The sequence below is a fragment of the Canis lupus genome, chromosome 10 (genome assembly GCF_048164855.1).
Source record: "Canis lupus baileyi chromosome 10, mCanLup2.hap1, whole genome shotgun sequence".
NCBI classification, from domain to species: domain Eukaryota; kingdom Metazoa; phylum Chordata; class Mammalia; order Carnivora; family Canidae; genus Canis; species Canis lupus.
In genome coordinates this window covers 25143742-25214465 of record NC_132847.1, presented here as the reverse complement: position 1 = coordinate 25214465, position 70724 = coordinate 25143742, and the positions used below count along the sequence as shown (strand labels likewise).

The window sequence follows — 70724 nt, the reverse complement described above, 5'->3', positions numbered from 1 at the left end:
TTGCCAACATATAGCATATCACCCAGTGCTTATCTCGTCAAGTGCCCCCCTCAGTGCCCGTCCCCCAGTCCCCAACCCCCCACCCACCTCCCCTTCCACCACCCTTTGTTCGTTTCCCAGAGTAGGAGTCTCTCATGTTCTGTCTCCCTCACTGAGGTTTTCACTCATTTTCTCTCCTTTCCCCTTTATTCCCTTTCACTATTTTTTATATTCCCCAAATGAGTGAAACCATATAATGTTTGTCCTTCTCCGACTGACTTCACTCAGCATAATACCCTCCAGTTCCATCCACGTTGAAGCAAATGGTAGGTATTTGTCGTTTCTAATGGCTGAGTAATATTCCATTGTATACATAAACCACAACTTCTTTTTTTTTTTTAAAGATTTATTTATTTATGATAGACAGAGAGAGAGAGGCAGAGACACAGGAAGAGGGAGAAGCAGGCTCCGTGCCGGGAGCCCAATGTGGGACTCGATCCCGGGACTCCAGGATCGCGCCCTGGGCCAAAGGCAGGCGCCAAACCGCTGAGCCACTCAGGGATCCCCAAACCACATCTTCTTTATCCATTCATCTTTCGATGGACACCGAGGCTCCTTCCACAGTTTGGCTACTGTGGACATTGCTGCTATAAACGTTGGGGTGCAGGTATCCCGGCGTTTCACTGCATCTGTATCTTTGGGGTAAATCCCCACCAGGATTCTTTTACTTTTTTTTTTTTTTTTTTTTTAAGATTTTATTTATTTATTCATGAGAGACACACAGAGAGGCAGAGACACAGGCAGGGGAAAAACAGGCTCCCCATGGGGAAGCCCGATATAGGACTCGATCCCAGGACCCTGAGATCACGCCCTGAGCCAAAGGCAGCTGCTTAACCACTGACCCACCCAGGTGTTCCTACTGGGGTCCTTTTAGAAGGCTATAGAAGCTAGCTGCTCCAGAGGGGCAGAGAGATGTGACATGACCCCATTGGGATCCCTGAAACTGAATCTGGTAGGATAGCTGGAGACACCCTCCCATCCTTAATGCAAAAGCTGGGGTGGGGTTGGAGGCACATAGGAGGGTAAAAAATCCATGGCTTTGGTCGAAGGTCAAGTGCAGACAACGTGCTCCTCTGCTCTGCCCTCCATGCTCCCTTTATCTCAGACCTGAAATTGCATCACGGGAACACGGCTTCTCTTCGCTGCGAGCAGCTCTCATCTCTCAGCTCCCGGTAACCTACAAGTAGGGCTGCACTCTGCCATCTGGTTTGACCCATCTTGTCAGTGTCCTTGTTTTTAAAAAACTTCCATGCAAGGTCGGCAGAAGGAGCAGGACTTTGAAAGGGGAACCTCATGTGACCACCCCAGCTCAGGGAGTAGGGAGCTGGAGGGTGGACTTGTTCTCCTGGACAGAAGGGCCCTCAGTGGCCCAGGGCCCTAGTTCTCTCCCACTCCTGCTTTCAGCTCTAACTGATCCCTCCTCTTTTCCGGGCCCAGATCTCCAGCTCAGGGCAACATACCTATTCTGGACTCTGCTTTTAGAAAAAGGGGACCAATTAGAATGCCTGCAAAGACCCCTGTCTGGAAATCAGAAGTTCCTGGGACGCAGGAATGTGTCCTTGTAAAGATTACCTGGTGTCCTGCAGAGAAGGGGATCCTGGCACCTATCTCTGGGGTAGGCATGGAGCTGGTAGGAAGGGTCTCTCCACTCAATAAATGCTACTTCCATTTCTCCCCTACTCCCAAGCAGAGTGCTTGGTACACAACAGGCATTCAATACATATTTACTGAAAGAAGAACCCATGAATGTTAAGAAGGATAATCCCACCCCCTCCTTTCAGAGCCCTGCTAACTTTCCCTATCTCCTCAGGCTAGGGACATCCCATTGTTTTCCAGATAAGGATGTTAGGCTCCAGAAACTGATGCATTGGAAAAAAACCTCAACGCAACACACTATACTGCATCCCCTGGCAGCTGGTGGTGAACCAATAAACATCTGGAGAGAGGGCTGAGCCAGATCTCACTAAAATCATCAAGTCAATAGCTTTCCCTTCAGGAATGTTCAATTTTCCTATTTGCATAATGATACCTACCTGGCAGACCCAGATCTTGTCGGGAACTAGGGAATTCTTGCTGGGTTCCCATTTGGCTGCCGGGAGCTTAGTCTGCTTCCTGCTGTGCCTGACCCGGCCTCCTGGGGAAACAAAGCTTTGCCTTTGGAGTCCAAAGCAGAATCAACAGAGAAAGCTGACACCCCTTCTCTGCCAGCCCAGAGCTGCTAACCCAGATGTGGCCAGTTTCTCAAACAGAGGTGCTCCAACTGTACCCTGCACCAGAATCACCTGGAAGGCTTATTCAAAATGCTAGTTCCAGCCCCATAATTTCTAATCCAGTAAAGTTGAGGTAGGGCTTTCCAATTTCCCCTTCTAAGTTCCCACATGATGCTCCTGGTCCCCACTTGGAGAAACACTGGTCTAGGGCAGTTCTTACTAGTCAGCTGGGACATTTGCCACTTAAAATGTAGCCTCTGGACCAGTACCACTCATGTCAGCTAGAAGCTTGTTTGAAATGCAGAATCTGGGTTTCTTTCTCAGGCTTATTGAATTGTGTGTTAAACATCCTGGGCTGTGAGTTAAATATGCTAAGTCCTGGTCTTTACCCCTCCCCAAGTGAAACAACCTCAGAGGGCAGGGTCCAGAATCTGCATGTGTAACAAGGCTGGGGAGGAAGATCGGGGAGTTCTTTTGCATGACAGCTGTGGAGAACCTCTGCTCTGCACTTTAAAATCACCAGGAGGGGTTTTGAACTGTTGAGGTAGATTCCCTTAAAACCAATTAATGTCCAAATAGCTATTGAGGTCCAGGCCTAGGGATTTTAGAAAGTTGCTCAATAATCTAACCTGCAGCAGGATTAAAGACCATAGCTTTGGGGGCTCCTGGGTGGCTCAATCTGTGCAGCTTTGGACTCCTCCTGGTTTCAGCTCAGGTCAGCATCTCAGGGTCCTGGGATCAAGCCCTGCGTCTGGCTCAGTGCAGAGTCTGCTGAAGCTTCTCTCCCTCTCCCATTGCTCCACCCTCACTTGTACACTCTCTAAATAAATAAAATCTTACAAGAATGAATAAATAAATAAATAAATAAATAAATAAATAAATAAATAAATAAATAAATAAATAAAATTAAAATCTTAAAAAAAAAAAAAAAGAACCACTGTTCTGTGGGTTGTTGCTGTATGCATACCTTTCCCTTGGGTACCCAAGGTAGTGGCCACAAGAGTGTAGTCAGAGTCAGGTCAGAATGCTGATTTCATCATCAATGGTGCTTCCTTGAGTAAATTTTACAACCTCTCTGACCCTCCATTTCTTTCTCTGTAAACTAAAACACTAAGATGATAAAAGGGAACGTGAGTCTAACATACGTGGCATAAAGCTTTGTACAGTTAGGCCTTCAGTAAGAGAGGTCTCTGATTTTTATGACTGGCTCCAGAGGGTAGGATGGGTGGAGCTCCAGGGTCTTTGTGATTCCACTTGTCTCTCACCAGCCGGCCCTACAGCCACCCTTAGCTGCTACTGGACAGAAACTCGTAGGCTTTTAAGTGTGTGAAAATACAGAAGTGGGCATCTGTTCCCAGAAGACCCTGTGCATGCTCCCTGGTTCAGCTGATGCGCATCATCATTTGTCAAATACAGAGGCCCAGTGGATGCTGATGCCCTGGGCTGAGCTAGCTCCCCAGGGGTGTGCCTAGCAACCCTCCCACTCAGAGCACATTTTTTATAAGTCTGGCAGAATTTTAAGGAGGGAAGATCCTCTGCTTTCGGGAGCAGGTGGGCCTCATACAGCGGCCTGGCTTGAATCCCAGCCCCGGGGACTCCTCTTGACACAGACTTTCCTTGGAACCAGGGCAGTTGAGAGGCCATTACAGATGCTAAGTAGAAAAAATAAAACTAAATTCACAGGGTCATTCTCCAAAGTGATTTCCATAGTATTGAAAATATAGTTAGAAAATAAATGTGTTTTTCTTTTTAGTTGTTCACTAAAGGTCTAAATTAATTTCTTTGGCCGTGGAAGAGGTTGTCACAAACTTAGTGACTTACAACACCACCAAGTGCTTCCCAGGCACATGAACATTCTGGGTGGGCTTGACTGGGTTCTTGGCTCAGAGTCTCCTAGGCTGATGCTGGGGCGTTGGTGGGCTCTTACCTGGAAGCTCCGGAGAAGAATCCATTTCCCAGGTCCTTTAGGTGGGTGGTAGGGTTTAGTTCTTTGGGGTTGTAGGTGCAAGGTCCTCGTTTCCTTGCTGGTCTCACGGGGGGATATGTGCTCTCCTAAAGGCCGCCTGCTTTGTATCCCACCTGATGGGCTCAAACTTCAAAGAACAACCCTGCATCCAGCCCTCCTCAAACACTGCGCCTGACTTTCCCTTCTACCACCAGCTGCAGAAAATTCCACTTTTAAAGAGCTGTGTGATTAGCCTGGACCCACCTGGATCATTGCCAACCAGGCAGTCATACTAGAGAGCCAAGGTCATGGAGGCGCCTCCAAAATTCTGTCTACCACAACACCTGTTTTGCTTTTATTTTGAAACTTGTTAATAACTTATTTTAGCACAGCAAAGGAAGGTTGTGATATGTTACCTATGCTCACATTTGCCTCAAAAACAAAATGTGAAAGAATGTGCTCCAGTAATCTAACAAAGGTTGTCCCTGGTTGGTAGAGTTATAGGTGATCTTTTCTTTTCTGCTTCTGTTTTCTAAAACTTTTACAAGGAGAAAGTGTTAATTTTGCAAAAAGAAAAAAAGTTATCTTCAAAAGCAGAGGAATCTGCCTTGAGATGATAAAAGACATTAAATTAACACCATTTTAAGGGATGTGGTACAGACACCAGCACAGATAACGTAGATCAAAGGGACAGAAAATGAGAAAATACAGCCCTGAGACACAAGCTGATAAGAGTAAGAATCAAATGCATCTTGGAGAAGGCAAAATGATATAATGAGGGAGGAAGTGACTGTTGAATTCCTGGTGGTGGGATAAAAATTGAGAGGTGACCTGATACCTGAAGACCCTGAATTCTCGTCTGACAGTAACTCAAATTCAAATCGAATTTAAACATTAACCAGAAAATGAAGGGTGTGTCAGGAAATAAAACTAAGTTCACATGTGAGACTTTTCTACAGCTAAAAATAGGGCTGGAAAGATGACCAAAGGGCTTTTATTTTTAGACACTTACTGGTGTAAATTCCATGATTTCCAAAAAAAAGGTATAGGCCACTGAGAAACCCCTTCAAAGATTTACTTTCTGGACAGGCTGTTCTTTCTGGTGGAACTGCCACAGGTGTTTGAACTATAAACCACAGACAAAAGTGTTTCCCTGTTACTCCAGGGCCCAGGGGTTCCCATCAGCGTGGGTTCTCTCGTGTGGGAAGCATTTTGAGGTCCAAGCGGAGGTCCTCCCACACTCCTGAGCCTGGGGAATCCAGGCCGGTGGGAAGGGTGTTCAGAGCGGCCAAGGGGGAGCGGTCATCGAAACTGCTGTGGGTACCCACGTCCCAGGAGAGGGGCCCAGCATGTAGCCGGAGCTCTGGGCTCCAGGAAGATCGGGAACCCCTGCTTGAGGCTGGAAGTTAGTAGGATCTGAATGTGGAGTTTCCTGTCAGGGTAGGGCTGGGATTTGAGGCTGCGTCTAGGCTGTTCAGAGACTGGTCTTGCTTTGCTCTCAGACACGTTCTGAGGAGCTGTTCCTGTATGGTGGAAGAACCGAGGAAACAGGGGTGTGTGTGGTGTGTGTGCGTGTGTGTGCGCACGTGCACGCGTACCCTAGCTCCAAGGTGCTCCCTGCCCTGACCCTGTCGTGACCAGGCCACCCCCAGGGCTGTCTCCCTCGCCCTCCACTTCTGGGAGCCAGAGCAAGAGCTGTCATCAGGGAAATGTCCCCACATGCAGATGGCTTCCTTGAGCTGGAATTATTTATGGGCTGTTGCCAGGAAGCCATAGGGACTCACTGGCCCCACTGACAGGGGAGAGAGTGGTTTTTCCATCTGTTCACTCAAAAACTCATTTCCGCCCAAATGAGGATATTTAATCAAAAGTCCTTCCCCTCTGTCTCTGTTGCTCCCAAACCTCAGACCTCCTTCCTTCAGTACAACTGAGGGTAGAGGATCCGAGAAACGGGGAAGACTACCTAAGCTTGAAATTTCCTCCCCAGGGGAGTTAGAAGGTCAGATCACCTGCTCCAGATGAAGTCACCTGCTTTGTGGTGTGATTAACCAACCATTTGTCTGTTCCCTGGACCAGACGTTCTCCTTCTCCGGGGCCCTGCTGGCCCACGGGTGCCCCCCTCAGTCAGGGAGGCCTCTTAGCCAGAGTGGACTGAAGCAGAGCCAAGCAGGCCACCTTCTGCTTTCCTGGGAGAGCCCTGAGGAGAGCACCGCATGCAGGCTTCCTCCAATCTGCGTGCATAACTGCCTTCCAGAAAGATGCCCCCAAGTGTCTGGGAAGCCTCCTCTTCCTTTTCACAGAGCAACAGGTTCAGAGCTCACTTATTGAACAAATGGGCCATCGTCTGTCTGGAAACCAGGCTCTGGGGTAACTGCCTTTGGACACTTCCTGCATGCCAGGCCCTGGGACAGAGTGGTGGGACAGGGAGCAGCACACACTTTAGGAGGGGAAGCCAGAAAGGAAGTGGAAAATTACTCCGATTTAGTTATTGAGGCTATGATAATGGATCCACAGGGGATGGTGTAATGGGGTTCTGAGCCAGGTGTGAAGGAGGCGACTGAACGAGGAGACGATTTCCAGTTTTTCTTTTACCTACAGGGTTCTCATTCCCTGAAAATGGCATCTATTCACACACTCAAACCACAAAATGCAGCCATCTCATCTTTGTTCCCTCTCACTCCAGATGCAGTCCTCTGGCCTCCATTGACCATGTTCTTGCCGAGGATACTGATGACATTTGTGTGGCCAGATCCGGGGGCCATACCAATAACTTAACATGGCTGATGCTCCATCCCTCTCGTAAGGCTCTCCTGCTTTGGCATCCAGGGCTCCACATACAAATTCTCGGTCTTTCTGCAGCTCTCTCTTCCTCTGCCAGGCCTCTGGATGCTGGAGAAACCCAAGGCACTCTTCTTTGTCTGTGTGCTCTTGCTAGGTGCTCTCACCTAGGCCCTGTGTGTGAATAATCCTTGTATGCGATAATTCCCAGACACTTCAACACAGTCTCTTCTCTGAGCTCTAGGCTTGGATAGAGAAAAGCCTCTTTGACATCTCACTTTGGATATTTAACTGGCTTCCCTAACTGCAAATATCCAAAGTAGAGCCATTAATTTTCTCCTCCTGAACTTCTCCCTCACTGTGCTGCATTTTAGAAAAACGGGCACCATCTTTGAGCCAGCTGTTTGAGGTGGAAGCGTCAGCATCTTGAATTCCCCTTTTCTTTCCCACTAGTCCTCCAACCCAGTTCCAAGTTCCGTCTGTCCCACTTGCAGGACAGACCTTATCCATCCATGTCCTTCCGTCTTTAGTGAGACCACCCTAGTCCTCCATCATCTCTTGCCTGCACAAGTGTAACAGCCTCCTGACTGGCTTCCCAGCTTCCACTCCTTTCTTCTACCCTGTAGCCAAAACAATCTTCTAAACACAAACTGGGAAATTAAGAAAATAATGCCATTTACAATGGCATAAAAAATTGAACACTCAGGAATTAATTTAACCAAGGTTCTATGAAAGACTTACACATGGAAAAGGACAAAACACTATTGAAAGAAATTAAAGAAGACAAAACAAACCTAAGACATCCTGTGTTTGTGGGTTCGAAGACTTCATATTGCAAAGATGTCAATATTATGCAAAGTGATCTACAGATTCAGTGAAATTGCTACCAAAATCCCAGTGATGTCTTATTGCAGAAATAAAAAATCCATCCTAAATTCATATGGAATCTCAAGAGACTCTGCATAGCCAAAAAAAATCCTGAAAAAGAACAGTCAGAAAACTCATGTTCTTGATTTCAAAACTCATTACAATGCTACAGTCATCAAAACACTGTGATTCTTTTTTTTTTAAGATTTTATTTATTTATTCATGAGACACACACACACACAGAGAGAGAGAGAGAGGCAGAGACAAAGGCAGAGGGAGAAGCAGGCTCCATGCAGGGAGCCCAACGAAAACACTGTGATTTTGACATAAAAACAGACGTATAGACCAAGAGAAACAGAGTGCAGGCATAACACCTTGCATGTATGGCCAAATAATTTGCAACAATAGTGGCAGGATCCATTCAACAGGAAAGGGACAGTCTTTCCAACAAATGTTACTGAGAAAACTGGGTGTCTGCTTGAAATGATTGAAGTTAGAACCTTAAACCATACACAATAACTAACTCAAAATGAATCAAAGATCTAAACATAAAAGTGAAGACTATAAAACTCTTAGAAGAAAACAGATTTACGACATTGGATTTGGCAGTGATCTCTTGCATATGATATCAGAAGTACAGGGAACAAAAGAAAAACAGATAAATTGGACTTAATAAAAACTAAACATTTTAATTCATCAAAGGGCACTATCAACAAAGTAGAAAAGGCAACCCACAGAAAGGGAGAAAATGTTTGCAAATCATATATTTAATGAGAGATGAAAATCCAGAATATACAAAGAACTCTTATAACATTCAAGAAGCCAACAACCTAATTCAAAAATGGGCGAAGACTTGAATAGATATTTTTCCAAAGACATACAAATGGCTGATAAGCACATGAAAAGATCCTCAACGGTGCTCATCACTAGGAAATGAAATGAAATCAGAACCACATATGTTAAAAGTCACAGAAAAACCACAAGGCGAAGACGTGGAGACACCGGACACTTGTGCATTGTTGATGGGAATGTAAAATAGCATAGCCGACTGAAGAAGTGGTATAGCAGTTCCTCAAAAACTTAAACATTTTATTTATTTATTTGAGAGAGAAAGAAAATGGGAGCAGGTGGAGGGGCAGGGGGAGAGGGATAAGCAGACTCCCTGCTGAGCGCTGAGCCCAACTCGGGGCCTCCAAGCCAGGACCCTAAGATCACGACCTGAGTCCAAATCAAGATTCAGACACTCAATTGACTGAGCCACCCAGGTGCCTCATTTCCTAAAAAAATTGAAGATCACCATATGATCCAGCAAATCCCATTTTGGGGTATATACCCAAAATAATTGAAAATGGACTCAAATATTTGTACACCCACCTTCCTAACAGCATTATTCACAGTAGTGTGAATGTGGGAGCAACCCATCCTCCATTGGTGGATAAATCAATAAACAAAATGTGGCACTTGTGCAATGGAATATTCCTCAACCTTGAGAAAGAAGGACATTCTGACACATGCTATCACATGGATGAACCCAGAAGGCATACTAGAGGAAACAAGTCAGTCACAAAAGGAAAAATACTGTATGATTCCATTGATATGAAGAACCTAGAGTGGCCAAACCCATAGGCATAGGAAGTTGAAGAGTGGTGACCAAGGGCCAGGAGAGCCGGGGAGGAGCAGGGATGAGGATGCAGAGCTCTGGTTAGTGGGTACTACAGTTTCAGTTTTGCCCAACGACAAGAAAAGCATCCTGGATATGGTGGCACAACAGTGTGAAGGTACTTAATGCTGCTGAACTATACACTTAAAAATGGTTGAAAGAGCAGTGCCTGGGTGACTCAGTTAGCGGGACGTCGGGCTCTGGGTTCTCCGCTCAAGGCTTAGGTCGGGATCTCACAGGCCATGGGATCAAGCCCGCCTCGGGCTCCCCGCTCAGCATGGAGTCTGCTTGAGATTCTCTCCCTCTACCTTTCCTCCTCACTTACGTGCACTTCCTCTCTCTCTCTCTCTCTCTCCCTCTCCAATAAATAAATCTTTAAAAAATGATGAAAAAGGTAAATTCCACGCTATGTGCATTTTACCACAGTGGAAGTCCGCTCAGGGCACACCCCTTCTCAGCCTTCTCCCCCAAGTAAACCCTCCAGCGGCTCCCCGTTGTCCCAAGGGGAGCTCCTGAACGTCTCACGGGGCCTCCAGGCAGTCGGTCCCGCTCGGCTGCAGGCAACTCTCTGGGGGGAGGGGGCGTTTGCTCTGCCCGCCCACAGGCACCGACCCGGCCCCTGCATTCTTCAGGCCCTCCGCCACCTCTCCTCCCACTGATGGCGATGGCGAGCTTGGGGATGGCGGCCCGGTGTGGGTGGCCCGGATGGCCTGCCTCCAGCAAGCGAGGCCACAGCCAGCGCGGTCCTGTACAGGGCTCACGGCCCTGCCTGCTCCCCCAGGTCCCGGACTTCTCTCCCCACCAGAAGACACCTGTGCCCGAGGCTCTGCCTGGGGCCTTTTAGGCCTGCAGAGGGGCATGGGGCATGTGAGTGAGTATGTGAGAGTGTGTGCGTGTGTGTGCATCTGTGACCCTGTGAGAGTGTGTGCGTGTGAGCATGTGTGACCCTGCGAGTGTGTGCGTGTGTGCATGTGTGACCCCGTGAGAGTGTGTGCATGTGTGTGCATGTGTGACCCTGCGAGTGTGTGCGTGTGAGCATGTGTGACGTGACCCCGTGAGAGTGTGCGTGTGTGTGCACGCGTGCATCTGTGAACCTGTGTGTGTGTGTGCATGTGTGACCCTGTGAGAGTGTGTATGTGAGCGTGTGAGCACTTGTGTATGCGGAACCACCTCAGGCCAGGATCTGGCCACAGGATCCCACAGAGGGGATGTGTTTCTCTCTTCACCAGGCAGGCATGGCCAGAAGTGGCCTCATTTGACTTCTCTGAAGAGGGCTCTGGGCCCATCCCTCATTCCATGGCCTTCTATCCTGGCTTCGGAAAAATTTCTGAGCACAGTATTCCGGGCAGCTCCTCTCAGACCGTGACACTGAATTATGGCTCTGAGCACAGAGGCATTCTCCCCTGCGTAAGAAAGTCCTTCCTTCTCTCTGCTTTCCTGACGTCCATGTGGCCAGGGCATCTGTGGCTGTCGCTGATCCCCCTCCTGGCCACCGGCAGCATGTAAACAAGTGACTGTCTAGGCTGTGCAAATAGAGGTCAGGCTTTCTGGGGCTTCTCAGAAGCAGTGGGGCTTTCATGCCCTTTCTGGGCACCCTGGCACCCCTGTCTGACTTGCTCAGGCACCCCAGTGTGGGTGGGACAAAAGGGACAGAGTGCTTAGGGGTGTGGGGTCTGGAGTCACAATGGGACGGGTTCATGGGCCAGCCTCTGCCTACTGTGTGGCCTGGCAAACTATGTCTTGAAGCTTCCATATCCACAGCAGTAAAATGAAAACCACTCATTCATACCTCTTAAATAGGACCGTAAGGAAAAGAAGATGGTGCATTTCGGTGCAAAGCCCAATGGAACAGCCCCTCCTCTGGCCCTAGAGCTGGGCTGGCCTCGTGGCTGGCCTACGAGGCCAAGTCTAGAAAGCCTCTGCCCCTGTGTGCGAGAGGCACAGCCCAGTCAGAAGGTGCCAGGGCCCCTAGGCTCAGAGCTTTTGCAGTCCTCTCCACCCCGAAGGCCTGGGAGCTGCCCCGTGACAGCAGAGAGAAGGGAACTAGCAGAACTCCTTGCTCTTCCTCCCTGGGGCTCAGCGGGCAGGGGCAGGCCGGGCCTGGGCAGCCTCCTGGCTTGGGCTGTTCTCTGGCCTTCTGTCGGAGGCGAACACAGGCAGGCATGTACCTCCGAAACATCCAGGGGCTGACCCCTCGGCCTGGGCATCCATTCCCAGATAGGGGCATCTAATGCTTAGCCCAAGGCGTCCAAGAAAAACACAGGCGGGAGTGAGGGGGATTCAGGCCTGGAAAAAGGGAGCTCAGTTCTTTTTGGCTGGAAGGAAGGCAGGGCCAGGCTGCGTGTGGTGCTCAGTCACGAAGACACTCCAGCTGAAAGAACAGAGCCCCTCGTTGTGGAGGCGGGCACGCAGGCAGGGCAGGAGGCAGCGCAGGGATCCCAAGCACCGATGGATGGAGGGTGCTTTTGGCATTTTTAAGGAACTCGCTTTGGTTTTTATTTTAAATTGAGGGATCTTTAAAAGTTACACTAACCATCTCTTAGGATTCTGATATTTCCTTGGAAAGTCCGGGGTGTGCATTTTGGGCGCTTACATGAAGTATAGCTGCAGCATCCCCGGCAGCCCAGCAGAGGCCAGGGGAGCAGGGCAGGGCCATGGGAAGAGGCTGTGTGCTGTAGAGGGCTAAATGTCACCTCTGCCGGCACCTTCCCCAAGCTCCGCACCCCTGGCTTAGTTCCTGCACCTGCTCTCATCCTCTCCCCCTCCAAGGAGCTCCCTGCATCCCTTCCTCAGCCCCCACTTCTTCAGGTTCTTCCTCAGTGGTCAGGGAGGCACAGGTGGTAGTGCCACTCGCGATTCCCAATTCCCATCCCCATGAGCAAGGAGGCTTCAAGAGAACAGGGCCTTGTACAGGTATTTGTGGAGCGACCACTGAGTGCGGTGGAGCAGTGGGTGAGGAGCCTAAGGGATGACAGGCGGCGTCTGTCTTCCCCAAACTGGGAGGGAGGCCCCGTCTGCTGCTCCCGGGCCCACTCCCTGCACACACCGCACCTTCCACGGGTCTCTAGGTCTTGCAAGTAGGAGTGAGCTCCACCTGCTGGCCCGGCAGCCCAGGCTGAGCACGGGAGGCTCTCAGCTGCACGGATCCTGCACAATCCCAGACAGCAGGGTAGGCACAAGGATGCCTAGGGCTGTGCTGAGTGTCTTAGAAGGATCTCGTTTCTTCTGCACGACAACCCAAGACTTAGATGCTTTGGTCCTCCCCCCAGGACAGATGAGGAAACGGGCCCTGAGAGTTTAAGGCCACACAGGCAGGGAGTAATGAGGCTGTGGGGGCACTAGCCTGTCAGTGCCAAGGATGTTTCAAAGTGGAAAGGACAAAAGGAGCAGGGGAAAGGATTTGTGTGTGGGTCGGCATAGGGGCTACGAGCCTGGGAAACCTAAACTGGCTCCCAAGCCACATGGTGGTCCCCGGGGGGCTGGAGGCTTGAGTGCGGCCCGAGCCTGGCTATCTGCTCTGTTGCTGGTACCTCTCCCTTTCCGGAGCCTCGATGTCATCTGTGTAATGGGCGACCTCTTCATAGGGTGGTGCCTCTTCAAAAGCCCAACACGAAGTGGGGCTCACGAGGCTGGGAGACAGACACTTCCGATGACCAGTGAGAGGAGTCAAGTGAACAGAGGACTGGAGCCCCCAGGGCCCACGGAGACGGAAAGGAAAACAAGTTCACCAAAGACAGAGCACGTCCCACAGGCCGTCCCCTCAGGGCTCCTTGCCGAGTTGCTCCCGGGTGGAACCTCCCCCTGCGAACACCCAGGCCGCCACGCGGCTCCCGTCCACGCAGGCTTATGTTTCTTTGGTTTTATTATTACGAACACATGATGGCTTTGCCGCACCTGGGAACTCCTGGGCTCTGCATGCTGTCCCTCCCCTCTCTTTTCTACCTGGACAGGGCCACCGAGAGGCGTCCAAGCCATGTGCAGGCACAAGACACGTCTGACAGAGCAGTTCCACTCATAGCTTATAATGATGCCATTTCTCCAGTTGTAAAAGGGCTTTACAAAAACCGTGCTAGGACTCCCCCCCCCCGCCCCCCATGAGGCTGGATCGTATGATTTGTGTTTTATGAGCTCCACAAAACTGCAGCCCCCTTTTCCAGAGCACTTGGTGTGGGTGGGGGATTCCACGCTTGGGACAGGTCCTTTTTAGAAGCGACTACGAGGCAGCGACACCCAGGTCTCTGCATGCAGTGGGTTAACAGCCATGTTTGGGGGGAAGACAAATAAAAGTACATCTTTTTCCCTCCTCCCTCCCTCCCTACCCCCCCCCCAGGGCTCAGATTTCGTTCCGGTGCAGCCCAGGTACACTTGAAGTGTGATAATTTGGTTTTAAAAACATTCAGTCTCTTTGGTAAACTCAGAGAAAGTGGCGGTGAGCTGCCGCAGTGCGTTCTCCCCGCGTCCTCTGCGCTAATGCTTCATCCTCTCTAATAACCGCTGATAGACAGGGGCTGGAAGAGAGAAATTTCGAGGTAAAAAGGATGCAGACCACCCCATGTCCGCCTAGGATGCCGTCAGAATCACCAGCACGGGGCCGGCCGGCCCCTTCCACAGCTCCCGCCTGCGCCCTGCAGGTGCTGTTTGGTTTATGAGACTCGTCTTGCTCCATGACCTAACAAAGATCGTGATGTCTAACTCCGTGATGTAACATGAACTGGGATGTTCTCCATCTACCAGCTTAGATCCAGACCACCACGCGCTCCTGCCAAATCCCTGTGCCGGCAATACTCCCAGGTTCCCAAAGCCAAAAACTCAGGGCAGCCCTAAAGGATGGTACTTTGAGTATCTCCATCTTAGGGAGAAGGGAACTGGGTTTTTTCTGTGTCTGACCCCAAGGGCCATGCTTGTTCTATTGCACCATCATGTTCTGATCTATATACAGCAGATGGCAGGTTTGAGCCTACTCGGGGGAAAGGCTCAAGTATGCATAAAGGACTTTCACCCCAGGCCAGACTCACCTAGTTTCACAGAGGTCTGCGCAGCCTGAAAGAGAATGCAAAATGTTAGGTTTCTAGTGAAAGCAGCACCTGCCCCTGCTCCTGGCAGGGCTTTGCACACTGCCATCCCTACTCAGAAAAAGTGCTGCGGGTGAGGAAGAGGAAGGGGAATGAGTAGCCGCTGGGTCTTAGAGGGTCCTCACTCGGTTTTGGCAGTCCCGAGTGAAGTGTGTGTAAGCCCTGACCAGGTGGAGTCTGGGGTGGAACCTCCTGGGAGACCCCAAAGCCAGGCTTCCACTGAGACCACAGCCTAGAGCTTGGGGAGCCAGGAGAGCATAGGGAGTGACCCTCAGAAGTAGGAGCCCATGGCCAAGAACCCCTCTCAAGGGGCACTAAGGAAAGGACATTTTCCAGCTCCAGGCCTCTGGGGTAAGAACTCCCTCCAGCAGCCTCTTCTCTTGAAATGCAAACTTTCTATAAGGTAGCCCTGTTCCCAAGAGGCTCCACCTCACTCCAAGCAGCAAAGGAGCCTGAGTGGAGCTTCTAGGCCCTGGGCACGCTAGGGGTAGGGGGGGCAGGAAGAGAAGCACAGGAAGAGGGAGTTAGAGCTGAGGCAAGGAAGGGAGATCCTACCGCACCTGCCCTGCATCCAGGACCCACACCACTGCCCTGGAGAGCCCCACAACCCCGCGATGGGCCATGTCATAAGAAACGGGGAGTGACTTAGAGACCCAGGCTCAGGTCAAGCAAGGCCACCATAAGGCGAATTCAGGATGGGTTTCCCTCTTTGGACAGATGGATCCCAGAGCTTTATCTGTTCTTACCACCAGTGGCTTTCCCATGGAATGAGGCTCAGAGGCCTCAGTTTAAAGGCGTGGGCTTTTGCCCACAAGGGAAGTGGGGGTTGCCTGGCTTCTCTTCTCAGAACTCCACTCAGGTGGGCACTAGGATGCCCATGTGGGGGTGGGGAGAAGTTCCACGGGAGCCAGAGGGCAGCAGCCAAGGAAGACGGGGACCCGGAAAGCCTCCTACATGGGCCTGAGCGGAGGACCCAGGGCTGCTCAGGCCATAGACAAACCTAGCAGCATCTCACCCTGGAATATGCCGACGCCTGTCTGAAGATTTCCAGCGCAGAGTCTGCAAGTTCATCCCCTCGTTCCTGAGGTCTGACGGCTGGAGATGAAAGAAAATGCCACGGTGGCGAGGGTGAAACTGTTAGCATGGCATTCCCAGAAACCATGACTGAAGGGCATTGTTGTGCTCTCTGGCTCACATTCTCCAATGAATTTTTCCTTTGTAACTTTTCCTAACTTAAGGTGGAATTTGGCCCATGGGGAAGGAACTCAAGGAAAGGAAAGGTGAACCCACAGTGCAGACAGAGGATGGACTCAAGTTCAACTTTGCTGGAAGTAAAGAGAACTAACTCCTGTGAGGCGTGATGTTGTAAAACGTGTGCTTTAAACGTTCACAGCATCTGTGTGTGACAAGTCAGTGGGCTGTGTCTGAGGGGGGCCTAAGGCAGCCAGGGAATTCAGCAAGAGGAAACGCGTCCTCGAATCTGGTGTAGCGCATTTGAAACCAACAGCTCCTAATTCACTTTGCTGTCGGCCACAGCGATGCTGCCAGGGGAGGCTCCACTGGCACACCATTCTTGTCTTTGCGTGGGATAGTTTTCCCATCGAGCACCAACTGCTATGCATGAAGAAGGGCCAACTGTCAGCTGAGGGGGGACGGGATACTTAGGGCCTTACCTGGAGGCTGCAGGACACTAGAGATGGCATAGACCACGCCATTTGTGGCCATGATGTCAACTTCAGCAACGGGCTCCTTATTGACATTCACTACATTGTTTTTCTGGGAGAGAGAGAGAGAGATGACAATTATTGAACGTGGACCACCGGGATCTTACTCACTCAGCAAGCGTTTACCAAGCTCTTCCGGATGCGAAATCCTGTGCTGGGTGTGAGGGACACGCTGGAGGACTGAGCGGCTCCTGCCAGCCACACACCATTAGTCCAATGGACACACTCTAACCCCAGCACGTGGGGCTCCATGCGGTGTAATAATTCACAAAATGGCCTCCCAGGCCAGCCACATAGTCCTCACAGCAGTGTGTGCTCAAGAGGCAGATAGCATTGTCTCATTGAACAGAAGAGGAAACTGAGACCCAGGACAGGCCAGGTGCCTCCTCTAAGCTAAGTAGGTGCGATGGCAGGGAACAGATGCCAGGCCTCCAGCCCTGAGTGGAAACTCCTTGTGCTTGTCAACGGCCTGCTTTTCTCATACGGAGTGCACCCAGGTGTCTATCTGAGCCCTTCCCTTGGACTTATGGATCAGACCCAAGGGAGAAGGGAGAACGGAAGCCAGTGATGGAACCCCAACACCCAAAACTAGGAGCTGGGAGGTTCTTAGGGGACCCGCAGAAGTCAACAGGTCATCTCATTCCTGCCTCCCCACATGCTTCCACATGCTTCCTTATGCTCCGGAGGGAAAGTGATAAGCAAAGGGATGGCTGATGGTCAGGAGAGAGGAGCTGGGAGTAGAGGCTGAGCCAGCCACACACTGGAAGAGTGGTGGCTCCACAGGGCAGCCCAGTGATTTGGTGGATGCAGCTGGGGAGGCCACAGGCAGCTTCACAGAGCTTGGCCGGCTATCAGTCCTCTGTCTTCCATGAAGGAATCCCCCGAGGAAGCTTCAAAGTGCAGTGGATGTCATCCACGTGCAGAGCAAGGGAAGGCTCGCAGACCAAGCATCTGAAGCAAAAGCCTGTTGGGAGGATCTGATCCTGGTGGAGCTCAGTGAGCTCCAGATTTGAAGGGAAGGGATGGGAAGGGGATGCTGGGTATCAATCCCTCGAGATGCATGAGGAATTGCCTATCATCTCCTTCAGGGAAGGAAGATCCAATGGCTTCTCCCCGATGCCAGTCAGATGCTTGAGTCCCCAGCAAATCTGGAAGTACTCATTCGTGGCTAACCACAATCTCGCCTGATTTCCCAAGAACCTATTCTCTTTTCTGTCTTTGGACAGAATGCATGCAGAGATTCAAGGTGTGTGTCTAACGCTGGCCCAGGGGCGAGAGGCACTTGAGAGCCGCAGGTGCACGGCTGGCCTTTGAGCTCTTGGACACACTCACCGAACTGACTTCCAGCTTGTCCCCCTGGAGAGACTTCAGCCGGACCAGTGCCCCGATGCCTCCGCTGACCAGGATCTCATCGCCAATGTGGTATTTCAGGATGTTGGCGAGCTCTTTGGCATTGCCTGCAGGTTTGTGGGAAAGAAAGGAGAGCAGAGTTAATTCCAAGGGGCTGGAAACTGGCATGGTCCAGAAGGGCAGAGAGGGGATGCAATTGGTGATGCCTGAGGCAGAGAACTCTGCGACCAGGTGGTGAGCACACAGTGGGTGCGCTCAGCCCTCTGCCCCCCACCTGCACAGGCTCAGGGCCATGAGGCACGTGTCTGTGGCCATGAATCTGCCTCTGCACTTGGGGGTCGGGGTGCTGCTGGGCTAACGGAGAGCACTCCGTGATGCTGAGAAGGAGTTAATCCATACTCCTCCGTGAGTATGACTCATTTTTCCATGAGCTAAATATTTGCTTGGAAAGCCAGGAACCTTTCCAGCACCAGCATCTGGGACATTTCATCATCAGCGTGGCTCCCAATGGTTATAACACAGTAGTGAAATATTTACACATTCTGCCCTCAAATGCATATTCTGAGGCAGCCGTTTCCTGCTGGGAGAACTTAAAAGAGTCAACAGCTGCCGTCTGGTGGGGGGGCTACGGAGCCGAGCCGATGAGGTCAGGGCTGCGGGAAGGCATTCCCTTGGCGGCATCCCTCCCTGCACGTTCCGCCCCCGCCGGCATTCCTTCCAGCCCACATCAGCTCCTCCACCAACTGGAGACAGCATCCGATTGCTCATAAAGGTGCATAGGCATTTTCCAAATTAAGTGTGGGAGGCAATTCTTAAAGCTGCCAGCTGTCCTCTCCTCTCCATCACGGCTGCCCCGATCTTCAATTCCCAGCCAAATGGCCAGATTTCCCTCAGGGTTCTGGATGACTCCTTCCAGCATCTCAAACAGGAGTCCTTAGGAAGTTTTAAAGCATTCTAGAGAGTTCACTTGGGTACTAACAAATCCACATTAGTGCCATGGGATGGAGCCACCAGGTACTAAGTGATTTCCAAACATCCACAACTTGGCGGACAGGAATTCCCACTGGACAGAAATGCTGCCTGGAGGAGTGGAGCCAAGCCAGCCCCCATGGTGCGAGAGGCCTCCTTCTTCCAAGACATCTAACACCTGGATGGACCTCTTACACCTGGCTCGCCCTCTAGATCCCAGGAGTGTCAGGGACTGTTCTTGTGCGCAGGCCTGGCGGAGGGCGCATTTGGGAAGCTCTGCCCAAGCGCCCTCCTTACTCCTGCACAACTGAAAATGAGAGGGAAGCCGGGCAGGCTCAAGGCCATCTGGGGGAATTCCGCTCCCGCTGGTCCAGGAGAGGATGGAAAGTTTATGTTCAGAATGAACTTCTCCCCTCACATACGTCAGCATCAAAGACACAGGCATTTGTGTGGCCATAAAGAATATTAAACAGGACACAAATCCAGCCCACAGCTGCCTGCAGCCTGAACTTTCTATTCTCCTGCTCTGGAGCTGGATGGAAGTTATAGATGATGGGGGCCCCAGGGTGTGGCCAAGGGCCTCCCTCCTCCTCTTCCTCCCCCTCTTCCTCCTCGTCCTCCTCAGGTTCACTGTCTTTCGAGAGTGGAAGTGTCTGACGGGCATACACCAGAACTCAAGGCTGTGTCCCTGCACCCACTCTCCATTATCGCAGCCATCGTGAGGGAGGACGTGTGCCCTGCACTGTGGGCGATGCCCCATTCACTCCACACAACACTGGGCATGCTACTCTCATTTTTCTAATGGGAAAACTGAGGCTCAGAAAGGTGAAACAGCTTGTTAGAGGTCACTCAGCTGGCGAACGCCAGAGCCAGGATTTGAAGCTGCTTTTAGGTATGCTAGGAGTCCAAGCCCTTAACCACTAGGGTTACTTCTCAAACACCCTCAACTAAACTTCTCAGGGCCAGGAATAGCTTCTCAGTAAAGCATTTATCTCAAGGAACATTTCTTGCAGATAAGTGGCTTCATTATCACTCTCCTCACAGGTCCTCAAGGGAAGACACATCTTGGTGACAGGGCTGATTGTTACCCAGTCAATGCCTCTCTGCTCTTCTCTGCCTTGTGTGGTGCCCAAGGAGGCTGACCTCTGTCAGGGCCATCATGTAGGCTCCCCTGCCCCCCTCTCATAGCTGATAGGAGGCCCACGTGATGGGCATGTGGGAGTAGAGAAAGGCTAAAGGGGTCCTGGCCACCTTGCCTCAGTTCTGCCAGCAGCTGTGTGTGGCTCTGGCTGCTGTCCTGTGCCCCTACTCCCAGGCTCCCGGTCTCCCTGTCCCCTCCTCCCCCCAGGCCTCCCCACCCCCGGGCCTAGGGAGGTAAACACTCTTCCCTGGGTGTCATCCTCCTTTGCTGGTCCCTTACTCCTGCCCACACTTCTGCAGTCTCCTCATTTAGTTCCTTTCAATCAAACTCTTTGTAACATGCCCGTTTCCTGCTGGTCTCCTGACCAATATAGTCACTTTAGAAAACGTGGAAAATATGCTTCGGTTGGTCTTTACCCAAGAGTTTGTTCAGCTCTCCTGGTGGCATAGCTTGGAAGGCTTCATTCGTAGGAGCAAAGACTGTGTAGACGCCTTCCCTGTTGAGCATCTCCGTCAGCCCAGCGGACTGGATGGCGGCTACCAGCATGCTGTGGAGACACACAGAGGAAATGTCACTGGGCTGCGGCAGGGAGGTGGTGTTGTCTTCCCGAATACCTCCCCACTGTGGGGCAGGTAGAGCCCAGAATCAGAATTCACACCCCCTGCTGAGGCACAAGCAGGATGCACCTTCTCTCCATAAATGCTAAGCTTGCCTGGTCACACAGCCACAAGGCAGACGCCGGAGGGGAAAGGAGGAAGGAAAAAGCCAGTGGCATGGCTGACCCACAGACTGGACAAGCCCCCGGGGCCCAGGGGATGTGATTCAGGAGTGCAGAGGGCAGGCAGTCTCCCCGGCTTTGAGGTCACAGCAAGTCGGGAATGGAGAGAGAGGGGCAAGAGAACGAAGTGACACAGGGAGCCTGAGAAGGAGCGGCCAGGAGTCTCCACGTGCCACGAGTAGATACTGCACAGAGTGGAACATATCCCACGCTCAAAACCTGGTGCTTTCGGCTTACTTGGGACTTTGAAATGAGAGCATGATGTCTGCCTTGCACTTCACTACAAAAATGCGGCCCTCTCCCTGTTCTCAAGGATGTGGGGATTGTACTTCCAGAAATAACCCTTCTTCTCAACATAAGCTTCCAGCGTGACCCTTCCCCTTCCCAGATCTCCAGCTTGGAGGTCACCAGGGCACTGCCAGTGCCAACCGAACCCTTGAGGAAGTGCGGAGCTTGACAGATTGTTGAGACCCAGCGTCCCGACCCGGTCCGACCACTTGGCAGAAGTCTTCCCTGGGATGAGGCCAGTTACCTGAAGCGATTATCCCCCTTCAGGACGTCCATGACGGTCCCCATTGGGGGAGTGAGCATCCGGTCCATGGTGAAGAGTGTCCCGTATCTCCCCCTCTTGTCATGGGCGGCAATGCAGCTGTTCTCGATGCACAGGCTCTGTGCCAAAGAGGGGCAGACACGGGGCAGGTTATCCTCCTGCATGGGCCCTCTTGATGTGCTCGGGCCACGTGCTAATGCCTTCATCCACAAAGAACAGTGAATATACACTGGAGAGGGTCGTAAGACTAGGATAAAATGCTGTGTTTTCTCCGAGGAAGAAATAATTAAAATAGTGTTCCAGGAAAAAGGGCCGGGGAGCCCCACTAGAGTTACAGAGAGACCCCATGATGAGAATCTCCTGTCACATGTGGGGGCCGTTGACAACGATCAAATCAATAGATCGACTTTATTGACTTATTTATTTAACAGGTGACAATTATCTTTAGCCAACATTACTGGCTGGTCCCAAGGAATGGCTGTGTTGTATTGTGCTTTCTGTTTGATATTCCAGAGCAACTGTGGGGTCGGAAGACGGAAAAGAGACAGGAGAAGAGAGAAGAGGACCTTTTGGACCAGGGAAGGCTGTGCTTCAGTTCAGGGGGCTTCTCTTCACATAAGCTACAAATTCAAAATCTCCATCCCTCCTCCACGCTGAACTCGATGTGGATAGCTGCCTACCTAGCCGGCTCAGGTAGCTGTGTGCTTTATTCCCAAAGGTCTCCAGAAAAGGAGATTCTAATTCTTCTTCAGAATCCCATTTTGATCCTTTTAAATAAGGGACTTCTCTGAAATCCTTTATTAAATATACATATATATATATATATATTCTTCTGGTTATATATACATATATTTTTCTGGATATATATACACACACATATATACATGTATATGCATACACACACACACACACACACACACATATCCCCCACCCCCACCCCTCAATGCAGCTTCCATTTCTTAAAGCTGAGACAAAGAAAGAGCATGATTTAGGAGGCAGAACTTACATTGCGATAAACAAAAACTCTCAGTTTTTTGCCACCCAGAGTGTCCAGGGTCTGTCCGTGATACAAATACTTGGAGGCCAGTTGGTCTTTAATCATGTGATTCAGAAGCAAATTCTTTGTGCGTGCATCAATGGTAGGGGTTCCATCTGCAAAAGAAGGTGTGGTTAGGTCCGGAGGCACGCTCCACAAAGGAAAAGAAGGGGAGATAAACCCAGTGAAGAAGTTCAACACTCCCTGCATTTGGAAAAGGGAGATTGAGAAATCCAGTGAGGCTGCCAATATTCCTTAACATCTGGCATCTTCTGCAAAATCAACCAAACAGAAGGTCTAGACAATCGAGGGTGTCTGGGGTTTGCCCGTACAGGGAGGGGAAGGCACGGACACCCCTCGGCCCCCTCCTCTGCTTTCCCTGAGGCCAAGGCTCAGCTGTATCCTCACTCTGACCTTTTGGCGGTCACATGAGCAGTGGATTCTGCAAATAAAAAGGCAAGAGAGTGCTCTGCTCTCCCGCCAGATGCAAACTCTTGGATTCTGACTACCAGATCCCCAAATGCATTCTCTGCTCGGCCGGCCAAGTGAGACAGCAGAGCCTCCTGAGGTTTTGGTTGAGCCCCGTGGAAGCACGAAGGTTCCGCGGGGTGCCATCCACCAGGGAGGGTGCTGTGGAGGTGACGAGCCCCTGGGGCTGCCTTGGCCCACATTACCTTTGAATACAGAATTCAGGGGGGCCAGGAGGGTCAACCGCTCCTTTCCAGAGAGATGGACGCCGAGGCCAGCCTGTCTGAAAAGGTCAACGGCTGTGGAAACATCAGACTCTGCAGCCAACTCAAACAGCGTCTTGGCTGCAAGGAAAGAGAATGCAGGTTCAAAAGTTATAAGTGCTGTTTTCATTTATCCTCTGTCCACCCCAGAGCATGACGCACGCCAACAGGAATGTCATCTCGTGAGGCCAAAGCCCTCTCCACACGACTGGGGCATGGCGGGCTGGTGTCATTGGGGCGCCGGTCCCCTGGGTCCCACTGGGCAGGGGCAGGGCTGGCCTCTGTCCCTGTCCTTGGTCAGGGCCCGGCCGATGCCTGCAGCGAGGCAGCGCCCTCTGTCGCAGCTTCTGAGGAGCAGATAATGCCAGCGACCACACCCACAGAAAGTTCTCTTCTGGTTTGGTTTTCTCCTGTGAAATGGCTTCACTCTGGGCAACGACCTCCCTGGAGTTCCAGGATGGGGCGAGCCTGCTGAGATGAAGCCCAAGCCAAAGTCCACTCAGTCACTTCCCTAGGGTCAGCGACCCAGGGTGCTTAGGCACCAGAGAGAAGGCCATGCTCTGAGGTCAGCAAACGGCCCTCTGCGCCCAAGCAGAGTGGAGAGAGCAGAGCTGCTGTCTCCCCGGGTCCCCTCAGCAGCTCTCCGCTGCCTCCAAGGTGACACCCGGACTCCCAGGCCTGCAGCTCAAGATTCCTCACAGTCTGACTGCAACCCACCTGGTCCCCAGGCCTTGTCCCCTGAGAGGCTGTGAGCTGGGTGCAGGCAAGGACATGGCCGCCCAAACCTCCAAAATTCCCAGGTGCCCCTGCCGCAGGTGGCAGAGGGGATGACGGGCCTGAGAGGGTCATGGCCGCAGGGGCCCAACTCACCAGAGTCTGGGATGAGCAGCTCATCGATGAAGTGGATCACACCATTGGTGGCCAGGACGTCTTTGTTGGAGATGATGGCCTTCCCGTTGATGGTGAGCATGTCCCCGCTGCAGCCCACCTCCAGCGTAGTGCCCTCCAGGGTCTCCACAGACATCCCTGCGACGATGGCTTCCGCACACATGGCCGACTTCAGGATGTGGTTGTTTAGCAGGTCTGGGGGCCCAACAGGACACAGGTCAAGGCAGTGCTGGTGCCAGGTTGATCCCAGAGGCCGCTCGCAGCCTCCACGGCGGTGAGGATGCTGCTCTCTGTGACGCTGACCTGCAGATGCTGGGGTACCCGCAGCCCCAGTCTTCCTCTCCTGCTGCTGCCGCTGAAACTAGCCACGCTCAGCAAGCAGACTGCCTGAGTCTGAGCCTCAGCTCGGCCACTTACCAGCCGTGGAGCCCCTGCCCAGGTGGAGCTAAGCCTGGCCCTCACCTTCTGGGGACAGTGTCAGGAGGACAGGAAGCTCTGAGTGTAAAGTGCCCAGTCTGGTGTCCGACCATGGAGTAAACACCCAACAAATGTTGGTGACTAGCTTATTAGTACCTGAACCTAAGGTTGAATTCTCTTAATAGTACTTGAACCTCAGAATAAGTTTACCCTGGGACTTTGTATGTGATTTTTAGAAAAATGTAAAATGTGGTAGGCAAAGATGGAAACCGTGGCAAATGAGAGTTCGCAATTATTTGCACATTTTATCTGTTTTTGTTAGTTTCACCCAAGGGTCTACTGGTTGCCAGGATCTTTCTTCGGGCCTGGGGATGGCAACCAATAAGACACGGTCTTTGCCACCCCACTTGCCCCACCCATAAATCACAAACACAATCATTTATTTACTCGTCCAAGTGGTCTTTGGGGATAGGACGGAGGTTGGGGGTCCTGCGGAAGCTGTAAGGAGCAGCAGGGCGACATGAGCCCAGGCAGGCAAGGGCAGGTTCCCGGACTGCCTCTTACCACCGTCACCGGGGCCCTTTGTTGTACATTCTCACCACAGAGGCGAGTTTCAATCTGTGCTGAGTGTGAGAACCAAAACCGCACTGTCACAGACAAGAGGAAGCTCGGGAGGCCTGCAGAGGCAGGGAGGCTCCTGCAGGGGCCTCGAAGGCCAATCAGCTGGCAGGAAGGGAAAGGACAGCCAGGCCACCATGGGAACGAGGTCTCAGGGATTTAGCTTCTCAGGGAAGAACAGTGAACGCTGGGTGGTGTCAGGGTGACCCGTGTGGGCCCTGGGAGGGAGACCCGGGCCAGGGCTGGAAGCCACTCTTCAAACAAAGCACGCCAGCCCAGGGCTGCTTCTTGCCTGTCTGCCAGCCCAGTAGAAACAGCTGAGCCTGTCCGGCTGGACTCCTGTCCCTCTGCCTTTGAGCCTGCCAGGGACAGCCCCGTACTGAGGGCCCTTGCTTAGAGCCAACGGGTTACTGGGGGTGAGGGGGTGCTGGGGGGCTGTGCCAAGGGGGTAGATTAGAGCTGTTTTTTCTTACAGTAAGAGTTCTGATATCTACAAAGATGAAAATGTGCTCTGCACAAAACAGGTTGCAGGGAGACCACAGCTCTAAACAAAAAGTTCAATACGCTGAGATGCACCCAAGGCTCCCTGCCGGGGGCACTTATGCCATAGCCCTCACCACTTCAGTTCCCATGACCTGTTTTTAATCCCAGCTAGGCTTCAACTTCTTTGAGGACAAGTCTGTACCATGCACCATTTGTAGCCTTGGTCCCTGCCACAGGCCAGGCTCAGAGGTGCCATGACATTTGGACACAACAGATCCCCATCTATGCTTTCAGAAATGTGCCCCTGCCAGCCCCACATGGCTGCAAGGAGAACATTTTACATTTATAGGGCATCCAAAATGCAGCAGGTATTTTAGATTGTACATTCTGAAGGTGAGTTTAATAGACTGAAAAGCAATGAAGTCATCCCTGGGTTATATTTGGGAGGAACAGTGTGGTTGGGGTACACAGGGGAGCTGGGGCCTAGTCCTCTCTGCAGGGGTCAGCAGGGCAGCAGCTCAGTGGCCAAGCTGGGCCTTCCCTTCCCTCCCCTCTTCCACATGCTTGGTCCTTCCCTTTCCTCCAGCCATAACCCATGCACCTCTAACTCAGAGGCTCTCTGACAAGGCATGGAAGGACCCAGCTATGGAGAGTCAAGATTGGACTATAATTGATTTCTAATCATAATTTTGGATCATCCATGAAGTCCCTGGCTGGACAGGAAGAGTTCCAGGGTCAGCACAATGGCTCCATTCCAAGGATGCCAGGACCTGCCATCACCTTCTCTCACCAAGCTGCTGCCCACATGGCAGCCTTGCTCAGGCTTTGATCATTCGAGTCTTTAGCGCTTTCTGAGTCTGGCCAGGGTCTGCTTTGGGCCTCCAGCTCCACCTTGCTTCTCAGCACACCTCACTAGAACAAGGCTGTTGGGTTCCCGACTTGCCCCTCTGACCAGGGCTCTGCTCTGGCCTCCGCAGAACCAGCTCCAGCTGGGAGCAGTGGGACAGGATGGCAGGCAGTATGTTCACCATATGCAAGAGCAGGCCTCGGGCTCAGGCTGGCCACCCCAGTGAGGCAGCAGTAGGAGTGGAGGGGTGCTCACCTCTTAGGGCTTCCGGGTCACCCAGGATCCTGTTCAAGGTTTCAGCAGGGATCTTCTCGAAGGCCTCATTGGTAGGGGCCAGCAGTGTGAACTGGCCATCACCTTCAAGCAGGGTGTTGAGCCCAGATGCAGCCACGGCAGCCTGCGGGGCGGGGAGGGGATGGTGTGCTCCCTGAAGGCTCTGGGATGCTCTGCAGACAAGAGGCACACACGGCCTTGCCAGCCCTCCCTCAAAGCGCTCCAGGCTTTTGTCCAACCCAAGATGAAATGGCGAGCCAAACCAAAGCTCACCTCTTACCGTGGCTTCCGGGAACCTTGCCCGGCCTGCACTCCTACCACTCAGGCCACTTTTCAATTACTTGCTGTGCCTTTGACCTTCCCACCCCCAGGCGGGGTACCCGCCATTCCCTCTACCCTTCCTCTTTTCTTTGCTTCTCTGACTCCTACGCCTTCATTAGGACTTGCCTACCATCTTCTTTCTCTAGGTAGCAACTGCCGCCCTCACCACCCCTCCCTCCCTGCACCGCTCCCAGGCAGAAAGGAGTCTGTTGTGCATGTTTTCACAACTTGCTGTCCTCCACGTTATACTGAACTAGCTCCTGGCCATACTGCTTGTGTGAGTTCCAGGAGTGGAAGGATCCTATCACCCATGTCTACAGAGCAGCCCGAGAACCTTCTAAAAGTAGAAAGGGCTTCCTACTGCTGTTGGATGGAGCTAGGCCCCTCCGGCCAGTCTGCAGCCCTGCACCGTCTGCCCCTGCCTGCCTGCAGCATCCCCTTCCCCCTCTCATGGTGTCGCTGCCTGCCCCCTGGCCTTGCCCACGTCCTCCTTGTGGTTCTTGCTCTCCCCTCTGCCTGCAGTGCTCTTACCGCTCTGCATTTCATTTAACTGGCCATTCTTATCCTTCAGTGCTCAGGTCAGAAGTCACTGGTTCACTGGTTCCAGAGAGACTTTCCCTGGCCACCCAGGGCCACCTGGCCTCTGCCCACCACTCACTGACTTCACCCCGCCCCTCACAGGCCATGACCACCTCATGTGCATCTTGTCTGTCTCCCCAGGAAGAACAAAAGTGCCGCTGAGGACAGAAAGTTGTCTGTCTCATTCACCCATAGGCCCCCGGCACACAGAACAATAGCCAGGACGTAGCAGGTGTTAATGAGGAGGTGCTATGGAAGGCAAGATGGGCATTAGGGAGGTACAGGGGGAACGTCTGTCAAACCTAAACAGTAAAAGGAGGTAACTCAGTGGGGAGCAACCACAATGAATCAAAAGATGTGCCACCAACTTTGCGGGGACACGATTTACCTGCAGACTCCTGACCTAGGAGTGACCCAGAAGGAAAGCAGTGGGGGACGAGCTCAGGGAGCAGGGTCCCCCGCAGAGCCACTTGCTGAGGCCGCCTCAGTGCCAGCCCAGCCCGGGGGTGTTTATGTCTCTGTGTTGGAGATCTCCAGGGGAGGAACCATCCCAGGCCCTCTGGCTGCCTTTGTGGTCAGGGAGTTCTCCCTGAATCAGGGCAAAACCCCTGACGGCGCAGCCTGTGTTCACTTCCTCCAAGCAGCCACTGCCAAGAGCACTGCCCGCCTGCCAGTCCAGCTCTGAGACAAATGCCTGCTGGGCAGGGCAGAGGGAGCAGGATTCCGCAGCCCCAGAAGAGTCAGAAGCCAGGCCAGAAGTTAGACCTAGACTCCCGTGGCCATGCTGGTGGCCTATCTGCTGGTCTGGGCTCCAAGGAAATGTGGGTATGGCTGCAGCAGGGGTCCCCTGGTGGGGACATGTGGTCCAGAAGATGATGAAGCCTGACATCATTCTAGTCCTGTGTATGGGAACTGCCACCTGGGAAGAAGTGTCCCTTCCTGGACACTTCCTGGACACTCTGGAACCTGTGGAATGGGCCCGGGCAGCCCTTGGGCTCTAAGCCCAAGCCGAGGACCACTGAACTTTCCAGGGGAGCCACGGAAGGAGAGCTTTAAAAGGAGAAGGCAGGCAGAGGGAATTTCCCAGCAGAGGATTCTAATGTTCACTGTGGTCTAGCTGAGTGTCTTGACGAGTGGACCCTCCATGCTCACAGGCACTTGGAGAAACTCGCTGTACATCCCCTAAATGCCCATGAACACAGAGCCATCCTCTGCTTCTCCCGCAGGAGGAGGCCCTTTTGAGAGGTGGTGTGTCCCCAGGCCAGGCCCCCTCCCAGGGCAGTTCCTCACCCGAAGGGTTTCGAAGGTGTCTTCGATCTCAATGATCTGCTGGATGTTGTTGGTGATGGTGGAGATGACCTTATCAATGAGGTGTACCACACCGTTGGTTGCGTGGTGGTCGGCTTTCAGCAGCCGGGCACAGTTCACGGTCACAATCTGCCCAGAGAAGAAAGGAGGATGAAATGAGCAGTTCGCATGTCAGAGGCACAGGCTCGAAGCCTCAGTGGGGGAGGGAGGGGGGGAATGACACAGTGCAGAAGCTAAACTAGAGGGTCTGAGGAGAAGCAGGTGCAGGAGGCAGGGAATACTTCCAGCGTACCCCATGTGCAGAACAAAACCCCAGAAACCAGCCCCATGTGCAGACCAGGAGCAGGCGCAGTGTGGACACAGGGCAGTGCTGTGTAACCAGGGGACTACATACCCCATTGGGATAGTGGTGGATCTGGATGCCCGAATTCTGGTACATGGAGGTGAGGGCCATGCCGTGTTTCAGCTCGTCTGTCAGGACTCGTCTGTTCACCATGTGATAGCGAAGGGCATTGAGCAGCTCGATGTTGACGTTGCTCACCAGGGAGTCCAGCACTTCCTAAGAAGGAAGGCCAGGGCAGCAGTTAGGGTGCTGGGGACCACATATTCCAGAGATGGTGGCTTCTTGTTACCCTGGGAAAGGTGCTTCTGAACCCCCGGTGACCCCAGGCCTCCATCTCACCAAGGACCCCTCTTCAGTGAACCCCAATGCCTGTCTGCTCAGTTGGACAGATGGGGCATCGGAAACAACCTGGTGAAGGTATATATTAACTCAACTTCCTGGGCTTTGTCTGAGGGTGCAAGGAAAAAGTTGCCTGCAATGGCAGGAAATCACTACAGAGTGTCATGCTTCCTGCCCACCAGCCACCCCTCTGAGAAGTAAGGCAGTCATCTCACAGCTGGCAAGGAAGCCCAGGCCTCGTTGCTGGGGGCAAAGATGGTGAAGCTGCCGGGCCCTTCCATCTCAGGCCTCAGCTTCTCCGTGCGGTCTGTGTACAGCTGAGTGGTGGTTGATCCGACGACTCCCAGGGTCTCGTAAAGGTTCGAGAGAGGCAGGGCTGCAGGGGCAGAGGACAGAGGAGGGATGGATCTGTGGAGCCCACGCCCACCTGCCCATACCTTCCCTGGTCCACGGAATGCGTGGTGCCTCTGTAGAACGTGTGTGTGGGAAAGCCCAGGGACGACCATCGCTGGTGAGCCTAAAGCTTGTCACATACTTCTTCTTCTCCTTCTTTTTTTTTAAAGTGCTATTTATTTATTTGACACACACAGAGAGACAGAGCACAAACTGAGAGAGCAGCAGAGGGAGAGCAGGGATCCCGATGCAGGGGTCCATCCCAGGACCCTGGGATCATGACCTGAGCTGAAGGCAGACACTTAACTGAGTCACCCAGGTGCCCCCTTATCTCAACCTTCTTACAACAGCTCTCTAGGTCAAATGCCTCCCCGCTCTGATTCTACTAATTGGTCATTTTTCATCAATTTAGCTGCAGCCAAATGAAGCTTCTGTTCATACATTTAAAGATTTATTTATTTATTTATTAGAGAGAAGAGAGAGTGTGTGGGCAGGTAGAGGGACAGAGGGAGAGAGAATCTCAAGCGGACGCCCCACTAAGTGAGGAGCCCGACATGGGGCTCAGTCTCATGGCCTGAGATCATGACCTGAGCCAAAATCAAGAGGCAGTCGCTTAACCCACTGGGCCCCACCCCCTGCGCCCCCGTTCAGAGACATTTACAAAATACTAGCAGGAATGTGCACCCAAAATAGATACCCTAGTTACAAAGGAGGCTTTCAGATTTATCTAGTTGTTGAAACTGGTTTCCTAATGGCCTCTACTGGGATGAAAGAACATTACAAATCTTCCAGGTTCTTTGTATATTTATAAGCAATAAAATGTCATTTCCTAAAAGCCCTAGAATGGCCTGAGGCTTAGGAGACCTTCCCCTCCCATGGGGAGCTCAAGGCCCACGTGACGTGACGGGGGTGGGGGGTGGGGGGCTCTCCCCCAAGGTCATTCTCCACACACCCCACCACTTAATTCCCACTTGTCCTTCCACCTAAGCCCCCACCCTGCCAACCACACCCCTTTGTGACCTTGGCAACAACCAAACTGCCCCTTCCTTTTAAGTTAAGTTCGTCCCACATTCTCAAGGAATAAATAACAAATATTTCAAAGTTAAAACACCCCCTCTGCATAGTCCCAGAGGATGTGCCTGAAGGGAAGCCTCTGAAAGAACTCACAGGTGCCACCTAGACCTTGGCCCTGTGGCCATTCGTGGTTCCCTGGGCCGATGGTGGGTGAGCCTGCCAGGCTTGGGCCACCCCCTCCACCCCCTACCCCCGCCCCCCGTGGGCTCCAAAGGACAGAGTTCCAGTGGAGGGAGGAGGGGAAGCCTGGCACAGGCAGCCGGCTCTCCAACAGAGCTGAGCAGAAATGTGGGTGCCGTGGGAATCATGCCCAGGCCCACGCAGCAAGGCCAGCAGCCCAGCCTGGGAGGCGAGCCTGGGCAAGTTGGACTCGGAGTCTGCTCCACCAGCCTCGTCAGAAGGTCAGTTTGCACAGGAAGGAGCAGTGCAGGAAGCTCCCTGTCCTCAGATTCCACCCTCGGGCCCTCGCCTGAAGCCTGGAGCCAGAGAGCAAGCGGAGGATGTCCACGCAGCCCCGGCGCTTGGACCCCCACATGGATGGACCCCAAGGCCTCTCCCACTGGGCTCCTCCTTCCCCGCCTCCCTCCCCCTACAGTCTGCACCAGTGGGCTGGACCAGCTTACTCACCTGCGGGACAGCCCTTCTCTCCTGGCACCTTCTCATACCCGGGGCAGCACTCATAGCTGATGACTCTGCAGGGAGAGGGGCACACACGTGAGGGCCAGGCAGGGCATCCATCCTCCTCGCTGTCATCAGGAAGAGGGGCCTCCACAGACAGAGGAAGGGAAATGACAGTAGGACATAGGACATCCTGCTCTCGGAGGGGACCATTCTGGAGCAAGGAACTTGTCACTCCTCAGCTTTCTAGAACATTCCCAATGGTTGTCATCCCTATGGCAATCCCACTGGGACTGTGCCAGCAGGTTCCATAGGGGGATTAGAAAATACACCCACCAGGAATGTATCGCCAGCACCACATGTGGCAAACACCACGGTTAGCATTTTTGAGTAGCATTTTTGAGAGGCGGCAGGGAGCAGGAGGGGGTGCCCTGGATCCGGTTGAGTCTGCCACTAACCAACCGGGACCTCTGCTCCCTGGGCCTCCAGGGTCTCCTGCGTCCTCCCTGGGTCTCTGTTGTCCCGTCTGTAAAACGTATGTGTGTATCCTTCAGTGGTCACCAGATTCCATCTCTCACGCTCACCGAGCTCTCTGACTCACTAACCAAGAGGGACAGCACATAGATGACCATTAAGGTTTCTGGTCTTGACAATCAAACTTTACAACTTCTAAAATTAAAATAAAAACAAAGCTCCCCTCTTTCCCCATTTCTTTAAATTGAAAACAAAATCTTAATCAATAACAACATTTATATGGTTTCAAAATGAAAATGTGCAAAGGATTATATCGCACAGTCTTCCCCATCCAACCCCATCCCTCAACCATCCCATCGTCCTTCCAAGAGGCAACTGATACCACCAGTCTGTGAGATTCCTTGGCATCTGGATGAAAAGGAGACTGGCACTTATACAGTTTTAAACTCTGAAATCATTTGGCAGAAAAACTTAAAACTTTCTCTGCTCTCAACTCAGGCCAGCCTATGATGGAATAATTACTGTCCTCTGGAGGTCTGAAATACACAGCCTCGGCTAACCCAATATTCTGGGGAAGCCCAAAAGACAGAATTTCAAATCCTGTTGCAAGGAAGTCTGTGTCTCAAAGCTTATACCTAAGAGGGACTTGCTTCTCATCTATTCCCCAAGTCCTGTGCAAGGCCAGCCTGCGTCCTTTGACAGCCTCGGGACCAGATGCAGTGTCCTGTCCCTTTTCTCCTTGTCCAGGGACTCACCCTTCTGGATAGGAGACAACTCAGACTTGAACTGCAGCAAATTTTACCACAGACCTGCCCACTGTGGGGCTCTCCCAGGATGACCTCACTGGAAGACAGGCAGGCAGACTGGGGAAGGAACAGGGCTCTGGAGTCGGGCAGGGTGCTCTCAATGTGCCCAGGCATTCTGCTCCTTTAATTCAGTTGGAGTCATTTCAGGGAAGCCCTGGTGAGTTATGAGAAGACAAAGCCTAGTTCGTCTCTTGTCCAGGGGGTGTTTCAGAGACAGATTGGCTAGGATTCTCCAGCTACAAGAATCACTTTGCCAGAAGTGGGTCCCCCCAGAAATGGTTAAGGAGTTTGACAAGTCAGACACATCCCTCTTTGCCCTGCTCCCTCTATCCTCCTATCCACTTCGTCCTCCTACTCTCCAGCCTTCCCCCCATCCTACTCCCTTCTAACCTTTCATCCCCATTCCCATAAGGTCTCTACTTTTAAGGGCTAAATGGATTCAGAACTTGCCTTTTGACTGACCCACAATTTTCGTTTTGGAAACTAAAGTCTTCTTTTGCAACAAAAGTAAGATCTGACCAATATACAATTTTTCAAAGGCAACATGGTATCATAGGAAGAGTTCTAGAATTAGGGGACCTGGCTTGTGACCCATCAGTAACGAAAGGGTTTGAAAGGGACCTTGAAGGTCCACTTTTCTCTCAGGGCCTCAGTTGCCTCATCTGTGAAATGAGGTGAGGCTAAACGAGACGATCTCCAAGATTCATTCTAATCTCACACTCATGGTTCTAGTCACTAGGATTATTCCTTGGTGGGCAGAAAAGCTGTCTTTCAAAGGAGAGTGTCTGACGGCTCCTCCCAGCTAAACCTAGGGAGAGCTCCAAGCCTTAGGCCCATAGCCATAGATCCAGGACATGCCCAGGGCCTATCTGATAAACACCAGGGCTCTGTGGCTGAGGTTGGAGAGGCAGGATTAAGGTCAAGTCCACCAAAGCTTAGCTTCTTTCCAAAAGTGCTTGGGTGACACTCCCTGGTACTAGAGAAGCACACTTGGAGGATGGGTCTTCTCAAAGTTCTCCTTGTCCCAGAGGCCCCCGTGCATATGGGTGTTACACACTCCCTGCCTTGGACCCCCTCTCTCCTCAGCTGAGCTGGCCAACAATTCTTCTTCCAGGCTGCTGGCTTTTAGGTTCAATCTCAAAAAAACAAGAGAGAGCTCCACAGCTCAGGAGGCCTCAACAGGATTCCACTGAGGACAGAGAAAGCTAACTCCCCAAGTGTGAATTCCCTAGTCCCTGTATGTTCACTGGGGGATGGGGTGGGAGGGTCGTATGGGGAGAAATGGGGCTGAGGGGCTGGGAGGAGGACAGATATAAGTAGAAAAGTCTCAGTGTGGAGAAGAATACTTCGGAGAGAACCAGAAAGCTGCAAGGGCTCTCAGGGCCAGACCACAGCTGGGGAGGGACAGACCTGGGAACTTCCTGGGATTTGGTCAAGTCTAATCCCTTCTCCACTGTTCTTGGTGATGCACAGATTGGGGGAAAGCAGAGTGATCTGACACTGAGAGGACACAGGTGCTCTCTGTGATGCAGACCCCCCCATCATCAGCACCCACTGTGCCTTTCCAGGTGGGCTCTGCACCTGAGGCCCATGGTGGCTGGACATGGGTGGCCCACTGCCATTGCCAGAGGTCGATCCACCAGCTGAAGGCTTTTTCCTGGTTACATGAACAAGGCTCTGCCAGGAAGCTTTCTTTTCATCCTCCTGCCCTGCTGGCCTTTCCCTCTTCTGCCTTCCTGCTGCAACAGTCTGACATCCTTGGCCGTCTCTAAGCATGCAGGTGTGAGTCATGCCTCTCATCTCCAGCCTGGCAGCTTTCTGGGCTGAGATGCTTCCTCTGCTAGCAGTTTCCCTACTCCCGACTGTCCCTATAATACCAGCTATTCTCACAGCTGCCCTGTGTGGCCCCAGAGAAGCAGAGAGCAGCTGGAAATTACAGATTGAGAAGATAGCCCATTGAGACAGTGTTGACCAAACCTTTCCAGACTAGCAGCGCCTGTTCTCAGCCCAGCATGCCATTCTCCTTGGGCTTTCGCCCTGAAAAGAATAGATGCTGTGGGGGGTTGAGCTGGGTGCCATTACAGGGTCGAGCATCTGGTACCTTCTCTCTAGGATGAACGTAGGAAAGATGGAAACCACAGGAGCCTCCATCTGTATCTCCCCAGTGCCTTGGCCTCCCTGTGTAGAGAGGACCAATCTACTGGTTTCTGAAGCTAATCTCATCAGGGAAAACCTCTCTGATGAGAGGCTCCTGGCTTCTCCTTGACCTAACACAGTCCAATAAGTAAAAACCTCAGTCAGAAAAAGAGTATCTCTAGGACAGTGAGACACTAATATTCTTGATCCAGTCTCCCTGGTCAGAAGAACCATTTGAGGAAGAAGGTGAAGGTGAAGAAGAAGGTGAAGAAAAAAATCTAAATGCCCAATTTAGAAAGGCATTTAGATTATGTATTTATTCACAATTATTTATTCATCCATGAGAGACAGAGAGAGGTAGAGATACAGGCAGAGGGAGAAGCAGGTGCCCTGTGGGGAGCCCGATGTGGGACTCAATTCCAGGACCCCGGGGTCATGACTTGAGCCGAAGGCAGATGCTCAACCCCTGAGCCACCCAGGTGCCCCTTACAAGGACATTTAAAGAAGGCAAAGAGCGTCAATCTAAGGCCTTAAGGCTAGAGGTGGCTGGGAGGCTCTGTGCCAGTCCCCTCCAGAGTGTTACTCATGATCAGATGCAGACAGAAGCACTGGTATATCTTTCCCCAAAACAATTTTCCAAGAAGTTGATATAATGGGTTAAAACCATCGCTGCCTCCAAGCGCGCGCCGCGGTCCTGGCCGGCTGTCATGGCTGTAAATGTCTAAGGACTAACCAGACGCTGGAAGTAGGTGGAGCAAGGGATGCAGTCCGAGCGCCAGGTTCCCGCGACAGAAGGTAAACCACTCAGCGTGTCATGATTTCCAAGCAGAACCACGGAGCAAGCGCAGCCTGCTGTCGTCTAGCCATGAAGCCATCCCCATGGACTGCCGGCCCCCAGGGGCCCCTTTTCTGTTCTCCCGACCTCGGAAGCTCAGCCGAGCTTTCCTCAGTCTCCACTAGAAAATCAAAATCTTGAGCTTTTTGATGAAAAAGGTCTCGTGTTAACCCCATGTCCTCCACCAAAGGGCCCACCGCTGAGCAGGGCCAGGCTTGGCCATGAGGAGGACAGAGCCTTTAAGAACTTGATGACAATCCGTTTGTATGCAGTGTGCCAGGGCATTCTGGGGGCCCCTGGACACTGGCTACGTCTCCTCAGCTCCCATGCCCTTTATCTGAGCAGGGGGTCCCCTTGCAGCCGGGGAACAGAATGATCACCAGATGGGGGTGAGCAGCCGGGAGGAGGCTGGGGACTCTGGGCCAGAAGGGCCTCTGCTGCCCCTCTGGAGACCTTGTCTCTGGGACCCTCAGGCAGGGAATTTAGGGCTGTAGACAGCTACGTGGGGCGATTCACTCAGGCCTTATAGGGCTGGTCACTTATGCATCTCCCCATGCAACTAACAGCTGCTGGGTTGGTTTTTTGTTTGTTTTTTAAGATTTTACTTATTTATTCATGAGAGACACAGAGAGAGGCAGAGACACAGGCAGAGGGAGAAGCAGGCTCCATGCAGAGAGCCCAATGTGGGACTCGATCTCAGGACTCCAGGATCACGCCCTGAGCCAAAGGTGGACACTCAACCGCTGAGCCACCGAGGTTGATATATACTAAGTGCTCAGTTGTTGAGCCTTTTTTGGAAAAACTCCAGGTATAATGAGAATTGAAGTTTGGTTAGTAACTTTACTGAAAGCAACGTCCTGCATGAGCTCACCAATCAAATCACAGTGTGACAACACGATTCCCCCATAAACCACCTACAGAAAGCAACAGATGGGGCCTGCATGGGTTTCCCATTGCTACAGTAACAAATAATCCCACATCCAGTGGTTAGAACAACACAAATTTATCATCTTACAATTCTGGATGTCAGACCCAGAGCGCGGCCTTAAGAGACTAAAATCAAAGACTGCATTCCTTTTAGCGGCTCTGGGGGAGAAGGTATTCCTTGTCTTTTCCAGCTTCTGGAGGCTGTGGTCACATCACTCCAACCTCCTCTCCTCTGGCTCTGGCCTTCCTGCCTCCCTCTCATAAGGACCCTTATTACCACACGGAGCTCACCAGTTAACCCAGGATAATCTTCGCCTCCCAAGATCCTTAACCTAATTGTATCAGCAGAGGCTCTTTTTCCTTCAGTTACAGGTTCAGGGATTAGGATGTGGACACCTGTAGGGGGTCGTTATTCTGCCCACCACGGGGCATTACCCCAGACGGCACAAGGAGTCACGGAAATACTCACCAGAACACGATCCCCTGTCAGCTAAGCCGCCTCCCTGGAATTTACAGAGTGGGACAGAACCTTCAGGAAATCCTGTACAACAAAGGTGTTGGGTGAACCCCTGGTGCAAGATACATGTCAAATCTCGGTTGTTTGGAAGGACTTTATCCGTGGGGTCCCACGTGGCTGCACAGGAATGTAAACAGGGAAGGAAGTGCTGCTATGGGCCTGGGGACAGCCTGGCATCCCCGGCTGGTTTCTCTCTGTCCTCAGGGACCAAGGTTGTGGGACACAGGAAAGGAGGAAAAGGAGGGTTCTTCTTTGGCTTCATAGCGGACGTCCCTGGGGGTCCTGCCAGCACAAAACCTGCTGGAAAGAGCCGTGCCAGCTGATGGAAAGGCCCAGCTCTACCCCAGCTGCCTTCGGTAAAGGCTGGATCTTCAAGCCTAAATGCAGTGCAGAAGCAGAATTAATATCTCAGCCCTTGAACAGAGCAAGGCTTGCTCCTAGGAAAACGGGTGTGCCCTGCCACCTCATCTCGGCTTTCCAGAAGGGCTGCTGAGCTCAGGAATGTACTGTTGCTCACGAAACAACTTCAAGGCTTGGGGAATGCACAGCTACCGGCCCTACCTGCTGGCTCCCCCGCTGGTGGCGCCTGTGCCACACATGCAGGACGTCTGAGCTCGGGCTAGGACTATTGCATCCCCATGATCTCAACCCCGATCTGACTTGGCTGCTAAGTAGGCCTCCACCTCGTGGGGCTCACACAAAGGAGGCCTGTTGGGAGGCAGCAGGGCTTCCTGACCACAATTTCCTGCACCGTCGCTCAAGCTGCTGCACATAAAGTTTTTATGGTGACTGATCAGACTGGGGCCTGGAGTCACAGAGTAGGATGCTGTCTCCCTCTCACCCCCAGCCCTCTTTGTTTGATTAACTATTGTAGCACTCTGGTGCTCTTCAGGATCTGGAATAAAAGCTAATGTGAATTTGCAAGTAATAAAATCCACTCACATCGCTAAATAGGGGCCCACTGGTAACCACGTCCTGTAATAAAATCCAGATGGGAGGCTTGACAAGTGGCACCAAAGACTCAGGTTCTTTTCTCCTTGAAACTGCAGAAAAGCCACTGTCTGAAGACAATGTAGTGTCCTCCGGCCAGAGTACAGAGTGTGGCTGGTCCCCTCCCTCCTTCCATGGAGCAGGAGTCCAGGGCCTCACAGAAGCAGACAAATGGCTCCAGGCTCTGGGTCTCTGTGTGACTGGACACTGCAGAGTCTTCACCCTGTAGCCCTGGGCTTGGTGCCATTTGTGTCCTTTCAAATTTCAATGCTTCTTCTCCTAGGTGACCTGTGCTGCCTCTTGCCCTGTGATACTTTGCCTCCCTGCACCCTAACACACACCTCTGCTCCAGCCTCTTCCCTAGAGTCTTGCTGAGAAAATTCTCACTGCCCAAGCTGGCCCCACGTGGAGACAGTCCTGTTTGCTCCAACCACAGCTATGCTCCCCATTTCCCAGTCTGGTCTAGACCCAAATAAATGTACCTGGGGATCCATTTTCACAAGGCTGATGTCATCTCCAGCCAACACAGCCCTTCCCCTCCTCCCTTCCTGACCATCTATGGCACCGAACCCCTGGGGAACCGATGGCAGCTCTCTCATGGGTTTCTGTCCCTGTCCATAAGTGAGGTGCAAGGCCAATCCATCTCAGTTCCCTGACAATGAGGATGAGTTCCCCTTTCCCTCCCTGCGCCCTCTGGACCTCTTCCAAGTCAGCTCCACCTTCCTGACATTGCACATGGTGTTCCAGGAAGGGACCCTCTTGTCCTGGATTGTGCACTTTTATATCAGCCTGTATTTTCCTATCCTCATTTCCTCTTTTTGATGTGGCCCAAAGCAATGGCCACATGGAGGAGTTGAATGTGCACACCATCCCCTTCTGGCTTTATAAGCCCTTGTCAGCATCTGCAACTAGGCTCTGAGAGCTGTGTGACCCCACGCTACACCCCTTTCCCACTCACAGCCCACTGTGGCTGCTGTACCACAACATCACCACTCTCTCAGAGCTATGCCTGCCCAGAGGGAAGAATGGGTCATTGAGAACACTTGCCAACACACAGCTGCGTGGCTGTGCCCTGTCCTGGCACACAGATGGAGAAGGGTGTAGGTACCAAGAACCAGCGAGCCAAGATGACTCACCATTGACAGCAGTGTCAGCTGGGGCACAGCCAGGCAACGTTACCAAGCTACTGTCAACCGGTCAGGCCAATGCCCCCACATAAGGCCACCCAAATGCCGCCCCACTGCCAGCTTGACATCACAAGCCGGTCTTACTTTTTAGGGAAATTGAGACTAACAAAAATGTGGAACTCCTGAGACCCAAAGGCTCTGGGATGGAGAAGAGCTGTTTGCTTGGTACCGGTCTTCTTCAGTCATCTTCTGAGAAGCAGTTATATGCAGCCTTGTTCTATGCTTAATTAAGGAATTAATTAACTGTTTAACTGAGTAGATAATACACATACATGGGGGAAAAAAATCAAACAGTACTATAGACTTTTTTTGATTTGTTTAACTGGGGACACCAAGGAAGAATGTATGGTATGGAATTCACATAATCTCTTTTTGTCCACAGCAGCAAGAACTACTGCTGGGTGTTGATTCACTGAATGCAGAAGTTGTGTCCTATTAGCTCACTCACTCCTCACCTTTGAGGCTGGGTATGGTCAAGCAGGAGCCAGCAGTCATGGGTCTGCCCTACGCAAGCTCCCAGGGAGCTGCTGGTCTCTCCCCAGTTCTGCCATGACCCCAATTTCTCTCCCTCTCTCTTTTTAAAGATTTTATTTGTTTATTCATGAGAGACACACAGAGAGAGGCAGAGACACAGGCAGAGAGAGAAGCAGGCTCTCAGCAAGGAGCCTGATGCAGGACTTGGTCCCAGGACAGAGCCAAAGGCAGACACTCAACCACTGAGTCACCCAGGCGTCCCCCCAATTTCTCTTGATTCATACCAGGATCCATAATTGCCTAAGACAATCATAATTGCAAGTGGGGATATTTATTTTCTAGGTCCATTTTAAGGAACGAGCACTTTTTCTTCCTCCAACAGGCTATGAAGTGGGAAGACAGATCTACTCAAAAGCAACGTCCCTAGCAATACATTTAAAAATCCCTAGCATGGGAAGGAGTTCAACACAGTAGCTTAGAGGCTCTTAATCTTCCTATTCTGCAGACAAGAGGAAGGTCAGGCCCTCACAAGTGGCTCAGGAGGCTTCTCATTAGCACTTCTTCCCATCTGCAGCACAGAGCCAGCCTTGAGAGCTGCTGTTGACTCGTAGTGCTAAAACAGATTGGGTTGCTGGGGAATTCTGTTAGAACACACATGCCACCCTGTTTCCACAGGCAGCAAGGCAGCTGGGGCAAATGCCACTTCCCCGGGTGCTGCCAGAGGCACCCACAGGCCCTTTCATAAGCACAATGGTCCCTACGCCACTGGCACTCTCACTTCTGCCTGCAGGGCTTAGATCCACAATAACAGCACTTATTAGTGCAAGGCACCCTATTCAGCTTCGCATCTCCATCACTGTACATCCTCGTGATGACCCGTAAGGGAGTCCTTAGTTACTCCCATCCAACAGATGAGGCAATTGAGGGCTACGGCTGTGCAGCAACCTGCCCAGGTAAGTGGCAGAGCCAGCCTTGGAATGGGGGAGTCTTGAGCCTATGCTTTGCTGCCTCATAACACACATATTCCTAGGTACCCAGTCTTTTGGGGGATGTTTACCTCATGGCAGCAGAGCAAGAGTGGTGTGTAAGTTCATCCATGGGCCTTCTTGCCTAGAGATCCAGGCCGGGAGCATCTCCACCGGCTTTGTACCACTTGGTGAGCATGGAGAAGCATCCACACCCCACCCCCACCCCAAGGCGCACTCCATATTTCATGCTTCTTATAATCCCCCATCAGCCATGAAAAATACATCCAGGTCCTTTCAGGAGCCTTAAACATACGAACCCAAATCGGCCAGCTTGCTAAAAAGGCCACTCCCCAGCAACAGTTCCCCGACACGTTTGCACACGCATCTTCATGACTCCTGACGCAGGCTAACCTTTCAGAAGGCCGGCCCAGGCCCAGGGGCCCCGCTGCCGCCAGACATGCAGGGCGGCCACTTTGGTGGCTGGTAGTCTTGAGTGGTTATGGATACTCACGTGGATTTGCCACAGATTTTCCTCTGGTACCACTGCTTGCAGTTGGTGAAGTACTTCTTGTTGGTACCAATGAGCTTCTGCACGGCACACACGTTGGGGCTGAAATGAAAGCGGTGGTGTTGGCAAAATGAGCAGCATGTCTGCCCCACTACCATGTTCTTCCCACCACGTGGGCCCTCCCAGATTATTAGAATGTTCCAGATATGGAGAAGGGACAGTCATCTCAGTGTTGGTTTTGCTGGGTGGCTCAGGGGTAGATACTGTCTCAATCAATTTCCAGTGCCCCTGCAAGTCTCCTACCAAATTTAATTCTGGCCAAGTGTATCTCACACACTGACATAATTTCACCTAATTATCCTTCTTTGACACAGATACTTGGTACGCACAGATAAAAGCATCTTAAAATTTTAAGATCACATATTACAGGTTGTAAAACTAGTCTAAGTCATATGGTTGTGAAGCAAGGCAGCTTTGAGAGAAGCTCCCAGCCTTTCTCAGTACCTCCAAGCCCCACGGAACCAAAATGTCCAAAGGCTCTGACCCAGCACCCTGGAGCACATAGCCAGCCCCACTGTCCAGAGGGGAGGCCAAGGCCTGGACCCAGCACCCCCAGCGGCTCCACATAGACATGCTCTGCGTTCCTAGGCCAGGGGCTTGGCTCTGAACACAACCATGGTGACCATAGTCAGGACCTCATTAGGAAGCACTCTCCCGCTGGACTCTCATTCTTTGACTACTTAGGCTCCAGCCTGATTCTGCTGTCCCCAGGAAGGCCTCCTCCAGTGCCCAGGTGACACACTTCTGTGCACCTCTCACTTGCAATATGGCCCTTATTTGATGCTTGGTACCAAACAGAATCCAACACTGTTCAGAGTACGCATCTCTATTTTTTCCAATTATCCATCAAAGGACGAGGTTCCCTGTCTTGTTCTCTTTTACATTCCAGATGGGTCCTAGCACAGGGTCAGGGTGAAGAAAGAGTTTGGAATGACCTTGCTGAAAATGCTGCTCCCAGGACCACCCACTCAGAGGAGTTCCTCAGGAAGTCTGGAGAAGCTGACTGCAGTGCTCAGGGTTCTGCTGAGAAGCGTCCATCCCGGAGCCATGCAGTTTTGTTTTGTTTTTTTTTAATCAACGTCCCAAGTCATGATCCAGACCATGCTCAGGCCATGTGGTGGGAGGATCTTCATCAGGAGCCCGTGGGGAGAGGAGCTAGCTGTGGCTGTGTTGTGACATTTGGGAGGGGGTCCTCCTGACCTGAGGCGGGAAGTTCATCTGCCCAAGCACAAGCCAGGGGACAGCAAGGCAAAGAGCCTGAGGCTTCCACAGAACCTCCTTGTCCTAAGAAATTCAGATGTCACTTTTACATACCACTCCCTCTGTTACTTTAAAAATGTACTCTGTAATCATCACTTGCTGCCGGGAAGACACAGGTTCTTTGGCAAGAGCTGCACCGACCATCCCCGTCGTGCTGGCTGCAGGAACGTAGGCAGTTCTCAAATACTCAGAGTTGGGTTATTGGGGAGGAGGGTGTGCGGACCCTTTGCTTCCCTGCCCTCTCTCCTCTACCACGTGGATGGCACCTCTTGTCCAGTTTGTGGCTCAGGAGGCAAAGGTGAGTGAATCAGGGAGGCGCACTATAGGTCAGTGAGTCAATGGAAAAAGCAGAAGGCAAGGGAGGTTAAAGGTGCAAACCCCAGGCCAGCAGAGAGGTAAGCCCATGTCCCCTTAGTCCTAGCTGGGTCTGACCAGGTGCCCACAGCCTCCAGAGGATTCTAACCAAAGCCACTTTGTTCCTCTGTCTGCTGCCTGGGATTCACAGGTTACGGCTGTCCCCAAATAACCCTCAGAGAGTCCCCACTGGCCACACTGCAGCCCTAGGTACTGTTTATTGCTGTACAATCTCCTTCCTTCTATGTGGTCGAGCAGGAAACAATTACTGTCGATGAATTCCCTGCAACTTTCCGTAGGCGGTTGGCGAATCTTCAGTAAGTCTCTTGTGGATGTGGCTCCAACATTCCTCCGTGGAGTGAGTTTCCACTGCCCCAGCCCTTTGAGACAGGGGCGCAGGCGGGGGGGGGGGGGGGGGGGGGCTCGCTCTCCCCGCAGGGTGGGAGGGGTGGGCTGCATCCACAGGAAATCCAGGCTGAAGTTTAATCGAAATGACCTAGCCATTTCTGGGCCTCCTGCCTCTGGCACAACAGCTCCACTGTCCAACTTGGATTTGAAAATCAAGTGCTTCAGGAAATCCAGTCCAGTTCTAAATGTCGACAATCTGAAGTGCAAATGCACTTTTATTTCTCTGTCAGTATTTTTTAACCTTTCTCTAGAGCAACATGGATGCAGCGGGGAGTCAGGAGACCACATCACAGTCTCTACCCTCCCAAGAGCTCCCTGTGCTGGAACTCAGTCACTCCACCCCACCAAGCTGTAGTTTCTCCGTCTGTGAAATGGGAGCTCGAACAACAGATCTCCTGTGTCGTGGTGAAGATTTAAGCAAACCGGGGCTGGGGCCAGAGAGTGCTGTGCAGGAGCAAGGCAGGCTTGCTAGTTCTCCTTCAGGTCTTGGAGCCTACTGCGTGGCCTTAAAAAAGCAGAGATTTTTTTTTTCCTTCCTTTTTCACCACTCCTCTCTCTGATGGAAAGACTGGGTCTTGAACAATGTCATGCATTTTCCCCAGGGCGCCACACCCATGTACAAGGCCAGGCACTCTTGTGGCACTTTCAGGGACAGTTAGATCACAGTAAAGGCAACCGTACCTGCAACCATTTTGTCACAGGTCATCTGCCTGCACACCCGCACTTTACCAGGCATGCGGATGGTGCATGGGTGGCCTCTCAGACCATCCTGCCCATCGCAGATCTCTACAGGCCTTTCCAACTGCACCCCAAGAAGTGAAACAACAGGATCAGCCTGCAGAGGCCGGGGGAGGAGGGGTGCAGAGGAAGTTAATCTAATATCTGAAATGCATAATGAAGAACACTTGCTTTGCAAAAAAAAAGGTAGTATTTTCCAGGTGGTCGGTGTCTCTTCTGAGCTCCGAAGGGAAGGAGGTTTTCCGTAGAGACGATTCTTGGTGGAACCCTGTCAACACCTTCGGGGAAACTTCACTCTAGTGTGCACAGAGACACCATTCTGCGTGACAGTGCTGCAGGGCGTGCTATCCGGATCGTCTCCTGACTTAGTGGCTAAGATATGGAGGGAACAGAAACCTCCCAAGCAGATTGCGGCACCCAAGCTGAATATGCTTCTTTGGCAAGAAAGGCAGGAGGACAGAGCTGAGCTGGGCACAGACAGTGAGAATGTCAATGGCACACATTTTGACTTTTAGGCCTCATCTGCCCCTCAACTTTCTGAGCTGGCCCCTCAGCCTTCTGCACACACAGCCTAAATCCAAGATGATTCTCCCCTTTCCTAAAGACCCCTGGGCATGCCCTGGTGCTCTAGTCTTTCCAGGAGGACACCAAGGCTGTGGCTCACCCCACTTGATTCCTCTCTGCAGAAATCCCCCTCCCTGCAGCCCTGGGCAGCAGACAGGCCAAGTGAACCCATATACAAGGCCACAGGCAGAGGGAACAAGGATGACAGCTCCCTGTGAGGGCCAGCCTGCACCTACCCCTGGAGTCCTCCTCAGGGCACAGAGCCAAGACTTTGCAAGGCCTCTGAAGTCAACTCTAGTCACCCCCAAAGTGGGTTTTAACCTGAGTATACCTCTGCCAGTCATGTGGCAGTCTGGGCCCTACTGGGTTCGAATGCCAGATCCAATAGCATCTGAACTCCTGCTAAGGCCCAGTGGCATGTGGGCCACCACGTGACTTTATCCACATAAGAGTTTTACCTAGTTGTGAAAAAGAGTTGGTGCAACCAGGTAGGCTGGAAGCTATGGCCAAGCCTGGTTAAGTGTGGAGCAGGATGGCTCAGTTAGGGATGCAGAGATATCACCCATCCCTGCCCGCCCGGGTCTGGGCCCACGTCTGCCTGGGTTTGCCTCCTGAAGCCAACACACTGTCAGCGTCTGCAACGATAATATCCCACATTTATAACCCCAGCTTTCGTTTTAAGGCAGGTTCCAATCGGGGCTCCGGCGCATCCTGCAGGGCTGTAGGAAAGCGATGTGTCCTCTCCGGACTCAGTTTCCCAGTCTGCACGATGTGTGCGGGGCCCAGGGACTTCTGCTCTTCACCTGGCAGGGGAGGAGCGGCCACACGGCCAACGGTGCCTGGGAGCACCGCCCGGGGCCAGGTAGTGGGCGTGGGGCCCCGCCAGGTGACCGGGCCTGGCCCCTGGAGGCTGCCAGGCTGTGTGGACCCGGCCCCGCCGGAGTCTGTGCCCTGTGGGGTGGGCTTCCTCTCCCCCCGCCACCTCCACCTCCGCACCGTTATTGGGGCAGAGCGCAAGCCCCTTCCCTCCTCCTGGGACTTGACGCCGAGAGCCCCGGTCGCCCAGCGCTCTTGGCCGGGCGGGCAGAGTGGCCGCTGGGCTGTCGCGCGGGTCCTCCGCGAAGCCCCCGCCGGGCTTGCCCTCCGCCCGCGCCCCCGCGCCCCCGCGCCCCCGCGCCCCCGCGCCGCCGCCTTCGCCTCCGCGCTCCGTCCCGGGGCCCGCCCGGCCCGCGCCACCCCCGCGCGGCGGCCGCTTACCCGTGCTGGCGGCCCCGGAGCCGGCTGTGCTGCAGCACCAGCTGGTACGGCGACCTGGCGGGGCCCCCCAGGGTGGCGGCGGGGCCCAGGGCCAGCGCCAGGGCGACGGGCAGCAGCCGCACGAGGAGCGCCATGGAGCGGCCGGCCGGGACCTGGGCGAGTGAGAGCGCCGCCGCCGCGGGCCCGGTTAAGTAGGCGGCGGCCGCGAGGGGCGGGGAAGCCCGGCGGCCCGCGCCCCCCGCCCCGCCCCGCCCCGCCCCGCCCGGCCCCCCTGGGCTGCGCCGCACCCGCGCGCCGCTCCCGGCCGCGCTCTCCCCCTCCTCCGCCCCGGCCCTCCCGCGGGCTGGGGGGGCTGGCGGCGGGGGCTCCGCACGCCTCGCTCCCCCAGGCCTCCGCTCCCGCAGCCCACACACCCTCCTCATCCTCGCTGCAAAGCTCCGGGGGCGCGGGGCGCGGGGCGCGGGCCCTGCGGACGCCCGCCGCCCTCCCTCCGCGCTGGCCTCCGCGTGTCGGAACCTCACCCGGCCGGCTAACTCGGGAGTAAACCTTAGGGTGGATCCATCGATTGATCATCGACAGAAGCCAGAAATAAGTGCGACCGGCTTTGTTGGACGCTAAGCTCCCCTGGGAACCCGGCAGGAGGGGGGGTCCCTCACCTGGTGCACACTCGTTCTCTGCCTGAACCTCTCTGCAGCACTCTGTGCCTGGTGCTGCAAAGAGACGGAAGGGGCAAGAGTCCTGCCCTGGAGGAGCTCGGAGCACCTCAGCAAATAGTCACGTGGGAGGGCCCTTGCTATTCACCCAAGCTCCTATTAATCACCATCTGGTAGCCATGGGGAGCCGGTGAGGGCCTAGTGAATGACATCTAGATGAAGAATGGGGAGGTGGAGTCAAGGATAGAGGGGGCTGGAAGAGGTGTCGCAGAGTCCTGTTGGTGATGGAAAAGCAGACAAGTGACGGCATCAGTGTCAGGAACAGGCTAAGAGATGCTCAGATACAGCCCAGCAAGGCAGGACCCCCGAAGGTCAGGTGACTAGGAGGAGGGCCATATGTGGGGTGGAAGTGGGCATTGAGAAAAGTGAGCTAATTTGAGGAGTGTGTAGGAAGTAGCAGCAGAACTTGGATGCTGTACCCAAGGAGGGGAGAAGGAGGAGGCACAATGACTTAGGGGCTCTTGGCATGGGCATCTTGGTGGGTGGTGACACCATTTTTACAATAAGGGACACGGACGGGGTTGCAGGTTTGCCAGAGAGGGTAAGTAGAGTTTGGTGTGCTTGTGATTCATCCAGGTGGAGTGTCCCACAAGCAGCCAGATATAGGATGTGGCTCTCCAGGAGGGATGGGGTGGAGATTCACATGTGGGAGTCACCTGGGCATACATGAAGCTGACACTATGGGAGTGCACGAACTCTTGGGGAGGACAGACAGAGCAGGAGGTGAGGGATGGGCCCTGACAGACACAGAGCAGCCGCAAAGCAAGTGACACAGCTGATGGGGGAGCAGAAGGAGATGGGGAGCGGAGCTGGCAGTGGGGAGGGTGCCCTCAAGGAGAGGCTGCTAGCAGCAATGCTGCACACATGACAGATCCACCAGGCCTGCTGTGTGGCAGAGAGCCCCTGGGGATTTGGCTGTGGGCAGCAGGATGGCCGAAGGCAGCCTGTGGTGGTTTGACGGAGAGCCTGGGGGCAGGGGTGGTGGTGGTGGTGGTGGTGTGTGTGTGTGTGTGGAGACCCAAGTACAGAGTATAAAGGATTCTTTCAAGAATCTTGTCTGGGAAGCGAAGGGGAGAGTCGGGGTGGGGTCCAGGGGAAGACAAAATCATGAGAGGCTTGGACATGTTAGAAGGCTGATGGAAAGGAAGAAGAAAGAGAGAGTGGGGTAATCAGAGTGGGGGGTGAAGGGAGAGGCGTGGAGCAGAGCAGCTGAGGGGATGGGGCCGAGTACTAAGGGAGTCAAAGCTACTGGGGCCTGACTTGAGGGGAGGGAAGAGTAGAGAGGAGAGGACAGGTGTCAGGGAGATTTCAGGGTAGCATTGACTAGACTTGGACACCCCATGGGCAATAGGGGGTGAGGGAGTGAGGGGGCCAGTGAGAAGCAACGGAGGCTTGTAGCTGGGATGACTGGATGCAGGATGGTGCACGTCGGGGTGCCAGTGGGGAGTATGGCATGACTCTGGGTGTGTTCACATCATGCCTGCTGAGCCCCCTGCCTTTCCAGGTGGAGAGGTCCAGGGCAGGCGTGAGGACTGGAGACGCAGACTTGAGTCACCACAGTAGCAGGTAGTGGGGCAAGAGAAGGAGAAAAAATGGGGGGGAGGGGAGAGGAGGAAGCAGGTTCCAAGCCCGGGGAGGATCTGTCTGACAGGCTGAGGGGCAGGCAGAGAAGGAGCCCTGAAGGGAGGCCCGTGGAGTGGGGATTCCAGAGAGCCACCGTCATGGCCAGCTGGGGCAGAGGTTTCCAGCTGGATCCCATCACTGAGCGGGTTCTATCTAGCCTCTGGTTGGCTCGCCGGTGAGCACTGTCAAGCATGTACCTCAGTCTGGAATAGATGAACTTCCCCAAAAACAACTTTCTGAGAGAGGAGAATGTCTCTCCTGGTCCTTTTAAATTCTGGGTTCGGGTCCCTGGGATTTAGCTCCACTTGATCTGTGAGTTCTTTGCCTCAGCATGGAGTTGATTATCATCTCCTTTTTTTCCTGGAGCCTCTGGGGAGAAAAGCCAGAGAACAGGATAGGAAGAACTGTTTTGATGATTTCCACATCAAAAAATCCTACCAGCTGACTTTCTGCTCAGCCAGGGGTCACGCAGAGAGAGGTGTCATTTGGCAAAGACCCCACTCAGTGAGTCAGTCTGGATGGCTGCTTGGATCACCGGCTGGGAAGGCTGGGTTCACGGGGCTGAGGTCTGAGCAACACAGCAGCCTCCATGGATTGTCGTCTGAGCTGGACTCCTTTAGAAATTTGGGGTGGCTTTGACAAAAAGGGCAGGGTAAGAAACAATAGGAAATTTCTGGGAAGGAAAGGAAGGAAGTAGCCCTTGGCAATTTTGTCTGGTGGCTCACCTTTCAAGCAAAGGTGGGGTCCCCACACCAGAGTCCCCCGGGTAGAGAGCCGGCCTTGCCCGAGTAATGGCATTGGTAGAGCAGAGATGTGGAGGCCAGGCTCTGGGGGCAGGTGGCCCGAGTGCAAATCCCAGTCCTCCTACTTATAAACTGCGTGGCCTTGGGCAAGTTGTTACACTCCTGTGAGCTTCAGTAGCTACTTCTCTCATAGAGATGATAATAAAACCTACCTCACAGGACTTTAGGTTAGATTACATAACAGAGCTCAAGTAGAGTGGCCAATAAATATGAGTTGCTTACTTCTCCCCGGTTAATTGTTCTATATAATAGAAGTCACTGAATAGCAGCTATAGAAGCAATCATGTGAAAATGATCGTTTAATTAATTTCAAGCCGAACATTTCTCTGTTTCAACATGACTGCTTGGCACAGGACACGAGGAAGTCCTCAAGGAGACCAGGCTCAGGCTTGAAATCTCCCCTGGGGCCCGAGCACTGGCTACATCTCCGTTTCAGGGAAGAAGCCTCTGGTATGTGAGCGCCCGGGAGCCCTGCCTTCCCGGCCCAGCTCTCCCTGCAGCAAGATTTATGGTCTTTGGAGCGAGTCAGGTAATCTCTCTGTAAAACTTCCCTCATCTGTAAAACTAACATTCGATGACTTGAGTTTTTCCATGAGCTCAGTAAGAGATTACAGTCATATTTCATGTACTGTTTAGATGTAAGAAAAAAACATTCACCTTCATGCCCACCACTGTCCCTTAAAACCGTAAGACACAGAGCCCCTCAAATGTAAACCTATTTTCCCACCAGAGACGGCTGCTTTGAGGGGTGTTTTTGCCCCCAGGACAAGATGCATCTGTAGGAAAACGCAGGGGTCCTCTGTCCTTGCTGACCCAAGGCCAGCCCAGGGCTAGCCGTGCTCCCTAAAAGACTGCTCACTTGGAAAGGATTTTCTTTTTCTTTCCATGTCAGACAGACTGAAGAGAAAGAGCGGCTTGTTTGGAACAATAATTACTAGATTTTTTCAGGCACTTTATAAAAATGACTACTTTCACATTCTGTGGCTCGTGTAAGATCACCAGAAACCGTTTAGTTTTTGAAAATAACCCTGTTGTGCTTGACAACAGGCCTTAAACATCAGGATGAATTCGTGGTTCCAGCAAGTTCCCCACAAGGGAAACCAATCAAAACTGGTTTGGGGGTCTAGGGTGGGGGGTGGAGGCAGGGTGCAGAGAGCTGGCACTGCAGCCTGGCCAACTTTGTGCCTTGCTCTGGCCTTCCTCCCTGGAGTTCCCAGTGATGTCTGCGCATCAGGGGGGATGGGGGAGACGGTCAACGTGATTTCTAACCCTTTCTAACCCTGCCATCATGTAACGAATTAGCTCTTAAAATTCAGCACCCTAGGGCAGCTGGGGGGGGGGGGGGCAGCGGTTTAGCGCCTCCTTCAGCCCAGGGCCTGATCCTGAAGACCCGGGATGAGTCCCATGTCGGCTCCCTACAGGAAGCCTGCTTCTCCCTCTGCCTGTGACTCGCCTCTCTCTCTCCTGTGTTTCTCATGAATAAATAAAATCTTTAAAAAAAATTCAGTACCCTAAGACTTGCCGGGGGGAAAGAAGGATGGGTTTTGGCACGAGATATCTAATTTAAAAGAGTACATGGCTCACATGTGGAGGGAAGTTTCCGTTCTTTGTACAACACACAGAGTTTAGAACAGTATTTCACACACAGCAATTATCTGTCCCCCTAAAAACAAATGCACAAAACAGCCTTGTTTACGAAAATTAAGGGGTTACTGCAGTGCCATTTAGGGATTTCGGATTGGGGTTGTCAAGGATTTTCCATGATCTTGCTACCGAAAATGTGTGGAGCTTGTTAGTGGACAGCAGGATCTTAGACAGTCCCTGCCACCCATCAGACTGCGTTTTAACAAGATCACCAGATCCCTGTGTGCACGTCAAGATCTGAGAAGCACAAGCCTACAGGGTTTTATGTAAAATAGATGAAGCTCAGATGAATTTAAACTACAATTCATTTTTTGGAAAGCTTTTCAAGAAATACAGACATGACAAAAAGAAAGACACCTGAAGGTTTTTACCGATGACATGACCATCTTGAAAATGTGGTCAGCTGCTGCTGACTTTGTGAAGGAGAGTCAACATGCCTTGGTGACTGGCAGGTGGAATTTTCCCCCCCACTAGGTCCAGTGGTTGGATATTCAGTGTCTTCCACACACCGAACAGGGAAAGGAAATTGTGTTCAAACGGGGTCACTTCCAATTCTTCTCGCCTTTCAAAGCCTGCAAAGGGGGCCTGGGTGGTCCACAGGTTTGCAACAACCAGCACTTAAAGCTAACCTGCCCCTTCAGGTTCTGCATTTATTTGATGGGAACAGAACAGCTATCACAGCCCTAAAATGGCATGAGGCCCCCAGTGTTTACTTTCCTGAATGACTTGCTCTTTTCACAACTTCTCCAAACACTGGCTTTCTTAACCAGGGCTTGCCAAACGCTACTTGTTGGTTAGAACCCAACTTCACGTTCCAGGGCAATGGATTTTTCACAAGAGAGTTGCATTGATTTGGCTCAGATAAAATGTCCTTCCTAGAAGGATCCACGGGCACTCTTGAGGTTGCTTCAATCACCTGACCTCAAATACTTTCGAGGAGTGATGCCCACAGTCGGGAGGTTGAGACCAGGCTTACCCACACCTTTCCTCTGCTTCGCTCTGAGTTTTCCTGCTTGGAGGGCAGAGGCCTCAGGAGCCCCAACCCCACGGCTCCCTAGTCCGGGCTCCCCTTCCCTACCGTATTCCTGCTAGCCACACTGCCCCGGCTGGAGACCCTGCAGCCAGTTCTGCTTTTCCCCACTTCCCGCCCCCCACGTGCAACTGGTCACCGAGACCCTCCAAGTGAGCATTCCTTCCTCACCTCCCCCAGATGTTCCTGCTCCCCGCTGAGCACTCAGATACCCTGCTGCCTCACCTCCCACCCCTGGCGGCCCCCAGCCCCTGTCCCCCAGCCATCTGTCTTTCCCAACACTGCCTATCTTATCTTCCCCAAACACCACCTGGACCCAAATGCTGCTCTGTGAGGACACTTCCAATGGCTTCTATTGTTTATAAGACAAAATCCAGACTTCTCTGCCTGTTTTCTTTCATTTTAATGGGCATTTTTTTCTTTCGTTTTAATGGACATTTTTTTCTTCAGATGAAAAAAAGAATGCATGCAGATTATACAGAGCTTGGAGAACCCCGGAAAGGCTAGATCATAGAATAAAACTGACCCATCCATAATCCCTACAGCGAAAGATATTTTGGACGCATTGCCTTTCTTCCTGTGCTTGGCCTCTGAAGGCCTCTATCGAATTTGTCCTTTGATGGATCTCGTCAGCTTTCCCCACACGTCCTGGCACCCTGGCGAGAGCCCTGGCTCCCGTGGGGCCCTGCTTGTGCTTGTGCTTCCCCGGGGCCGGGCAGGGCACTGGGTTGCTCTTGGCCTTTCCTTTTGTGTGTGTGTGTATACTCCTCTCCCTATAAGAACAGCATTGCTGCTGAGAAGCTGTGTGTCCTCAGGCAAGTTCCTTAACCGCTCTGAGCTGTAGTGCTAGCATCGGTCGTCCTTCCCTGGCCTTCCCACTTTCGGGAGGCTCTCCTTTTCCACGTTGACTGGCCGTGAGTGCTCGGATCTGCCGCGACAGTCAGCCCAAGGGTTTACGTTTGCGCTTCTCGCAGAACTCAGCCCAGTGAACATTCACAGCTGCATTAAGTGACGGCTGCCTGTGCTCCGGAAAGGCCAGCCCGCATCCCTTCTGCTGCGGGCCCCTCCCGCCTGTAGCGGCTTGGGCTGGGGAGGCGGAGACCGGCCGCTCGGTGGCTGCTCCACCACACACCCAGGACTCGCTGCCTTCCGTGGCCCTCTGGGTCGGGCAGACACCCAAGGGGCTTAAAGAGCCTCGGTCCTGGCTCCCTTCCCCGTCTTCCCTAGCGGGGGCGTTCAGTCCCCACAGGAAGGAGCCACCCACATGTGATGTGGGGCCAGGGGCTCCCCACATCACACCCTGATTCTCTGGCCGTCCCCTGCCCCCTCTACCGTGCTAAGTGCAAAGAAAGCCTCTGCTTCCTCAGCCCGAGTGCTGTGCGAGCGTCAGAGAACAGAAAGGGGAAGAGGCTGCGGCCCTGGAGAGACTTGGCTCTGCAGCAGCCATTCTGAGAGCAAGTTAAAAGTGCCTAAGAAGTGCTGATCCTGACGCCACCCTGCCTCACGCAAATGACTCCGAACAGATGAAGCCGTGGCGCAGAAGGTGACTTGCGCAGGCCAGAGCTTGAGAGGGAAGAGATGACATTTTGCCTCCTGGTTTGCACACGTGAGAACATGCCCATTGTCTAGATCAGCACCTTTACCCTGGTGTGAAAGGGCAAAACTCCCCCCACTTGAGTGTTCCGTGGTACACACCCAGACTTCCCTGGGCCCCCCACCCCCCACCCCCACACAGCGGTCAGGCTCTGGGCTCTTCCAAAAGGATGTAGCCCAGAGCGCGCCTGTCCGCCCCAGCGCCCCAGCCGTCTCCCACGTTTCCTCCTCAATCTTCCACCCTGGGGGCCCCTGACCTTCCCCCGGGACGGGAGGGCCTAAATGCTGTGATGAGGAGAGCCACTGAATGGGGCTTGGGGCTTGGATCGCTACTTTTTTTTTTTTTTTTTAAGATTTTATTTATTTATTCATGAGAGACACACAGAGAGAGAGAGAGAGAGAGAGAGAGAGAGAGAGGCAGAGACACAGGCAGAGGGAGAAGCAGGCTCCATGCAGGAGTCCAACATGGGACTCGATCCCAAGTTCCAGGATCAGGCCCTGGGCCCAAGGTGGCACTAAACCGCTGAGCCACCAGGGCTGCCCCAGAATCGCTACTTCTATAAAAGACAGCAAAGGTAAGGATTAGCCTGGGGTTCCTCCGGAAGAAGCTGTGTCTTCGAAAGGCCATGAGCTTCAGAGTGCCAGGGAGGCAGTCCGGGAGCAAAGCAGACACGTGCACACGTGTGCACGCACAGAGCACTAGCCCGCTGAGGAACAGTTACCGCTTCCAAGGGCAGGTACTGTTGTAATTACTTTCCATGCATTAAGTTACTTCATCCTTAAAATAATCCTATGGGTTGGGTATTTTGCCTGTTTTACTGATGAGGAAGGCAAGGCTGGGAGAGGTGAAGGGACTCGCCAGAGAAGTGATGAAGCTAGTAAGCTGAAGAGTCGGCATTTGAACGGAGGCGGCCCAGTTCCTAGCAGGAGGCCCTGCCTACACCACTGTTTGATGCCCCTCAGCAGGCAGTGTAATCGCACCCTTTTTGAAAGCCCTCAACCTTTCTCTCCCTTGCACAGATGTTCATTGAGCAAACCCCTGCATGTTCCCAGCAGACTTTCTGGTGAATGAGGCTGTTTGGGTGACACCTGGACATCCTCCCTGCCCTAGAGCCACAGGGGCCTGAGCTGCTCCCACCACCATTTAATTTCATCATGACATCAGGGTTCCTTTGAGCGGATTGACTCGAATTATTTACTAATCCGCGATAACCTTACCGTTAGGCCACTCCCAGCCTACAAGAAGAACCATCTGTATTTACTGCTGGGTGAATCTAAATGAGCCAGTGCTTCCCAGATCCATGGGCAGGGATCATCAGTCTGCTCCTGTGGCAGTGATTTTGGCTCCTCCGAATCACCCAGTTGTAGGGTTCTCCTCTGACAAAGTCTCCAGAATTTGAGTCAAACAAAAATGCTGCTCAGCTGGCATGGGCAAGAGGGGAATTGCTTTCTTGAATTTGTGGGAGGCACATCCCCGTCTTTTCGCCAGGGTCTAGGTAGATACCTGAGGGAGTCTGCGGCACTGACATTGAGGTCCCCGTGGCCTGGAAGCTCCCAGAGGGAACATTCCCCAGTTGCACCCCATTTTACCCTTGGGTACCCTCTAGGCTCCCAGTGCTTAGAGTCTCAGCTCGTGTGGATTCTTAAACATACTGGAGCAAGCGCTGGCAAGGCCTCACCATTCCTCTTTAATTATCCAGACCCCGTTTTGTAGCCTTCTGTACTTTGGCAATGACCTCTGCCTGACTCTTTGGTTGGCAAGACGGGTCATTTTCTTTCCTAATATATTTCACACTGGGGATGGACTGCATAGACTGAGCAGTCATTGTTTCTCTTAAAGCACTGTAGAAGTGTGTAAAATAAGATGTGAAAGGTAATTTTTGGGGGGTTCTTGACACAACACCACGTGTGACAACACTTTGGCAAGGCTCACTTAAAATAAAGCCCAAACTTTCCTTTCATACCTTTCTAAATTAGTGCTCAAACATCAATTACCTGTGCCTGAGAATTCTTCAAGCTAATGGCACAGTCAGTTGAATAAACATTTAATACAACAAAATCCCAGGGCAAGAAAAGAATTCAAATGACCCTGGAGTCTGTAGAAAAGATTTGTCTGGATTAATTAGCACATTTCTGAAGTCACAGCTGAACTACAGTTTGAGTAAGTCCTATTGTTCTGTATCTTCTGAAAAAATGCTACTGTTAATGTATGGACAACCGTCTTGCTTCAGAAAATGGTTTGAGACTGAGTCTGCAAACTCTCAGAGAACTCATGCTACAGGTTCAGTGACAGGCTGTGTGCAGCAATTCTAGAAATGACTCCGTCATTCTCCATCCATGAGGCACTCAGACTGGTGGGGGAGCCAGGCGCATATACAATGAAATCAGTGCTTCATCCATGGCTCCATGGAAAGGAGCTCCAAAGGAAAGTACCCAACCACACGGGGTGGGGAGGGGGAATGGCTAGTTAAGGGTGAGAGGATGGGGTGGTGGGGGCGGGGGGAGGTTGGTATCCTTCCCAGAAGAGGTGATTCATCATTTGGTTGGGAGGGAAGCCAAGTCAGCAAGGTAGACTGCAACTCATCAAACCAAAAACCAGAGACAGGGTTAGTACCAGAGACATACTAGACATTGCTAGTCTGGGTTTCTGGTTCTCGTTAGTGCTTTACAGTTCCCAAGACACACAAGAGCCTGGAAGAGTTGCTTTTCCATGCATCCATTCTTAATGGCCAAGGAAAATGCCATCTTGATTGCTCTATTTAAAACCATCTCCTCCCCACTGCCCCCAACCTGCCTCCATTGTATAGAAATCTATTAAATACTCTTAAGGCTTGATAATTGATCCTTTAAAAAACAAACAAACAAAAAACAAAAAAACACCATTTTCTGTATGGGCACTTTCCAAACTTCACAACCAACCAGCCCCCTGGACTGGGCCCCTATCTTCAGGGCACCATCAACCACTGATGGCAACGTATGTTGGTGTGAAGCAAACACAGTTCAGTTGCATTCTTATGGTTTAAAGGAGGCACGTGGAGGAGGCAACAAGTGTGTCCCTGTGTGTGTGTCTGTGTGATGTGCAAAGAGGAAACTCTATCTGTGTGTCCAAATCTGATGAGCACAAATCCAGCGAGCCCTGGAGACAGACGTGGCAGGGTCCTGCCAAGTTGGGGAGGAGCACGAAGCTTGAGGCAGAGCTTAAAAAGGCTTGGCTTGCTGATTAAAGTCCAATGTGCTACACAACTTCAGAACATGTTTATTTAGACGTCAAGTTCATCCAAGACCCCATAAATAAGACCCTGGCCTGTTTTCAGAGCATACTGTGACTGTCGTGGCCTCTTTTTAACTTCGGTTCCTATAACTTACACTGGGGACCTGGGTTGATCACTCCAAACCAGTAAATTAATAAATAAAGCAGCAGAAAGGAAGACTGCAGGGTCATGAGGCCCGGGCTTTCATGCCTCTTCTTTCTTCATAACTGTTTCCAGATGTGGGGATCGGCGCCGTGCCAGCTCAGTGACAAGAACGAATGAAAGTCCTTCCTCCCCAGCTGACGGCAGGCGGCTACCGGTCCCAGCAGGATGGCCTGTTTGCGTTTCAGAGGCCTCCCTTGCCTGAAGCATGACCTTGAGTGTGTAGCTGGGCACAGGCCACGGGGTTGCCTGCAGCCAAACACAAGCACCACAGTGCAAAGGGTCTCCTGAAAAAGCTGCCTGTGCAAACCTGCATACATAGAAGAGCAGTCCTGAACCATGGAGGGAGACCGGGCCTGGATCCGAGGTCAACATCGCAGCAAGAAAGACATGGTACACGTGCAGTCGGTAGTGAGGGACCCCCTCTGTAGCACTGATGAAATGCTTCCTCCCGAGCTGCTGGGAGGACAGTCACGAGATGGTGCGCTCTCGGTTGCAGGGGGCTTACCACCTGGGATGAGGCACACGCCCACCGAAGAAACAAAACCAAAGCAGTAACCCAGGCCAGAAGAGATTTGTCCAGAGAGACATCCTGGTGAACACACATTAGTTAGAGGTCTCGTTAAGGATAGTCAGGGCTACTTTCAGGAGCAAAACGAAGTGCTCTTAGAAGGTGGCAGGCTCCAGCATGGTTCAAGCGGCCAAGCTCCGTCTGGGGGGAATTTCACCCTCAACCTCAGACCTTTGCCAGTGTAGCAGTCAGGCTGCCAGTGGCCCAAGGCCTGGAGGCCAGGCCAGCAGCACCAAGGGCTCTCACATTCTGCTCCAGTCCTCTTCTGACTTTTGGGAAAGTCTCCTTCTACTGACTTTTATTTGCTAGCCAATCTGCTCATCACAATCACAGGGAAAATAAACTGAATTTTTCAGACTGGAGACATATAAATTAGTTTGACATAAACATGGCCTTCTCCAGCAGACAGATAGGGAGTATGTGTGCCTGTGTGGTGGTATCACGGACCACTCCGGAGCCAACTGTAAGAATGAGTTTCATTGTTTCTAGAACACAAGTAGCACTTACTTGTGGATTTCCAAGAAAATCTCGCAACTGAGAACGCTCCAAAAAGTCACAGAACATCTTTGCTTTCATGCCTCAAAAGTCATCTGATCTCAGTTGGTTTTTGCTTTGCGGGGACCAGAGCTTGCTTCTTGCTTCATTTGCAGGAGTAAATTTTACAGACTGGAACAGAAAGCCCCAGAAAGTGTGAGGGTAAGGGGGTGGCCAGGGTCACACTGGGGAAGCAACAGAGGCTGAGTCTGTCTGCTGGTGGCGGGATCTGACCTTCAGTCACAGAGCGAGAGTGTAAATGGACAATCCTACTCTCTCAACCTGGCTGCTGACTCTGTGCCCTTCTCTGCTCTTGGTATATAAAGGCAGGCTGAGACAAGCCACATATTTCATCCATCCCAGAGGCCCAAAGCCCTAGCCCCAGGGCCAATGGGTAGGTTTGCCCCTTGCAGGTGAAAGGCTCCTACATAATTTCAATTTTGGAACAACGTATGCAAAGATATTTCAGAGTGTGGCTTCCCGGGGATTCATGTCTCAGGGGCCAGCAGATGGGGTTCTGTTAGCCCCTTTCTGGGCCCTGGCTAGACTGGGGTCCATGCAATGCTGCCCAGACCCAGGGAGGCATGAGATGAGCTCCAGGAAGCAAGAAATGAGCAAACATGGGGGTACATACAAAAGATGTAGAAAATTCTTTGTGTTTTCCAGAAGCATTCCATGATCTGGGAGTGCCGACCAAAGGCAAGAAATCAAGCTCAGGACTAGGAAATCTTCATCTCTGTGGTCAAGTTTACTAAATCTTTCCTGTTCTCAAAGCTCAGCACATTCTTTCTTGCCTCCAGGATGACGGACACACTGTTCCTGCTCTTTGGCTTCTACTTGTCCATATGATCTTAGTTTAGACGACGTTTCCTCCAGGAAGCCTTCCTTTCCTTCCTTGATTTCCCTTCTCTGGGCTTGTACTGGCCCCTATGTCTTCTACTTTTATGACATCTGTCGGTGTTGCAATTACCTGGTGATACCTAGACTGCAAGTGTGGTGAAGGCAAGGAAGTGCCTGCCTCATTCACTACCCTATTCCTAGCATTCCTTCCGATTCACTGACCTCTTCCTGGAGGACTAGTGAGAGCCTGTTATAAGATCTAAGAAATGAGACATCATTGTGAGGCTTTATTATACAGAGGAGGCACACTGAAGGAGGTGCAGCGGGATGTCTTCATTGAGAAAGTTCGGGCAGGGAAGACAATAGGAAGCAAGGAACCTCACTGTGTCAGGCCACCGCCCCCCACAGCGGGGGTGGTTTATTCCATGGGAATAAAATCTGGGAATCATTAATAAGGCAGAAAGGCGCTTACATTCAGGGAGCTCCTACCACATGCTAAGATGGTTTTCCAGATGCCAACCATGTTAATAATATCTGCCATTCATCACGAACTGGCTGCAGGCCAGGCCACTTCTTGGGCTCTCTCATTTGCTCTTGCAACAACCCCACTGAGCAGAGATGGCTGTTCTGTTTTTGCAGACAAGAGACTGAACCTCAGAGAAGTGGGGTTGGGCCGACACTGCATGGCCACTGAGCCAAATTTTAAAGGTGATACTTAAAGATTTTAATCATATATTTAAATAACTGCTAAAGATGCTAGAGTAATGTATTTTGAATATGGACATCATATCATAGTTTTGTCAAAATATTGGAACCTTAGATTTAGTTCCTGCAATTTATAGAAAATGTCTACTATCTTTCAACTCTACCCCTTGCCAGCCATGTGACCTTGGGCTAGTTACTTAACCTCTTCTATGTCAGGACTCTATAAATTGGGAATAATAGTAGTACTTGATTATAGGGCTGTTAGGGGGCACCTGGGGCCTCAGCGGTTGAGCGTCTGCCTTCGGCTCCGTTGGGCTCGGTGGCGTGATCCTGGGGTCTTGGGATTGAGTCTCACATAATGCTCCCTGCATGGAGCCTGCTTCTCCCTCTGCCTGTGTCTCTGTTCTCTCTCTGTGTCTCTCATGAATAAATAAATAAAATCTTAAAAAAAATTATAGGGCTGTTGGGAGAATTCAAATAAGCTAATCCATGTAAAATGTTTAGAATGAGGACCGGTCCATACTGCTAAATTAGTGTTTGCTATCATTATTATTATTATTATATAATTTTAAAAATATCTAATTGCAAAGTCAGTCCTCATTGTCAATATTATCCAAAGCTTTTGGTTAATATGTTTGGTCAGAAAAGTGTCATTTCATTTTTTATTTTTTATTTTTTCATTTCATTTTTTTAATAAAGATTTTATTTATTTGAGAGGGGGTGGGGAGCATGAGTGGGGAGGAGTGGCAGAGGGAGAGGGAGGCTGAGCAGGGAGCCTGACTCAGGGCTCAATCCCAGGACCCTGAGACCATGACCTGAGCTTAAGTCAGATGATAAACAGACTGAGCCTCCCAGGTGCCCCGGATTCCTTTTTTTTTTTTTTTATTCAAATAAACCTATTGCTACGGGCCCTCCTGAGAACCATCTCCCTTACGAGTTCTGATTCTAGCAGAGACAGAGAAGGCTCTGTGCCCATGAAGCCATGCACAACACCTTCACCACTTCTTGCTTTGATCTTTTTTTTTTTAAGATTTTATTTATTTATTCATGAGAGACACAGAAAGAGAGAGGCAGAGACACAGGCAGAGAGAGAAGCAGGCTCCATGCAGGGAGCCCGACATGGGACCCGATCCTAGGACTCCAGGATCATGCCCCAGGCCAAAGGCAGGCACCAAACCGTTGAGCCACCCAGGGATCCCTTGCTTTGATCTTGAGAGGCTACATTTCTAGTTGCCCTTTGGTAGGTAACCTGGGAACTTTTGCATCCTGCCACATCCTGGGAACTTTTGCATCCACCCCATAGCCTGGAAAATCCACAATGCCCCATCCATGTCAAGCCCCACAAGAGGGAAATCTCGCCCTTGCTGAGTGTGAGAGAAGAGACTGGGAGGGGAAGGTAGGAAGAGTAGGGAGGTCAGCACGGAGGAGGGTGATCTCAGGCAGATCTGTTATGGGAGAGCATGCTTGTGGAAGCTGAACAAACAAAATCTAGTAAAAGCTGTGCATGCCCCCACAACCCACGGGCAATCTTCTTCTAGCCCTTGAGGTATGTATGCTTCATTTTATTTATTTATTTTTATTGAGAGAGAGGAGAGCAGGAGCAGGGACGGGCAAGGGAGAAGGAGAGAATCCCAAGTGGGCTCCACGCTCAGTGTAGAGCTGGACTTGGGGCTCCATCTCACCACCCTGAGAACATGACCTGAGCTGGAATCAAGGGTCAGACACCTAACCGAGTGAGCCACTCAGATACCCCTCGATGCTTCATTTTAAAGCCCCCACTTGTCCCTGAAGGGCAGCGATCGCAGGTGAATGAGGCTGCCCTCTCTCAGCAAGGGCCAGCATCCCAGAGGTACCAGACAGAAGAGGTCAAATGTTTCCTGGTTCTCCTCTCCAGGTTAAACTGCAGGGAGGTTTATAGATGGCTGCATCTGCATGGCTAGTCTTATAGATCCTCTTGCTACTCCAAGAGAGGTCCGTGGGCTGGGATTACTGGCATCACCTCCAGCTTCTAAGATGAGCCCCACCCATACTGAATCAGACTCCACTACAGAGTAGTGGTTCTTAACCTCGGCAGCATCTTAGAATCACTGATCACGGAGCACTTTTCCCAGACCCTAATGCTCCCCACCACAGCTCAGACCAGTTAAGCCAGAACTCTCGTTCTGTGGCCCCAGTTTTTAAGCTCATGGGGCCATTCCCCTGTACAGCCATCCTGAGAGCCACTGTCACAGACACGTCCACGTGGTACTGCCAGGTGTGGCTCCTCTCACCCGAGCCACCAATCCCCCAGCCCTGCCCTCCCAGGCCAGACCCTCTGCAACTTGGTCCTGATAACGCTTCTCAGCCTTTTCTCTAAACACTCCTCTTTCCCCAAACATGCTTTCAAGTTTCCCACGTGCTGCCTTTTCATCCATCTTCCACTTATTTCTTGTCCAAGTCCTGCCCATCCTTGGAGGGGCATCGTAAATACACCTTCTCCACCTGATTCCCTCGGCCTGGTGGTGATCTCCCCATCATGTTCTGACTTTCACATTTTCTACTTTGGATTCACATCGGATGTCCTTGTTCCCTGCTCCACCTCAACCCCTTAGGCTGAGAGCTGCCGTGAGGGCAGAGTGGGGTCCACCTGTTCTTGTTCATCCTGGCCCTTGGCTCGGCACACAGAGCTACCTGACACAGCAGCACCCCCAGGCAGAGGGCAGGCCCAGGAGAGCCCCATAGCCTGGAAAATCCAGGCAGGGCCCGAGAGCCCCTCAGTACTGCAGACCATCTCCACCCCCCACTGAAGACTATTCAGCGCAGCAATTTGTTTCATTAAATTAAAGCAAGCTCTTTTAAAATGACTCCTCTAAGGGGAGTGGGCAAAACCCACATTAGGCAAGTTGCTTTGGTCTCTGCAACATAAAAGCAGTCTGGAAATAAAAAGTCTTCTATCATTTGTAGTAATGTTAATATAGAACTTCAAATGTGGGCCCCCTCCCTTCTAAATAATAACCTTACTCTTTGGTGGGATACGATAGGTTCACCACCACAGCCAGCAGAAACCTGACCACCAACTTCAAAGGAAGCATTCTCGAATCTCCCCTTCCAGCTCCCTCTGGCAGCCTGAGCCTGGCCTCAGTTCAAACCCATAATAAATGTTTTTTTAATGCAGAGACTTGCATTAGCATTGAGGCTTGGACTCCTCCTCTGTTTTCCCTTCATGTTACAAAAATCATTTAGTGATTTGCTCCGGCAGTGAACCAGATATTTAATGTCTAGAAACAGGATTCAGGGAGGAGGGCTCCACCCACCATCACACCGCATGCCTCCATGCGCCTTTAAGCAGGACTGACCTGTGTCTTCCTCCCCAGGGACCTGGGGCCCCAGTTGCTGCTCCTTTAGTGTTGGGAGGCTTTCTTCACTTTCACCTCCTGCCCTTGTTAGGTACCCACTCACCTTTTTTTTTTTTTTTAATCGAGGTATACCTGACATATAACCTTGCATTGGTTTTATTTGTACAACACAGTGATTTGATACATCTCACAAAATGATTACCCTAGTAAGCCTAGTCAACATCCATCACCATACATTGCTAACAATTATTTTTTTCTCCTGATAAGAACTTTTAAGATCTACTCTCTTAGCAACTTTCAAACTTGCAATCCAGTATTATTAACTATAGTCACAGTGTTGCACATTGCATGCTCAGGATTTTATAAGGGGAGGTTTGTGCCTTTCTACCCCCTTCATCCATTTTGTCCCCTACCCCTATCCTCACCCCCGAACCCCCTGCAGGCTGGCAGCCACCAATCTGTTCTTTTTTAGATTCCACATATAAATGAAATCAGATAGTATTTGTATTCCTCTGTTTGACCTCTAACACTTTGCATAATGCCTTCACGATCCATCCATATTCTGGCAAATGGCAGGATTTCTTTCTTTTTTTCTGAATAATATTGCATTGTGTGTGTGTGCGTGTGTGTGTGTGTGTGTGTGTCTGTGTGTATACACCTCCGCTTTCCTTTATCCACTCATCTATCAGTGGCACTTGGGCTGCTTCCGTATCTTGGCTATTATAAATAATGCTGTGATGAACATAGAGGTGTATATACCTTTTCCAGTTCATGATTTGGTACCTGCTTTTTCTTTTTCTTCTTTTAAAAATTTTATTTATTTATTCATGAGAGATGTACAGAGAGAGAGAGGCAGAGGGAGAAGCAGGCTCCATGTGGGGAGTCCCATGTGGGACTCGATCCCAGGACCCCAGGGTCACGCCCTGACCTGAAGGCAGACACTCAACCACTGAGCCACCCAGGCGTCCTGGTACCTACTTTCTCTGTGGCTCTGCCAGCCTAATTTTCAGACAGGGTTCTGAGAATCATCAGTGTGGGTCACATTCGGAGTTCATTTTTCCTCTGAGATCAGAATTTGTTCTGACAAGGTTGCAGGTGTACGGCAGGATTTACTCAAGAGCCAGAAATGTCTGTCTCCTTGTCTTCTTAGCACCACAGCCTAGGTCTCCAGAGAAAGCGTCCTTCCTTGGTACTTACAGCTCAGGAGGGAGAACGCGTAAGGAGAGCCGGGCAAATTTACATCACACGTTGAAAGGATTTGCTGGAGTGTTAGGCTTGGAAGGCCATGTGGAAGCTGCTGGGAGGTGTCCACCGCTGTGAGATCTTTAGAACACACTGGCCCTGGGTCCCATTTGGCTGAGGACAAGCACTGCAGAGAGGGAAGGGGTGGGGAAGGGAGCCCTTGAAAGGGGCTCCCACCCTGGGACTTTGTGAGGAGTGCAGCCTGCCCCATCCGGAGGCCCTAGAAGCTGCGCATCCCTCTCTGGCTTTTGCCTGAGTGTCTGAATCTCCACCAACGTTTCCAGCGCCCTGGGCTGCTTCGGCACCACTGCGGGGCCGCCCTCCCACACGGAAACTGCAGCCCAGGGTGGGAAGCAACTGAGCTTTCTGCATCAAACACCGAGACACTTTTGTTCACCCGTGCCTGTGCATTTAACTGCGCAACCATCTAGATTGTTCTAGATTCGGATCGGCCCCTGGCTTCCCAAAAACTCTTTGAGAAAAATGCCACTTCAGAGTCAACCAGGCCCTCTGAGGTTTCTATTTCGGCTTCACATTTTCTGATGAAAACTGCAATTTTGCTACTTACTGGGAAAAGCATGAATTAGACACTTGTAGTAAGAAGAGGAAACGGCTTACCAAATATCAGCGTTAATTCTCCAGGTTCCGTTTAATTATGCAATAGGTTACTTCCTCTTCCTCAGTGAACATGAGCAAGCAATTGTCTGAAATATTAAATAGACAAAACCAGAGAGAATACTAACTAATAAATTCTAGAATTATATGTGTGTGCTCTTCACGGGCAAAGACAGGCCTACCGCGGGGTTCCTGCCTCCCCCCTCCTCCCCATGTCCTCCCAGGACCTTGGAGACTCCAGAAAATCATTTTCCAGGTTCATTTCTGGTGTACAAAACCACAGGCCGATAACAATTAATAGCTTTTAAATCTTTGGCTGCAACCACACAGAGTAAATGGTTCCCTTATTAACCTAGGGAGAATAATCATCCAGTAAAAGATCTCTCTTGTTCTTCCGCCACGATTTGTTTCAAATGCATGTATTCAGCCCACACTGAATGTTCCTGCAGATGTGAACACTTAGACGTTGGAATACGTTTCCTGAGAGCTGTCATTGTGCACTGCTTTTCAATTAAAAAAAAAGACTTAAAAGATTATCAAATGCAAGATATTCAAAGCTTAGAACAAATCCTCTCATTGTGTTCACGATTACTTTCTATCTCTTATCATAAGGTTCGATCAAGCAGTACTTCTGGCTGTTTTCCCAAACACGCAGACCTATTTTATGTGAGGTGTGAGTCATGGTTCGGGAAAGACTCCTGGAGTGAAGAATAAAATGGCTCTTAAGTTATTGGTGATGATGGACTGGGAGCTAGACATTTATCCAAGGGAAGAAAAACAAAATAGGAAAGTATTGCCTGCCAATTTTAAATGAAAAGAGCTAACTGTCTTATATGAGTGTGCCTCAGAAGTATGGAATTGTGGCAGAGCCTGGAAAGAACAGACAGTAGTGAGGAGTTCCCTCATGAATGGAATAATTTAAACTCTAGAGTAAAATGTGGACTCGTGTTTCAGGAAAGGAAATCATTAGTGTCTTTCCTCCATTCGATGCTATTTTCTGCGTGGTAAATCTTATGATGGCGAGTTCAAGAGACAGTGAAGTCAGTGGTTTCCTAAATGTCTATTTTAACACAAACACAATGTAACATATGTGGGAGGAGACAAAAAATGATTGACTTAGAGCCCTTGCCCTTTGATACCCACCCTCCACCCCCACCCCCCAACCTGAGGACACCTTCGTTCCTGTCAGGCCACTTATTGGAAATTCTGTGTTTTCAAATCAGGGTATCAGGGTGAGGAAGAAAAAACCAGGAAGGAATCAGGAAGAAGCAGGGGGAAAAGGAGAAAATTACAAAGTCTTTGTTGATCTGACTCAGCACTATATGACAGAAATATAACATGAGCTACACATGCTCTTTTTAGTTTTCTAGTAGCCATAGTAAAAAAGCAAAAGAAACAAGATTAAATTTAAGTACATATTTTACTTAACCCAGTATATTTAAAACATTATTATTTCAACATGTAATGAATATAAAAAATTAGTCAGATACTTTAAATTTCCTTTCTTTCTTTCTTTCTTTCTTTCTTTCTTTCTTTCTTTCTTTCTTTCTTTCTTTCTTTCTTTCTTTTTAGTAGGCTCCATGCCCAATGTGGAACCCAACACAGGAATTGAGCTCACAACCTTGAGATCAAGACCTGAGCTGAGATCAAGAACCAGATGCTTAACCAACTGAGCCACCCAGATACCCCTAAATTTCCTTTATAATTTTCATACCAAATTTTCGAAATCTGGTGTGTATTTTATACTCAGTGCACATCGCCATTCTCTAAATGTGTAACAGCCACATGTGGCATGTGGCCACCATGCTGGACAGCACAGAGCCAGGTAATACAGTACAAAGAAACGGAGAAGAAGTAAAGAAGAAATACTGTATGGGCTGTGGGGGTGAGGCACTTCGGCAAGGGTAAGGATTTTGAAGAAATCTGTGTTGGAGCAGCTGTGAACTGTCAGGTATAAATGTACAGAATCATCATGAAGTAGGCACTTAGATCCACGGGGTTCCTGCCTCCCCCCTCCTCCCCATGAATTTTCGAAAAGTAAAAATTAAAAAACAAAGTTGAGCTACTTTGAGATTAATTTGGATAGTCTGTGTTTCTTGAACCTGGACCACTTGGCCCTGGCTTTATTAAGGTTTCCTATCCAATCATATATGGAAGAGAGTTTATAAAGGTAGGGTAGAAAGATGCAGGTGGTTGAGGGCAGAAGCCAGAGCTATATTATTGTTTTGATCTACACAAAGTATGCCTGTCCCTTGTCTGGCATGGGTCATGACCAACGCAGGAGGGCACAAAGTCAGCACATGAGTCAGTTGCAAAAGAGAGTATCAATGGTGATAGCTCACTGGGGTTGTGGAGCAGCGGTCTCAAAACCCTTGACGGGGACAGGCATGACTATGTGGCAGAGATCCTGACATGTGGGTGTGGTGTGGAACGGTGAGCCACAGGGGGCAGGGTAAAGGATGCCTGCCACCAATGTACCACACTTGGGTGCTACACACTAAAGGTGCACCTCAGCCAGGAGATGAGCAGGAGAGGCTGACACTCCAGCCTTCCCCTGTGGCTTGGGCCCAAGAGTCAGGGCTGCCCAGAGCTCTGAACTCATTCGGTATCACATTAGGGTAACAGCCATCCCAAATCAGCATGTCTGCACCATTCTGATGGCCATCTCGTGTGATCCTGTGAAAGAAAGGCCATGCTGCTCTGGGAGTGTGAGCTACTCATCAGACCATCATCCTAGAGCTGGAGCCTGTCCACAGGGCCCCAGGATAACTCCAAGGATCTGAGTTCTCAAGTTCTTCAGAGCATCTGGTGGACCCTGCGTAGGTGAAAGAGGGTCAGAGGCTCAAAAAGGAACAGAAGGGGACCAGAGCTCATTCGGATGGGTCTAATGACTCCAGCTCCAGTAATTTCAAGGAAGTTACTTCAAAGCATGGGGCCCCTTGAGGCATGGGGCCCAGGACAGAGACTCCACTTTGCAGGACTAAGGACATTTGGGAGGAAGCCCTGCTAGCAGAAGAGAAAAGAAAGTCAATACAAAGAGAGAAACAGAGTGAGGGAAGCCAAGGGACAGAGACAGTCCTGCGGACACTGAGCCCTTCAGGTGAGCTCAGCCACTGATAATCGGTCTTGGCAGCCAACAAATTCACTTTCTGACTTCAGGTAGTTTGCATGGAGTCCTTGTTGCTTATAATGAAAAGATCCCTGGCCAGTATGGAGTTGGTTAGTGCTTTCAAGCCCAAAGTTGTGGTTTCTAACCTCATGGGAGCCAGTCCCTCTCCTCTACAGGTCTAACCATGCACCAGAGGGGCTAAGCAAGCAAGGTTGTAGCAAAAGTCATCTCCTCCCCTTAAAAGCAGCATGAGTATAAAGGGTCATCCCCACCGAAGGATGAGACCCTGGTTTTATCACAAGGTGTTCTCAAACTGCCTCCATGAACAGATTTGTGCCACCCTCCTCCACCCAGCTCAAAGCATCTAGTGGCTTCACAATGCATTTACACTGATCTGTGTGATGTGACCCCAGCCTACCTGTTTTCTTAATCCCACCCCACCCACTCATCTCTTCCACGCTACTGCACTCTTCAGCCATCTGGACTTCTTCCTATTTCTTTAACATGCCCAGTTTAGTTCTGCTTCAGGGCCCTTGCACTTGCTGGCTCCTCCATCTGGAATGCCCTTTTCACTGCCTCACTTCTTTTTTTTTTTTTTTTTTTTTTAATTTTTATTTATTTATGATAGTCACAGAGAGAGAGAGAGGCAGAGACACAGGCAGAGGGAGAAGCAGGCTCCATGCACTGGGAGCCCGATGTGGGATTCGATCCCGGGTCTCCAGGATCGCGCCCTGGGCCAAAGGCAGGCGCCAAACCGCTGCGCCACCTAGGGATCCCTCACTGCCTCACTTCTTTTTGTCCTCAGATCTCACTTTAAAGGACATAGGTCTTCCCTGACCCCTAGTTCTCTGTCATCCTATTTTCGTTCCTTTAACAACTGCTGCCATATGGTTTGTTTTGTCGGTTGTCTATTTTCTGCCTCCTCATTATATTTAAACCCCTTGTGGGCAGGAATCTTATTTGTCTTGTTCACTGCTGTATCCTCAGTATCTGAAAGAATGCCTGGCACAAAGTAGACGCTCATTAAATATTCATCAGTTAGCTGAACGGAAGGCACACAGGCCGTTTGGATGGACAGACACAGCCTGTCTTCTGAGGAATGCTGTCCTCTCAGCTCCTTAGCAAAGTCTATGGACTGGGCTTAGCCAATCCCTGCTGAGCATACACTCAGCACAGGCTCCATCTGAGGTGAGAAGTGGACATGGTTCTCAACCTGCAGGAGAGACTGATGGAGAGACAGACACATGGACAAATACAAGACAGTATGAAAAAATGCTGTGATCCAGCTGGGGAAACAAAGAGAAGGTACAAGACCGTTGCACCTTGCACTGTTGGGTACAAGACCTTCAGGCAGCGAAGTCAGGGGAAGCCACAGAGAAGGATCCCTTGGGATGTGTGCATTTCCCTCTCTTGCTTAATGTCTCATTCCAAACTTTAGTAAGTACCATGGAGGTCAAGAATATGGTTCTCTTAGAGTGAATAACAAGGGAGCCTCAGGCCTAGCCTGAGGGTCAGGGAAGTAATGGCCTAAGCCAAGATCTATAAGAAGAGCAGGAATGAGAGGAAGCTGGTGCTGGGGCAATGCCAAGGGGCAGAGAAGAGGAGGGCACCCAGGCATAGGGCATAGCACATGCCAGTGCCTTGCATGATGATGACCCATATGTCCCGTAGGGGGACTGTGGTGTCAGAAGAGCCCACAGGTGGAGGTTTGGGGCAGGAGTACAGAAGCCCACTTCATAGACTTCATAGACCACATGAGAGACCTTGGATTCTGTCTCAGAACAAAACAGGAAACCCCAGAAGGTGTTTAAGCAGAGTAAGAGCCACAATCAAATTTGTGTTTGAGAAGAGGACTCTGGCTGCAGTGAGGGACAGAGAATGACAGAGGGACTGAGAAAGGGCATTGGGGAGAACATTGCCATATTCATAGCTGGGCCTTAGCCAGCAGTGGAAGTAGAGAGAAGCAGACAGAATTTGGAGACATCTAGGAGAGAATACAGGCAGCAAAATAACAAGAACACTCATCTGCTGTGCTGTGCTCACTGCAGCACCTGTCACTGCCCAGCAGAAAGTACCCAGTGACTATCAGCAGTGCTGTCAGCCTCCTGGATGAGCCCAGCACAGCATTTAGAAGGGTCAGTTCCCAGACAGGCCTTCCTGAATGACTGCAGCAGAGACATTTCCATCTGACATTGCTCAGGTGTGTGAAGCTGAAAGGTGAGCACAGGTCCTCTGCACATGGCTCCCAGGGGTGACATGGGGTTGCTAGTTCTTAGCTCCCACATCAGCCAGCAAAGAGAAAAAGCTTTCCCCCATCTTCTCTGGGTGCTACAGCTCCTCTTTCTCCCTGTCCCCTATTGTCAGCTAGCTCCATCTGTTCACACAGGAGTGGGTTTCATTAGCCTAAACATGGAGACTGCATGAGCCAGGAAAGGGTTAAGTCAGCCCAATACATGTTCTGAGTCAAGTTGCCCATCTCCACCCTGCTCGTTCTCTTCCATTTTATGTTTCCTCTCTCTTCATCATATTTCTATGCAGCTTTTTCTCTGGATTTCCCATCCACGGAGAGAACAAATGACATGCTAATGTGTTCAATTGGTATCATATGTGGTAGCTTTGAGAGAAGGTGCCAGTGTGTAAGGGAAGTTGTAGGGCCATGGAAAGTATCCATGGCAATGTTACCCTGTTTAGCAAACATATTAAGAAAAATTATGCTGAGATAATCAAAGCATAACTTAGAGGTACGCTTTGGCAGGTCCAAATTCAAAACTGGTATTTTCCACTGGTTGACTACAAAGCAAAAATAATTGTATAACAGTTTGTGCCTTGAACTTTATAGCAATACTGAGGCGGGCCTTTTCTGACCATGGATAATTATCAAAATGTCATGTGACTTTGGGCTGTATCCAGGACTCAAACAACATCAAATTTCACTTAGAATATGTCCGCACATTTTCCCTGCAGGAAGATAATCTTTGGTCATCGGTGTTTCACCAGATATTTCATTTTTATTTTTTTCTTACTGATTCTGAAAGTATGTTGAAATAGAGACATTTACATGAAATCCCAAAATACTTACTCAGTGAAGTCAGTATTTATAAGGAGTTAAGTCCTTGGCCATCACTCACAGTGAGTGCATC

General features: G+C 51.4%; 1 protein-coding gene across 1 annotated transcript; it reads right to left on the bottom strand.

The window, feature by feature from the left end:
• Nucleotides 1–13343: 13343 nt before the first annotated feature.
• Nucleotides 13344–45969, bottom strand: TGFBI (transforming growth factor beta induced). Its single transcript, XM_072841099.1, has 17 exons — nucleotides 45815–45969; nucleotides 41177–41275; nucleotides 31361–31425; nucleotides 29482–29642; nucleotides 28979–29143; nucleotides 28567–28713; nucleotides 26359–26500; nucleotides 23721–23933; nucleotides 22794–22931; nucleotides 22090–22235; nucleotides 21066–21202; nucleotides 20172–20302; nucleotides 17628–17752; nucleotides 16245–16347; nucleotides 15587–15666; nucleotides 14515–14539; nucleotides 13344–14007 (listed from the first exon to the last, which is right to left on the bottom strand). The coding sequence occupies exons 1-17, from the start codon at nucleotides 45946–45948 to the stop codon at nucleotides 13967–13969; spliced, it is 2052 nt and encodes a 683-aa protein (XP_072697200.1). The 5' UTR covers nucleotides 45949–45969; the 3' UTR covers nucleotides 13344–13966.
• Between the last annotated feature and the right edge of the window lie 24755 nt (nucleotides 45970–70724).

Coding starts and splice junctions, on each gene's coding strand:
- TGFBI (XM_072841099.1), bottom strand. CDS start 45,948: ATGGCGCTCCTCGTGCGGCTGCTGCCCGTCGCCCTGGCGCTGGCCCTG. Junction 29,144..29,481: donor CCTGGGCTTCCTTGCCAGCT/GTGAGATGACTG, acceptor CTTCCTTCTTAG/GAAGTGCTGGACTCCCTGGT. Junction 21,203..22,089: donor GAGTTTTTGTTTATCGCAAT/GTAAGTTCTGCC, acceptor TCTTTGGCACAG/AGCCTGTGCATCGAGAACAG.